The 68,486-nt window shown below is 37.8% G+C and overlaps 1 protein-coding gene across 13 annotated transcripts; it reads left to right on the top strand.

Annotated features, from left to right (window-relative positions):
• Nucleotides 1–11,710: 11,710 nt before the first annotated feature.
• On the top strand, nucleotides 11,711–60,770 carry LOC109000918 (SET and MYND domain-containing protein 4). 13 transcript variants are annotated; one of them, XR_004802030.1, is made up of 17 exons: nucleotides 11,711–12,060; nucleotides 12,149–12,283; nucleotides 12,933–13,019; nucleotides 19,727–19,798; nucleotides 30,934–31,135; nucleotides 32,011–32,129; nucleotides 41,549–41,935; nucleotides 42,034–42,168; nucleotides 45,760–45,897; nucleotides 46,073–46,228; nucleotides 46,458–46,697; nucleotides 47,006–47,139; nucleotides 47,953–48,067; nucleotides 48,717–48,752; nucleotides 49,004–49,084; nucleotides 52,359–52,463; nucleotides 59,489–59,601. XR_004802030.1 is itself a non-coding variant. In XM_035692536.1 (16 exons), the coding sequence occupies exons 1-16, from the start codon at nucleotides 11,932–11,934 to the stop codon at nucleotides 59,699–59,701; spliced, it is 2,373 nt and encodes a 790-aa protein (XP_035548429.1). In that variant the 5' UTR covers nucleotides 11,711–11,931; the 3' UTR covers nucleotides 59,702–60,770. The 13 variants fall into 13 exon arrangements, 11 of the variants coding, with proteins under 11 accessions (XP_035548429.1, XP_035548428.1, XP_018833517.1 ...); XR_001997796.1 differs by lacking the exon at nucleotides 48,717–48,752; XM_035692536.1 differs by lacking the exon at nucleotides 52,359–52,463 and having other exon boundaries at nucleotides 41,555–41,935; nucleotides 59,489–60,770.
• Nucleotides 60,771–68,486: the final 7,716 nt, after the last annotated feature.

The following is a 68,486-nucleotide window of genomic DNA, read 5'->3' as shown; positions in this document are numbered from 1 at the left end:
CTAAGGCCTTCCAGAGTGCATAACATTCTTCTACTGCTAAATTATGCACATTATGCCTTTGATCACAGACAGCAACCAAAGCCTCTCCCTCCTCGTCTCTGCTCATAATCCTCACTCCCATTCTTTTCCTCTTGGTATCTAGGGAAGCATCCCAGATAACCTTTATAAAACCAGCCTCTGGTTTTTCACATGTCTACTTGTTAATGACAATATTTGGTAACTGACCATCCTTTCTCTGTGTTCTCTGAAAATACTGGAACTCTTCAAGAATTTCCTTTATTATTTTTAATAAACTTCTTGGGCAAGTGAGTCTATTTTCAAACACGAATTCATTCGTTATTAGCCAAACTTCTCTAAATAGCACTGTCATTACTCATCTCCTCATTTTGGTTCATGTTCAATCTTTCCATAAGCTTCTCCCACAAATGCATGAAGTCAGCTTATGTACTACTCCATTTATGGATAATACTTCGAACATCTGCCCATATATCATTAGCTACTGAGCATTCCCAAAGAACATGCATAACTCTCTTCTAAATGAAAGATTGGGCAACTTTGATCTTCAACAATTTTTCTCTTGAGCAAGTTCTTTTTTGTAGGCAGCAAGTCATTTCCAGCCTTCCACATGCAAAGCTTTACAACATCTGGCACTTCAAGATCCCATATGTTTCTCCACCTTTTATCTTCCTTCCCCTCCTCTAAACATACATCTCTGCTGTTTTTTAATCTTTCAAGTTGCAAATAATAAACATTACTTATAGTGAACACACCTTTCTTCGATGAACCCTAAACCTCACCGAGAGTCAATAAGAGAGACAAGTCACTAGACTGCTAGGCCTCCCTCATGACGAGTCAATAGGTGGGACAGGTCACTTGACTAACTGACCTCCCTCACATAGACAACAATGTCAACATAACATCTTCTCCAGCAAATGCCGAGTGTTTATACTCGCACCACAACCACCGCCAGTTGGTTACCTTTAGGAACAAGCTTCCAAACTCCATAACTGCCTCGCGTGGGCTACTTTTTGGAATGAGTCGATGGGCTCCCTGACCAGTTAGTGCGTGTTACTACAAATAAATTCTAAATAGCAAAATAGAAACACCAACAACAATTCACATCAATGGGCAAAAATTTGCTAACACTATTGAAAACAAAAATAATGGAAGGATAAACATTCTTTGCTAGCGATAAACGTTCATACAAACGAACTCAAAGCCAAGTCACACCACGCCGAGAGTCAACAAGCGGGAAAGGTCCCAAACCACCCGACCTGCTAGGCGCTCAACAGGTAGGACAAGTAGATTTATTGCCCGACCTCTCTCGCACACATAAAAGACATGTCACTGGACTCGCCGTGATCCAATAGGCAAGACAAGTCAATTGATTGCTCGACCTCTCTCTCGCACATAAAGTTTGGGCTCCATAATCGTACTTAATGTAGTCTAGCACACCTCCCACCTATCTCTCCAAGATGAGCTCTGCTTTCACACTTAACGAGGTCAAGCACATTTCCCACCTAAGCCAAGTTTCGCGCTTGCACTTAACACTGTCTAACACATCTCCCACCAAAACTGAGCTCCGCACTCGCACTTAATGTAGTCGAGTACACCTCCCACCCAAGCCGAGCTCCGCACTTGCACTCAACATGGTCGAGCACATCTATAACCTAAGTCAAGCTTCGCGCTCACACTTAACGCAAAAAAGTACATCTCCCACCAAGTTTCAAATTCGAAAATCTTCATTACTTAACACAAACCAAACGAGAAACCCGGTATCTACTCCCAAATTTTATTTTTCTACATATTTCTATGAACTATCTCTATCACAGTTTAATTTGAATATCCTCAAGGCTTTCTTGTTAAATAAGCCGACCTTAAGAATCACGGGCATCTGTTAGGGGGTAAAACCCCCTGACCCATATGGCATCCCAAGCCCAAGACCCACTAAACCTGAATTATCATCATGGAGCTAAAGGAAAGAAATAGAGAGTCAAGGCAGACACACATGGGGATACGGTCAAGAAAGGGAAGGCAGGTGTCAAGGGGAAAGAGATGAAAAAGATAAAGGGGAGAAAGCAAATCAGACATTCAAGTGGGATAAGGCTGCCATTCTTCACCACACCCGAAGTCAAGATAAAAAAGGATCATACCAGATGAGAAAGAGGGACTTTCCACAGACGACTCATTCATCTTCTTCAACCTCACGCCGAGAGCTACAAAGAGAGGGTATTCTCTAGAAAATGGGTCTCCAACCTCCATTATACAACGAGAAATGAGAGACTACGAGAAATTGTGAAATGCTCATATTATTGTGGATTTGCCCCTAAAACGATTCGTGGACGTAGATATTATGTTGAATCACGTAAATCTGTGTCTCCATTTCTATTTATAATTTCTGCATTTATTTTCTATTCACTACTATGGATGTATGTACGGATACTGTATCGCCATTCTAGACCACCGCTAAGGGCTCCAAACCACACAGATCAAGGCTCGAATTGCCACCATGGGCCGGGAATGATTCATTCTCATATTTTTTGCCCATTGTACGATTTTTGGCATTAATAAGTCTTTTGGATTATAGACCGTTTGTAAATCACTTTATTGGTTTAAGATTTTTTGACAAAAGTGTTCATTTACAAAAATTTGAATATTCATGTAGTTAATTACAACTTGAAACTGAAGAAATAATTCGCAAACGAACTAAGAACCAGAGACAAATTTTATAATAAACCATTCAAAAAGCCATTTTATGTGGTTAGATTTTACCCTTTATTTTACAAGAACAGTCATGGAACTCTACTTTTGCTGCAATGGATACTTCCACTGTCATGTCTACTTCTGCTCCCATGTCTAGTTTTGCAGGTAGTGTCAGCTTTAGTGTAGCTGCCAGTTCTAGTTTACAAACCAGCGCTAGTGTCGCTGCTAGCTCTTGTTCGGCTTTACCAGCATTTGTTCCTCCGACTTCTGCCAACCCATATCCATGTGACAGTAAGGTGATGCGTTGGATTGTTTGTGTCTTTTACATTATCCAGAACATATATGGATCATATAATACTTTTTTCTCCTAATTTGCATGAAAATAAAGTGCAGCAAAATAACTCTGTTAAAAAAAATTAGTGAGGCCACATTAGACTCTATAGAAGTTGAAGCGCAGTCTACTACCTCTTTAGGTAATAAGGTTGATACCAAAGAGGCTGACAGTTCTGGGTCACTTCATATGGAGCCTATTGTGGGGGTGATATCACTGAGGAGCCAAAGACAGGGATGCACTTTGAGTCGAAAAATGAGTTGATGACTTAGTATAAACATTACGGAAAACGATGTGATTTTAGGGTAATGACACAAACGAGTAAAATGAAGAAAAATGAGACTATGAAATATGTCACAGTGAGATGTGCTCGTGGTGGCAACACGAAATAAGGTGTCAAATGTCTCCAAACCTTGACCAATAAGCAAGTCAGAATACAAGGTAAGGATAAATGTGATGTTAAAGGACGAGAAATTGTGTGTCACAACAGTATTTAACACACACAATCATGTGCTCAGTCCAAGAAAATCAAGGTTTTTTATATGCAACAAAAAAGTTAATGAGTTTGTTAGGAGGGTGTTGGATACAAATAATGAGGTTGGCATACGGATGAATAAGAGTTCTCATACTCTTATGACTGAGGCAAGTAGGTTTGAGAACGAACCATTTGGAGAAAAATATTGTCCTAACTATATTGATAAGACACGACACATGTACCTTGGTAAAAGTGGTGCTCAAGTGCTATTTGAGTATAGGATGCAATATAAGAATGATGGTTTTTTCAGCCTCATGGAACTGGACGATGATGATAGGATGAAAAATGTGTTCTGGCATACGCCTGTAGTAGAGGGGCCTACAACTACTTTAGAGATGTGGTAACATTCGATACCACATACCTGACAAATAGGTATGGAATGCCATTTGCACCTTTTGTGGGTGTAAACCACCATGGATAGTCAACCATTTTTTGTGCAAGCCTTATTTCAAGTGAGGATACAAAATCATTTATATGATTATTTAAAATTTTGCTTGATTGCATGGAAGGAAAAACATTGAATACGACTATTACAAATCAAGATCGTGCAATAAAAAATGCAATCACTATTTTCTTTCCCAACACGTGGTATAGATATTACTTGTGGCACATATTGCGAAAGGTCCTTGAGAAGCTTGGATGGCATAATCAATACAAATGTGACCTGAAAAGTAAGTTGTTATCTTGTGTCTATGACTCCCTTACAATCGGGGAGTTTGAGAATTCTTGGAACAGTCTTTTGGATACGTTCAACTAGCTTGAAAATGCATGGCTGCAAAGCTCATATGCAAAGAGAGAGTTTTGGCTGCCGGTATATTTAAAGAACTCATTTTGGGTTGAAATGAGTACAACTCAACGCAGTGAGAGCATGAACACTTTTTTCGACAGTTACGTCCATGCCAGGACAAACCTTAAAGAATTTGTTAATCAGTTCGACAATGCATTGAAGAATAAATTTGGGAACGAAAACCAATCTGACTTCCATTCATTTAACTTCACAATTCCTTGCATATCACACTTGGCTCTTCAGAAGAAGTTTCAAAAGGGGTACACAAATGCAAAATTTAGGGAGGTTCAACAATAGATAATGAGAATGATATATTGTCATTGTCGTTTTGAGAAAATGGATGGTGTAATCCCAACTTACTTGGTCGATGATGAAGTTAAGGCTAAAGATTTCATTAAAGAGGTTACTTATACTATTTACTTTAATGAGGTTGAGTGTGAGGTGAAATGTGTTTGCGGTTTGTTTGAGATGCGAGGAATAATATGTAGACATATTATTACCATCTTTTCAGGTAGGAAAGTCTGTGGGTTGTCGAAAAAGTACATATTAGACCAGTGGAAAAATGACATAAAACATAGGTATAATATTATCCCTAGCAGTTATATGTTGCTGATTAGAGACCCAAAACTGTTAGGTATAAACGTATATTAAAAATTTTCAATGAGGTAATAAAAAATGCAGTTTCGTGTGATGGGCATACTGAGGATATGGTATCGAAGTTGTATGCGATGAATGAGGTATACCGCAACTCAAAGCCCTACAACATATATTCCAATGTTGGAGTAAGTATTGTGAATGCAGCCATGGAAGGAAGTTCTAAAAATGTGATAAGTCTCCATGTTGTCAGAGGCAATGGAAGACTCCCGTGTAAGACGAGGATGTCGATGATAGAGAAACGATTGAAGAAAATTCAAACTAAGGCTACAAAAAAGAAAACATATAAGGGAAAAAGTATATTGGTGAAAGCATAGTTATTGTCATTATTACCTTATGTTCATCTTTGAGTATTTGATAATATACTATATTTTCAATTACTTGTGAACTCTAATTATTTTCTATGTTGTTAAAAAATAACTAGGACATCAAACTATTAGAAAGCAGTGGAAACCAACTCAACCAATCAAGAATGAGGACACAAGAAAATGTACAAACTCCCGTAATGGTGGATCAAGAAAATGCACAACAAGAAATGATGGGGACACCAAAAAGTATACAAACCCCAACGATGTGGACATAAGAAAGTATATAATTATCGATTTCATTCATTTTATTGTATTTGTATGTTTTTTATGTAGGTCTTACTTTGTTTGCTATTATATTCACATATGCAACTAGGGATAGATGGAACGCAGCCGAAAATAGCAGATGGAACACAACCAAGTAGCTTCTTGTAGCAAGTATTTGAGATCCATTATTGGATTATGTTGCGTGTTGATTATGGTGATTTGTTGGAATTTGTGTTGGAGGTGGTTTGTTGGCATTTATGTGTTGAGGGTGATTTGTAGGAATTTGCGTGTTGGTGGTGGTATATTAGAATATGTTATGTATTAGTGGTGAAGGTATAAGTTTTGTATCCAAGTGGGTTGTTTTGTATCTTAGTATTTGAGCCCACATTTTGCACATTTTGTATCCAAGTACTCTATTTATGTAAATTTGAATTTGTATCTATGTAGAGGTGGCAATATGTGACACAACTTGTTAACCCAATATGAACACGACGCGATAAAAACGGGTTAGTATTTGGCCTTAATGGGTTCGGGTCAAAACAGGTTGACCTGTTAAAACACAATTGCTTAACAAGTCATAACCGGGTCAACCCGTTATGAAACGTTGAGAAAATTAAATTTACTTTTATATCCTTAGACCTAAAATCCAAAAAAATCCTAAAACTAAGTTCCTAACCCACGTCGCCCTTCAGTTTTCTTTTTCTCAACTTCTCGGTTCTAACTTCTTACGCCACCTCCCCCTCTTCGACTTCAACACATAGCTCCTCAGTTCTCAGTTCTCAGTTCTCAGTTCTCAGTTCTCACGCCGCCCCCCCACACCTCCCCTCAAGATCTAGGGAAGCTGTGTAATGATGATCTAAGAGCAAGAGTTGTTGTCTTGTTGACATGGATGCTGTTGGGAGGGAAGCTCAGGCAAGTTATCTCATATTCTCAACACCATGCCACTCTGGCTATTCAATTGCTCCTTTAGATTTCTACCTTAAAATTTTCTTCTTGACTTTACAAATTTCATTTGTAGCTGAGAGGTTTTGTAAAAAAAAAAACTAAAGACCATACACTTGGACCAAATAATATCCAAAATGTATGCCGAGCTCTCAACCTCTATAAAAGTAAGACTATGAGCTTTTGTTTTCCCTGTTTTAGAAGTAAAATTATGGTGTTTTGATTAAGTTGAAAAAGGAAAATGCTATGAAAATATGTATATCTTAAATGCGGTTCTCGGGATGTATAATGCAATATCAAGATCTAGAATTCTGAAAAAATAAAACTCTTGGCAATAAGCGCGTTTTTGGCAATTAGGAACATTACTAACTTCTTTATAAATTAATGACTTAACATTTTTATTTATTTTTTGTGTACATGAATTTGATTCATTTAGACGTGATAGAAACAAAAGAAGAGGTTAAATTGGACAAGTTAACTGAAGATGTAATGGAGTTGGAGATCAACAAGGGCAAGGAGAACGTTCTAGTTCCTTCTTCAAGTTCTAAATTTGTTTAGATCCGTATTTTTATCATATTTGGGACTGTAACATTAATATGTTTATAATGTGTGTTTTGTTTATTATATTTGGGATGCAATTTTAATATTATTGCAATGTGTGTGGATCATATTTGTGTGTTTATTATATTTGGTACTGTTGAGATTTTAATGTTAGTATTTTTATTATTAGTATTGTAATTTTAGAATTGTAGTTAGTTTTTTATTTTTTATAGATATTATTTATATTTTAATACTTATATAAAATCAATCAGGTCAAATGGGTCACTAACAGGTCTGTTCAACCCATTAACGTAAACGAGTTGAAACAGGTCGTATCGTGTCATGTCGTATCGTGTTAATTTATTTTGTATTCACTAACGGGCTATAATGGGTCGTATCGTGTCAACCTCTTATCTTAATGGATCGTGTTAGGGTTTGAGATTTTGATACCAAATCATTAACAGACCGTGTTCGTGTTGACCCATTAAGTATAATGTACATGTCTTGACACGACACGAACATAACTCGTTAACACGATTTGTCACCCCTATATCCATGTACTCAATTTTATGTGGTTTTGATTGAATGTGATTAGATTAGTTTATGAGTTTATGTGATACTGTATTTGATACTACTCCATCTGTCCAGGTGAAAAAAAAAGTAAATCAATAAACCTGTAATTTAATCCTGTTAAATATTTTGACCAAATGATCAGGTTGGTAAGTTATTTTCACACAGATACATACTTTGTTAATAAGCAGTGGCACGTTAAAGTACAATAAAGTCTCGAGACTGAAGATCAACTATAAATCACAATAAAGTTTCAAATACGTAATTTTAAAGTCTCAACTTACAAACGCTAAGTTTGTATAAAATACAAATACAAAATCGTTATCACTTTGAGCGTATCAAATACAAGTAAATAACTATGAAGCAGCAAACGTCATAGCTGGTGGCTGTTGAGTTTTTTTTCATGAAGTTACAAAGATTTGCCTTAAAATAATGTCATTGAGCTTAAGAATTTTGGCCAAGTAATATGGACATTATAGCCAAAAATTGGAAAATATGGCCTGTGAGTTTGTATATTGTAATGTGCAAACAACATGGCTTACACATCCCAGACCTTTTTGACCATTTTAGTGCCATGCATGCACCTTTCCCTTCTACTGTGAATTTTTTTTCCTAATTTTCTAATTTTTCCTTTCAACTTAAAAGTAAGAAGCCTAGCTATGTATATAAGCCATGCAAAGATATATATATATATATATATATATATATATATATATTGCAACATGATGGTGATCAATTTCATTGCTAGCTATAAAAAAACATATGATCAATGCATCCAGTCCATAAAAAAAAGAACACTAGGGGCAACATGTCAATTTTGCATGAGTCTTAGGTTAGTATCAAAGAAAGTGAGCAAACTGCATTGATCATCATCTTTAATCTCAACTACTAGCATGCATGATTAGCCATGTGATCTCAACTAATCATCTTTAAAGAGAAATTCTACTTGTCATCCCACACTATACACCAACATGTAATTTGTCATTTTGTTATTATATCTAAGCATAAATATTTACATATTCATATGTGTTTTTTAAGTAGAATGATAAAAACGATAAATTATATATTAGTGTATAGTGTAGGAGAAAAAAATATAATTTTTTATTCTCTTAGGTCTTTCACAAACTCCTGTGGTTGACCCCTACAAACAATCTTACTCTGTTCTCCTCCTCAACCCCCAAACTATAATTTCTCAACACAATAAAAAATAATGGGATCCACGAGGAACTCCCCCAACCAACTCACAAGTGTAGTTATCGCGTTGTTTACCTCCAAGAGAAGTGAGAACTTCTCTATGAAATCTCTTGACGAAAGCACCAATAATGTAGGGCTTCTCAAGAGCACCAAACAAGATAGCTCTTTTCAATGAAATCCGAGCAAGATAGGTTTCAAAAAAATCTCTCAACTTAAGCACCATTAATGTTAGGGAACACTAATGGTTCCAAGCAAGATGGTTTCACCAAAACCTCTCAATGAAATTACTTGATGGAAGCACCAATTATTGTTAGGGCTTCCCTAAATCTCCAAGCAAGGCGGCACTCTCAATGAAATCACCAATTAATGTTAGGGACCCCGGTTTTGTCCCTAACACTAAGGACCATAAGTTTGCCTTGGTGAGGATGATGATCGAGTGACCTTACGAACTTGTTTGGTCTTTGGATAATAATGGTACATATTATGGCAATGATGGGTTCCTCGGTTGATGAAGGTTTAGTATTTGAGTGATGGAATGATGATGATGATGATGATGATGAGTTTGGGTGATCTAAGAGATGAATATGAGTGTTTGATACAATGTGGAACGGATGGAAGGTTGCCTTTATGTTGGGGTCAATTGGATGATGATTAGGCTTGGTTTGATGAAATGTAACTAAGGTTTTGGGTGGTAGCTAAGGAGGATTTCGAGATTGGAAGAGTTGGCTTAAGTTTGGAGCGTAAGATGAGATACTAGAGTTTGGAAATGATGTGGAAGAATGAGGCTAGGGTTTGGTGGCTAGGGTTGGCCGAATTTGGGGAGTGATGGATTAGGGTTGGAGTCTAGGATGGTTGTTAGGGTTTTGAAGGTGTTTGAATGAGTTTAGTGTTGCTCATTAACTTTAGGGATTGATTAAAGATAAGATGAGGAAGATATGATTTGGATAAGGTAAGAGCATTAGCATTGGATTGGCTATCCTATTCTTCAAATTTTGACTAATATGTAACTTTTTCACCTTTAGCTAATCATTTAAAACTTGAAGTCTACATTGGATTAGTCATCACACTCTCTATAATAATAAAATATTATTATTTTTTATTATTTATATTTATTTATTAATTTTTATTTTATTTTCATAATCTTTAATAACCCCCAACAAATCATATTCATTTTTATTTTCACAATTTAACAATCTATAATATAATAATCTCATATATATATAGATAGTAAAATCTCATATGAATAAAAATATCATATCTATAATATAATAATCTTAAAAAATATTTTTAGACTTATTATAGTTCTTTTCATATTTGAAAAGAAAAATGGATTTACTGTAACTTATAATTTGGATGAAAACAATTTAGCTAATTCAATGTCGAGCAAATATGGATGATGTTTGCTAAATTTGAAGATGAAAAGGCATTTGGCTAATCCAATGCCAATGCTCTAAGTGGATGAAGATTGATGGTATTTGAATGAGTCTAAGGTTGTTTCTTGTGTTTAGGGATTAGGAGATGAAAGATAGTGTTTGAATATGGCAAGAGGATTTGGATATGGTAAGTTGTTGGGAGTCTTGGGTTGGCTTGAGAGATTCTAGGAATGAAGTGATTTTAGGCATGAAGTGATTCTAGGGAAGTTCTTAGAATTAAGGGATTGGAGATGGAAGAATAATTTGAATGATGGGTAAGGTGGCTAGAATTGATCTTAATTGGTAAGATGCATGAGAGTTGTTAGGAGTTGGAAGTTTGACTAGGACAATGTAGATATTTCGAATTTGGAGGACTTGGAAGATAGAATATGAGCTCCTAATTTGTAGGCGATGATTTAGGGATTGATAGGATTTTGGAAAGATAGATATGATTGAAGGAAAATTTCTAAATGGTAGGAATCTATCAAGAAAAGATAGGGTGTCGGTTTTGGTAAGTAAAGAATGTCTTAATTGACTAAAGTAATTTTAGGGAATGAGTGATTGGTGGGATTGATTGAGTGATTAAAGGGATGGAGAGATTTTAGAGATGTGATTGGGATGAGTCAACTTTCCTAAAATTAAGAAAGTTGTCAAGTGAGACTCTTGAGGGATGGTTAGGGTTTATGAAAGACAAGTGTTTTGGCTAGGGTTTATGGATTGGATGAAAGGTGGCTAGGGTTAAGATTCCTAGAGTTTAGGAAATCTTTATGGAAGGATAAGGTTACCAAATAAGACAAGATTTGTGTATGGTAAGATGGATGCTTAGTGGGTTTTGGCTAAGGCTAATGGCTATGATGGATGAAGAGTAAATATGAGATATAGACAACTAAGACAAACACTATAGTGGTCGAATTGTAGTGTATGGATGGATTGAATGGGACAATGAAAATATATGGTTGAACAAAATGGATGACAATATGGAAGAACAATATGGATGAATAAGATGGAAAATAAGAACAATGAAAATAATGGATGAATGATGGATGAACAAGATAACACTTCAACTATTGATTTACGGATTGCACAATAGTTGAAATAACCCTCATAGATTGATAACTTGATAAAACAAAGATAAAACAACTTGGATTCACGAATTGCACTAAGTTGCAATAACAAGATAAGCTGAATCACATCTATTTACGAATTGCAAGGTTATGATCTTCTACTAGAGATTCACGAATTGCACTTAAATAGTCCAAGTGCCTAGCACCGAAAGGGTGATCTCAATAACAATAATCTATGCACTTAAAAAATTTGTCAAAAGTTTAAAAGATGTAAACTAAATATCTAAGAATCTTATTTATAAAACTTACAAAGTAAAAATCTTAATTAATCTATTAATAAATAAAATAAATAAATAAATAAATACAAATAAGTGAGAGTTGCGTGGGCGATGAAAACCCACGACATTGGCCCTCGTTAGCCTAAGCTTACCCATGGCATTGGTCCTTGTGGCCTAATAATGGTTATCCATACATGCCTACGACCATGTCGCAGGGCAGTTTCTGATTGGCCTTAACACCTGCACGACTGTTTTCATTACATATGAGTAATAAAAGGTTCAACGGAGGTCCGGACGGATTCCTATGAGCCGCATGACCGACAGATCGACAAAATTCTGAGTCTGAGATATGGAGAAACTGAAATCCTTGGTTCCAGACAGCCTAAAGCGGATGGTGGCAGAGAGCACACCTGATAGTCTCCCACGAACATGTTCTTCTCTCCTTAACTTTTTCTCTGATATGGAGCTCTTTCACCAAGTAAGCAAAGCACATTCATACTATCTCATATCCTTGTTATTGTCAGTACTTTTTTCCCCGGTTATGGTAAAGGGGCTTGTTTCCGCAGATGGTTAGAGATTTGACGGATCCAGAAAGGGCCTTCTGTGGTAAGAATAAGGATGCGGCTTTGGAACTGAAGCAGAAGGGTAATCAGTGCTTCTTGAACGAAGATTACGGTTCAGCTCTGACTTGCTATTCTGAGGTCTCGACTTATTTGGATGACGTGCTCTCCTCATTTTTTAATTACAAGGGAAAACTGATTGGTATGAAAATCCCAAACCCTAACCCTTGCTATAGCCGGGGCTGATTAGTAATTGGCTTGAAAATCCCGAAACATTATCTTCTAGACATTCTGCCTTGTAAACGCTAAATTTTTCTGATAAAAAAAGAAAAGAATAAACCCTAAATTTCAGAAGCCAAAATAAGGAAGCAGGGACTATTTCGTGCCTTAAGATGAATTACAGTTGCATATTCAAAAGAAGGCCAGAGTCCTGGAATTTCTGTTATTGTAGAAATTGAGCGGGTCACTCGTGAATTTTCAAGTCAGGTTTAGACTCGACAAAAATTTTGAGTGTCAGAAACTGATTGTAATAAATTATTTAACAGTGGATTTAAAGGTAGCAGATGAGAACCCATAGTGGTTTTTCTTTTGAAGTGTTCTCCAAAAGTTTTCCCTTCGTTAGCAAAATCTTGTTTTATATATTGCTTATTATGCTTTTGATTTTGATTTTGTTGATTCTAGGTGGACGTAAAATCTTGTGTTATTTATTGCATGTTATGCTATTGATTTTTTCAATTTCGTTCCTTACCTACTTGTTTTCTTTATTTATTTTATTTTGCACAAAACACAGGCACTACGACTAGCTCCCGTCGATGTTGATGATATGGACAAGAATCTGGTTGCAGCTTTATATGTGAATCGGGCTTCTGTGCTGCATGTGAGTCCAATTCTTAAAGACGTCGTAGGGATATGCACACTTACCATGTTTTTTATTAAACCTTTTCTATTTGATGATTAAAGGTTGTCTTGCCTAGAAATTTTAGGCTTCCCTTAATGTGGATTAATAAATTGTTACATTAAATTGTAAAATACTTGGCTGATGATAGTGTAGATAATGCTCTTCTTTTTCAGTAAAGTTTAATATTACATTTTTAAAAAAAGTTAGAAATAAGGGCCATGCTAAGAATTTGATGTGATATTTTTTTATATAGGTAAAATAAAATATTATTGAATCAAGTAAATGGTGTTGCCCAAGTACACAGGGAGTATGCAAAAGAAATCACATAGTTACAAGTTAGGATATAGAAACTGATACCAAAAAGTCATGAACACTACTATAGGGGTGTAACTAGTCAAGTCTGGTCCGACTTTAGACAAAATTTAGGACCGAACTTGTATGCACTGGTTTTGCATTTTTCAAAACCGATTACGCACCGGTTATCCTCATAAACCGGTAACTGCTTTAAAAAAATCTGTTTTATTAAAAATCTGTTATTATTTACAAAAATCTGCTTTATAAAAAAAATCTGCAATGTAAAATAAAATCTGCTATAAAAAATCCGCTTTATAAAAAAAATTCTGCTATGTAAAAAAAATACTGCTATAAAAAACTGCTATAAAACAGAAACTGAAACAAGAAATCTGCTGTAAAAAAAAAATCTGCTATATATAATATAAAAAATATTATATATTATATATAAAAAATATTATATATAATATTTGAAAAATTAATTTAAATATATATTATAGTGAACTGGTCCAGTCCAGTCCTAAAAATCATGGAACCGGAATGGGACCTATTCCGGCTGGTTTTGGCATTTTAGAAACCGGTTCCACTGGTTTGGGCCGGTTCGGACGAGTTTTTCGGTTAAATTTTTTTTTTTTGATAAGTAAAATAAGACTTTATTGAATTACCAAAGAAACATGATACAAAGAAAATGCCCTGTTTATGAACGCATGTTGGAAACTAGGAATTCATGAAGGTCCATGCCATTTAAGTCTATAGCAATGGCCCAAGTACAAAGAGTTTTAAAAAATAACAATTTTAGCTCCTCCACAGATCTCTCTTTGTCTTCAAAAGTCCTTTCATTTCGTTTCTGCCATAGACACCACTTAATACAGGTAGGGATCATCTTCCACACTGCTTTAATCTGTCTCATCCCCCGGATAGAATTCCAGCAAGCCAATACATCCAAAACTGTTTCCGGCATCACCCACGCCATATCCATCCTTTTAAACACCTCATCCCAAATAGTCTTAGCTATCTCACAGTGTAGAAGTAAGTGATTTACCGTCTCACCCCCTCTTTTACACATACAGCACCAATCTGCAATAATTATCCTTCTCTTTCTTAGATTATCCGTAGTGAGTATCTTATCCAAAGACGCTGTCCACACAAAGAAAGAGGCTTTGGGAGGAGCCTTATGGCGCCAAAGCTTTCTCCAAGGAAACTGTATCTCTGGTTCTTGTGTGAGAACCTTATAGAAAGAGCGAGTTGAGAATACCCCTTTCTCTGCAGGATGCCAACACATCTCATCTTCCTGCTGAATGTTCGGTCGAACAGAATATAAGAGGCTATAAAATTCTACAAAACTTCCCATCTCCCAATCCTGTGCCGCCCGGTTGAAGTTGATGTTCCAATGAATATTTCTACCTGTGACTGAGACTTCCATAACTTTCGCCACTGTGGCATCTTTGTTACTTGCAATCAAGAAAAGAGACGGAAACAGATCTAAAAGTACACTGGTACTACACCATGCATCTTTCCAAAATCTGATCTTGACACCTGTCCCCAAGTGCAATCTAGTGTATCGCTGGAAAACCTCCCATCCTCTTCTAATGTATTTCCATAACCCCTTGCCCGCTGTTCCTCTCACTTCTCTGGTACACCACCCCTCCCCTAGATCACCATATTTGCTTTCAATCACCGACTTCCATAAGGCCTCTGGTTCCTTGGTATATCTCCACAACCATTTGCCTAGTAAAGCCCGATTAAAAACTCTCAAATTTCTGACACCCAAACCGCCATTGGAGATAGGCCGACATACCATCTCCCACTTAACTAAGTGGAATTTAAACTCCTCTCCCAAGCCCCCCCACAGAAAGCCTCTCTGTAACTTCTCAAGTCTACCCGCCACACTTGCCGGTATAGGAAATAAAGATAAAAAGTAGGTGGGAAGGTTGGAAAGTGTACTTTTGATTAAAGTAGTCCGACCCCCTTTCGACAAATACATTCTCTTCCACCCTGCTAATCTCCTTTCTACTTTTTCAATTACTGTATCCCAAATCATACGAGACTTCGGTGCTATACCCAACGGCAATCCCAAGTAAGACATAGGTAAAGACGCAATTTTACACCCCAGAATGCCCGTCAAATCCCTTATGTCTTGAACTTCTCCAATCGGTACCAACTCAGATTTATCATAATTCACTTTCAAGCCAGAAACTGCTTCAAAACACAGCAGCAATGCCTTCACCGCCCTCAACTGAGCGTGATCAGCCTCACACATGATAAGCGTGTCATCTGCAAACAACAGGTGAGAAACAGTTGTGATACCCCTACTCGGTGATCCAATCTGGAAACCACTGATGGAACCATTAGACACTAAGGCTGAGATCATCCTACTCAATGCCTCCATAACAATGACAAAAAGTAGAGGAGATAACGGATCCCCTTGTCTCAAACCACGAGAGCTAGGGAAAAAACCCTCTGGGCTACCATTAATCAACACCGAGAACCGTACCGTAGAAATACACCATCTGATCCATGACTTCCACCTCTCACCAAACCCACACCTACCCAGTAAATAAAGAAGGAAATCCCAATTAACATGATCGTACGCCTTTTCCATATCTAATTTACACATAATCCCTGCTTTGCCCATCTTCAGTCTACTGTCGAAGCATTCATTAGCAATAAGAGCCGCATCAAGAATCTGTCTACCCTTAACAAAAGCATTCTGTGGTTTGGAAACAATTTTCCCCAATATCCCACTTAATCGATTTGCCAGCACTTTTGCAATGATCTTATAAGCACCATTCACTAAGCTTATAGGCTGAAAATCTGTGATCTCAATGGCTCCTACCTTTTTAGGGATTAGTGCAAGAAAAGTCGTGTTAAGACTTTTCTCAAACTTTCCTAACAAGAAAAACTCTTGAAATACCTTCAAAAGATCTGCTTTAATCACCTCCCAACACTCTTGGAAAAAACCCATAGAGAAGCCATCCAGTCCGGGAGCCTTATCTTTTGCCATCTTTCTAACCACTTCAAATACCTCTTCCTCTTCAAAAGCCCTCTCCAATCTGGTAACGTCCCCTGGTTCAATAGTGTCAAAAGCTAGACCATCTAACGTAGGCCTCCAACCCACCTCTTCCGTGAGAAGCTTTTTGAAGAAAACAACCACATGGTCTTGGATAACCTCTTCTTCTCTATTCTCAACCCCTTCAATTCTCAGGACTTCAATGTTATTATTTCTTCTATGTGAGTTCGTAATTCTATGGAAAAATTTCGTACTCCGATCCCCTTCTTTCAACCAAAGAGCTCTTGATTTTTGGCGCCATGAGATTTCTTCCTGTAAGATTATCCTTTCAAGATCAGCAACCAACAAAACTTTTTGTGCTTGTTCCTCTTCATTTAGTGGCCTCCCTTCTTGTAGTCTTTCAAAATACTGAATTTCCATCAACTTGGAATTTTTGTTCTCCTCCACATTTCCAAAAGCTTGTTTATTCCACTCCTTTAGATCCTTTTTTAATGCTTTCAGTTTGTTTGCAAAAATGAAACTGGGTGTACCTTCAAATTGATACGACTTCCACCATCTTTTAACCCTTTCCACAAAACCTTCTGACTTCAACCACATATTTTCAAACTTAAAACACATTCTGCTGTTACGTACACCTCCACAATCCAGAAGAATAGGCCAATGATCCGAAGTTATACGACTCAAACGCTTTTGCCATACATCCGGAAAATGGCTTTCGAACTCAGAAGAAATCAGAAAACGATCCAAACGGGACCATGTCTAATTATTTGACCAAGTAGCTGGACCCCCTGCTAATGGAAGATCTACCAAGTTTAAATAAAAAATAAACTCAGAGAACTCCAGACTTGCTGGTCTCAATCTTCTATTTCCCAAACTTTCACTCTGGAAGCGCACCACATTGAAATCCCCCCCAATACACCATGGGAGGTCCCACCAACTTTGTACCCCTGCAAGTTCATCCCATAAAATACTTCTATTGACATCTAAGTTAGGTCCATACACTCCAGCAAATGCCCACAAGAAATCATCTGATACACTTTTAAAAGAACACGCTACCATATATCTCCCTATGTACTCCTCCACTTTCTCTACTACCCGTCTATCCCACATTATCACAACTCCTCCCGAAGCCCCTGAAGAGGCCAAATATACCCAATCCACATAAATATTACTCCACAAACTCCGGATAATCCTCCTACTAATCATCTTCAACTTTGTCTCTTGTAAACAAACTATGTCCGCTTTCCATTCACGAAGTAGACGACGAATCCGAAGACGCTTCTCTACCTCGTTTAGGCCCCGGACATTCCAAGATAAAATCTTAGGCTTCATTGGAGAACATTCAGCCCCTTCCCATTTGCCTTCTTCCTACTAGAACTTGCTTCCGAGTTCATCGACCACATTAATCTTTTTAATTCCCTACTCTTCTTTGTGCTCCCCCTCTTTTCTTGATGATGGCCAGCTTCCATAGCAGTTAACAAGGCTATAAACTGCTCCTCATACCCAACACATTCAATTCCCACAACATGTTGAATTTCTTTAGCTTTATGAATAACCCAATCTGATGCTTGATCTGGAAAATAATAATTTAGTGGGGTAGGGTTTCCCATTTTATTATTCTGATTCTGAAATTCACTTCCCATAGAAAAATCCTCCAAACCACATGGGATGAAAAGTTCATCTTCCACAGAATGCATGAAGTCATCAGAATCTTCTTCTACCTCAGCCAACTCTAGGTCTGCTACTGGTCTCCCCGACCCTTCCACTGGAAAGAGAGACATCCTAGCCTCCCCCAAACGCAAGCTCTGGTTCTCCTCTGCCGAAGGAACCCTAGGTTGTACGCCTAACAGAGGATTTCGGGCACAAGCCTCCGGCGAGACCACACCGGCGACTTCCACTACCTCCGTCGGCGCCATCTGTTGCTCCTCGAACTCTGTCGGCGCGTCTGTACCCTGTCCGGCGCGAACTTGAGCCCGTGACGCTCGATGGAGTGTATCGGGCTAGAACTCGGTTTCGCGAGTTCTGAAGACCCGGATCCAGACCCGTTTACTTGGGTCCTGGATAACGACCCGCATGAATGGGCCTTAGGCTGTGGTCCGTAGCTTTGGGCCTTAACTTGAGACGGCCCAGCCCTAGCTTGATCTTCTGCTTTCGACCGGCGCCAAACATTCCATCATTTGCTGAATTTTCCTTTCTGTTGAGCCTTTTTTCGAGTGAATCTCAGCCCATCCACCTCCTTCAGCTTATCTGCTCCCTCACAATCCTTTAATGAACCGACAAAGGCTACGATAGTAGCCATATCCTTCTGCAATGCACGTAACTGCCCCTGCATTTCCAACAACTTCCTTTGCATTTCCCATGTCTGACAGTCGACAGAGGCCCTGCCATGGGCATGGTTCACCCTACCTTGCCAACGTCCCTTACCTTTGTCCAATCCCTTCGCACCAGCCACAGCAGCCACCTTCTCCTTTGTCCAATCCAAAGAAAGAAAGTGCCTAAAAAGAAATTTCTAAGTTCATCCAAAGAGCACTCTGTATCTTTAAAGCTTCTATCATACCTTTCGAGCCAAATGCCACATGAGAAATAAAGTAATAGTTCTCCATACAGCATCTACATGGATATTACCTTGAAGGCCTTTCTAATAAGCAAAAAGACCCACCACCCTCGTAGGCATAACTCATGCAAGTCCGGTCCTACAAAAAATATCGTCCCATAATGCCATTACCACCTCAGAGCATTGGCATTGGCCTAGCCAAAGCCAAAATTTGGATAAAACTAGATGTTTTGACTAAAAGTCAAAGCCATTCAAGTATAACTCCACATTAGACTATGTAAAAATAAGCCAAAATAACTTATAACAAAAAAGCCAAAATAATAATATACTATTATTTTTTTAATAATAATTTATTTTTTCATATGTTTCCACTACATTAAGCATATGTTAATTAATAATTTAGAAATTTCTAAATTATTAATTAACATATGGTTTGTGTTAACATTAGAATGCTAACAATTTGGAAATTAAATATTGGTTTGATCTGTGAACAGTGACTAGCCAAGTTTGGACTTCCCTTTCCATTTACTATAGCTCAGAGTTTCACCCAAGGGACTTTAGCTAGTCCAATGCAGCTCATTTAAGTAGAACTTAGCTATATTTTAGACTTCATTAGCATTTGGCTAGTCCAATGTCAGTGCTCTCACAATACAATAATAGGTGATCCACATATTCACCATTCTTTTTACACATGCAACACCAATCCATAACAATAAGTTCACGCTTTCTCAAGTTGTCCATGATCAAGACCTTCCCAATTGACCAGATATTTTTATCCTAGTCTTTTAGCTGGGTTCTCATATACTCTTCCATGTTTGTTTGTTCTATCAGAAACTAGACCTTTTGATGGAGGGCCGGCGAGACTGCAATCGAGCCCTTCAGATTTCTCCAAGCTATGCAAAGGTAATGCTCTTATCTTGTGGCTCTCATATAGTGTTTCCTATTATGCTGTTGCAGATCGGAATATACCTTTTCAATTTGTATCTTGCTGGTATGTGACGTACTTCTCATGTATACTCCTTGTGTACTTGGGCGTTATCTATTTTTATGAATACAACTTCTTGATTACCAATAAAAAAAAAAAACATTTTGGAAGATTTGTCATCATATCTAGTACAAAGCATGCTATAGTTTATGTTCTATGTAACACTCTTTGTAATACCCTAGATTGTGTGTGTGATTGTGTATCAGATGGTGGTGAATGAGATCCCAGATTGTTTGGAAATGAGAAGTTCTTGCCTTTAATGATGAATTTCAAGTAGTTCCAATTGTTGTTTTTTTTATAAGTACGTAGTTCCAATTGTAACATTGACTAGTCACTTTGGAGTATGAGTTCAGATGTTGCGTGTGCCTTCATTGGATCATTACAAAAGGTGTTAGCGGAAATCCCGACCAGAAGTGTGGACTTGAGCCATGCTACCTATTAGAGATACTGCTTGCCCTAAACAGGCGGGTAACACCCTTTCCCACCCCAGCTTGGGCGGTATGGCCTTTTTTCCCCACGTACCTATTCGTTACCACCTTACCCCACTTGTATCCATTGAACGAGCAGGGGGTGTTAGAGGACATGGTGTAATTAGTGTAACTTGTGAATGTATAATTGTCAATTGGTGTTTCATGTGTAAGAAGGATAGTGAATTTGTTAACCATCTTTTTCTTCACTGTGAGGTGGCGACAATATTATGGAATGAGATTTTAGCGAGGGTAGGCAGTGCTTGGGTGATGCCTATGCATGTGGTGGATTTTTTGGCTTGCTGGCAAGGTTCAGTGGGATGTAGAGGCAGTGCAGCAGTGTGAAGGATGATTCCCTTATGTTTGTTTTTATGCTTATGGCTAGAAAGAAATGAGAGGTGTTTTGAAGATTGTGAATGTTCTCTGGGGGAGTTTAGGGATTTTTTCTTTAGTACTTTTAAGTTTTTGGATGAAGAATCTATGAGGAGTTTTTGGATGAAGAATCTTGTAAGGGATGAGAATATTTGTAATGTTTTATTTTAGTACTATTTTGCTTTAGCTTGTATACGTCATGTGTACTCACTTGTATACATCCTGTATACTTAGGCTATGCCTATTTACTTGAAATAAAATCTCTTATTAACTATAAAAAAAATATATTGTTGAACATCAATGAATTATGTAAGAATTCCCTCCATGTGTGTTTACATGGTATCAAAGTGTTGAATAGTTGGTGGTGGTAAGTGGTGTACAGTGGTTCAGCTAGGAGCGGCCGAAATCGAGCTCGCTGTTGTCTAAGCTCGCCAGAGTGTTTTTTGGTGTCCTATCTTTTTTTTTCGGCCAGATCTAGGCTCACCAGTGTTTTCTGCTACCAGATTCGAGTTCACCATTGCCCTCTATGCATTTTGGTGGCTTCTCTCTTTGTTGTCGGTAGTCGGTAGGAGTTTCAAGTTGTTTCCGGCAAGTTTTTGGTGTCGTCTCTGGTATTAGGCACCAAAGTTGAACTCATTGTCATTTTCTATGCATCCTGGCAAGTTTCTCGTCATCATTGGCTGTGGAAGGGCTCTTCGTTGCTGAAAATGTTGAAACCTCCGAGTGTTTGGTTGCAGGTATAAGCTATCCAATCCTCGAGTGCGGATAATCCCAACCTGGAGTAAGAGCTTGTTCTTATCCGAAATAACATCTGTTTGGTAACAAGAATAAGGTAATACCCAAATCACTTATTCTCGTTTAGGATAACCTAATCCGTGTTTAAGGACAACAATAGGCCGATACCGGTTCAGACTCGATACTAGTCGATACAAACTCGATACAGGCCGATATAAACTCAATATAGGCCGGTTTCAAGCCGTTATGTGCCTGTTTTGTCTGATACAGACTGATTTCGACTGATACAGAGTCAAAATTTGGTTACTTAGTTGGGTACTTGAGTCACGGTCTCTTGCACCAAACTTTAATATGCCTATGACTTCGATGAAATTGAATGGAAAGAACTACATGCTATGGTCAAAATCTATTGATCAGATTACCTATAAAAAAAAAAAATATGTTGATCAGATTAGTGAGAGATCCGCTTTGATTGAATCCTATGTTGCTCTTGATGAGTGTGGAGGCTGAGATTGTAAAGGTGCACGTGGGGGACGTGATGCCAAAGATAATTGCACTCGAGGTCGTGAATCTCGTAAGTGCCCTTATTGTGGTTGCAATAATCACTCGGTAGACTATTGTTGGGATTTACATGGTAGACCATTTGGGTCCACTCATCGGGCCATTTGCCAAGATGCTATATCACTGTCAAGGAGCTCCAGCTCGATTTTTGGGTTGCACAAAAACTTCATCTTCGATAGCTACTCTTGCCCATTCAGGTACAAGGTTTGCATGTCTTGTCTCATCCACTCAAGATCTATGGATCCTCGATTCAGGAGTTAATGAACATCTGACCAGTTTGTCTTATGCCTTATCTAAGATACTGTGACATCTCCAATGAGTGTTACTCTTGCTAATGGTTCTCTTGTTAAAGTTACAAGAATTGGATCCACTAAGCTCACCGACTCTATATTTGTGTCATCTGCTCTAAATGCTCCTAGTTTTCCCTTCAGTTTGTTAGTTTTAAACAGTCACCCACTCAAGCCTTCACATCCTCCTCATCATCTGCTTATGAATGACAATGTTACCTTGGTCACCACTCTCTTTCCCTTTTGAAACGTCAAGTTAGGAATCTTAGAAACGTCTCTATTTCCTTGTGAAGCATGTCAATTTAGTAAACATCATCGTGTGTCTTTTATACCTCAAATTGATAAACGAGCATTGAGTCCTTTTGAATTGGTTCACTCTGATATATGGGGACCAATCAACATTGAATCAAACAAGTTTTAGTATCTTGTTATATTTGTTGATGACTACTTTCGTGTGACATGGTTGTTTCTGATGAAGACACTAGCTGAACTTTTTCCATATTCAAAGTTTTTTGGAAAGAAATTAAAACCCAATTTAGCAAAAAGGTTCAAGTTTTGCGTTTTAATAATGCTAGAGAATATCAATCTAGTGCTTTTGCTACTTAAGTAATAAATGAATTGTTCATGAAATTTCATGTTCTTATACACCCCAACAGAATGGGGTGGCTGAACGCAACAATCGTCATTTGTTAGATGTAACCCGAGCACTTTTACTGCACATGCATGTTCTTAAATAATTTTAGAGTGATGGTATTCTTACTACTTGTCACCTTATTAACTGTATGTCTTTATCAATCCTAGATGATTTCTCTCCCTTTTCCATCTTGTTCCTTTCATCTCGGACATTTTCTTGCCTCCAAAAATCTTTGGGTGTATTTGCTATGTTCATAACCTTGGTCCAGCCTTTGATAAGCTTGATCCACGTTCTACCAAGTGTCTTTTTGTTGGTTATTCCTAGACTCAAAAAGGATATTGCTGCTATAGTCCTATTCTTAGACACTACTTCACAAGTGTTGATGTTATCTTCTTTGAGCCCGTGCCCTATTTATTAGACACATCTTCGAGTGTTGAGTGCGATCCTCTACTATTATACTTTCTCCTTCACACTCACCCAACCTTACCCAACCCCCCTTAGTGCCTCCCCTTGTTTATTTTTAGGTTTACTTGCGCTGCTTGCGGCCATCGGTTCCCATGCATCCACCAACAGTGTTTTCATCTTCAGATCCTGAGTTACCTAGTACTTCAAATTCTCCGCCTATTACTCTCCGCAAAGGTACTCATTCTTGTGTTACTAAACATCCGATTAGCCAATTTGTCTCATATCATGTCTTATCTCCTTAATTCTGATGTTTTACTTCTCAACTTTAAAATTTTTCTGTTCCTAAAACAGTTCAGGATGCTTTATCTAATCTGAGATGAAGGAAAACTATGAAAAATGAAATTGATGCTCTTCACCATAATAGGACATGAGATCTTGATCCACTACCACCTGGTAAATAACATGTTGGCTGTAAATGGGTATATATAATCAAATTACATCCTGATGGTTCTGTGAAACGTCTGAAAGCCTTCTTGGTTACTAAGACTGCGTTTAGATGTTGAACTGAGTTGAGTTAATTTGAGATGATAAAATATTGTTAGGATATTATTTTTTAATATTATTATTATTTTGAGATTTGAAAAAAAAGTTGAATTGTTTATAATATTTTGTATTGGAATTTGAAAAAATTGTAATGATGAGTTGAGATGAGTGTAGGAACCAAACGAAGCCTAAGGGTACATTTGGATAGTGAGAAGTATTGAGAATGTTTGTGAATAGTTATGAGTAGAGATTAGAGTGAGTTTGTGGGTCCCATTGAGAGTATTTTGAGTTGTTTGGATGTGTGAAGTATGTTGAGTTGTTGACTTTTGAGTAGGTAGTTGAAAAATGTGTGGGTCCTATAAATATTATAATGATTTTATTTTTAGTAATAAATATTATAATGATTTTATTATAGTGATTTTTTAATATTAATAAATATTGTAGTGATTTTATTTTACTTTTATATATTATAATGATTTTATTTTTAATTTATATATAATAGTGATAAATATTATAATGATTTTATTTATATATATATTATAGTAATGTTATTTTTTATTTATATATTATAGTGATTTTATTTTTAATTTATATATAATAGTGATAAATATTATAGTATTTTTTATTTATTTATATATAATAGTGATTTTATTTTTTATTTATATATTATAGCGATTTTATTTTTTATTTATATATTATAGCGATTTTATTTTTTATTTATATATTATAGCGATTTTATTTATATATTTAATAGTGATAAATATTATAGTGATTTTATTTTTTATTTATATATAATAATGATAAGTATTATAGAATGTTTGTGAATAGTTATGAGTAGATATTAAAGTGGGTTTGTGGGTTCCATTGAAAGTATTTTAAGTTGTTTGGCATGTGAAGTATTTTCAAAAATACGAGAATACTTGGAAAGTGTTGAGGATACTCTAGTACCCAAACACACCCTAAGGGTTACACTCAAACATATGACATTGATTACAAGAAGACGACCTCCCCAGTTGCCAAAATCTTCTCTGTTCGAGTGTTGATCTCTCTTGCTGCTAATTTAGATTGACCCTTATTTCATTTAGATGTTAAAAATACATTTCTACATGGCGACTTGCATGAAGAAGTTTATATGTAAGTTAAAAAATACATTATATGGTTTGAAACAATCTCCTCGAGTATGGTTTGAGAGGTTTTTTGATGTTGTATTGGCAAAGATACCAAACAGACCTTGGTATTTCACCTACATAGTGATGCATGTCATATTTTGTTGTTGTATATGTGGATGACACTGTAATTACTGGGAGTCACTGCTGGAATTGCTAAGTTGAAACAGTTTTTACATGATCAGTTTCAGACAAAAGACTTGGGCAAGTTTAGTTATTTTCTTAGAATTGAAGTCAGTAGATCTAAAAAGGGTATTAACCTATCTCAAAGAAAATATGTACTTGACATTCTTGAAGAAACTTGCATGTTGGGTGCACGACCGATTGACACGCCGATGGACCCAAATCGTAAACTCTTGAAAGAGGAATGAGAGTTGTTTGGAGATCCAGGTAAGTATTAAAGACTTGTTGGGAAATTGAATTGTCTCACTCTCACCAGACCGAACATCTCATGCAGTGAGTGTAGCGAGTTAAGTTTTACAAATGCCCAAGGTCTCACATTGGGATGCTGTAATTTATATTTTTCGTTATCTTAAGCGAGCTGCTGGCCTTGGATGTTGTATCTACCAAATGGACGTCTTAGGGTTGAAGGCTTTTCAGATGCTGGTTGGGTAGAATCTCCTTCAGTTAGAAGATCTACTACTAGATATTGTACCTTTGTGGGAGGTAACTTGGTTACATGGAAGAGTAAGAAACAAATAGTAGTAGTTCGGTCTAGTGTAGAAGCTGAATACATGGCAATGGTTCACACTACTAGTGAACTGACATGGTTGATTCACTTCCTTCAAGATATTGGGTTTCCAGCTCCTGTCCCTCTTTAGTTATTTTGTGATAATCTAATGTGGTGCATATTGCCTCTAATCTTGTGTTCCATGAGAGGACTAAAAACATAGAGATTAATTGTCACTTCATTCGAGATAAAATATTAAGTGGTGACGTTTCTACACCTTTTGTGAAGTCTGTTAATCAACTCGCAGGTATGTTTACTGAGTCATTATGTTGTAGTTGGTTAAAGTTTATTTGTTCCAAGCTGGATTTGTATGATATATATGCTTATAAAAAAATGACATATATGTCCTAGCTTGAGGGAAAGTGTTAGAGGACATGGCTGTAATTAGCATAACTTGTGAGGGTATAATTGTCAATTGTACGTAGTATTATATATTGTTGAAAATCAATGAATGATGTAAGAATTCTCTTCATGTGTGTTTACAGGGGGTTTCCTTACTATCACATGTAAGTTCGTTTGTCATCCTCATCTAAATAGGTCTAAATTCACAAATCATCAAATCTCCACAAAAAGTACCTAAAAAACCAAGTATATGTGCGAAGATGTCTCTGCACATTAAGGTCTTTGGGTAAAAGTAGGGTCTCACACACACAAAGACACAAGTAAAGCAGGCGGGTGGGCTTTGATCAGCCCCCACCCGTTTTCTTTCTCAATAATTTTTATTAAGGCCTTGTTTGGTTACACAGATGAGATGATAGATCTGTGAATAGTAGTGAGATCATTTATAAATAGTAGTGAAATAATTTGAGTTAAGATTTTTATGGAGTTTTAGAAAAGGATAGAGAAAAAGTTGATTAAAAAAATTATAAAGTTAAAGGAGGGTTAAAATATAATTTTTTAATACTATTTTTGTTTTGAGATTTGAAAAAGTTAAATTATTTTTTGAGTTTTGTTTGAAAGTTTGGAAAACTTGTAATAATTAGATGAAAAAGTTGAAAATTTAAAAATTTGAAAATTTGAAATTGAAAAATGTTTGTGTACCGATCATTTGAGTGTGTTTTAAAATAATCTAGGCTCAAGTTTTTCTCTCCATACGCTGAACGTTACAATGGCGGTTGAGGGCTTTTGATGGCAAGATTTTTTGTTGTCTTGGAGGGGATGATGGGCTTTTCGAAATTGGTAGTAATAGAATCAAAAGTTTTTGAGGTAACAAGGGATGGAAGATTTTTGTGCATTACTGAGAGGAATTGGAGAGTTGTGAAAGGAATGAGCTTGGGGGTGGCCACGGTACTCTGGTTTATCAAAGCATTGGAGGACTGATTGAAGGGTGAAAGTAAAGAGTTCTATATTGCACATCGGGAGGGAGATAGAGGTTTCATTGCACATAGATGTTCTAATTCCCATGGTTATTACATGGCACTAGTGGAGTATGGAGGCAGCGCTTGACGGAATTTCATCTTCATTCCAAAGGAGAGGGGCGGAAAGGGCTGGAGGAAATTGGTGGGGGCGCTAAAGGAGGTTTGAAGAGAGGGTGGGCAGGTTCGCATGTCGCCACTCGTAACCAAGGTGGCTATGAACCAACCTCAAACGCGTATGTACATGGAGGTTCTCCAACAATCGAGGGCATCGGTGCCGCTTCGTGAGCAAAACAGACCTGGAAGAAGGTCTGACACATCAGAAAGTCTGAGCGGAGCTGTTGGTCCAGTTAGGGCTGGTTGTGTTGTTATTACAACAGGCGTACAGAGACACGATGGTGGTGGCATGTGTGTTGTGGCCTAGCAGAGGAACATGTTTATCGAACTCTTATGGACATGAAAAAGTAGTTAGATGCATTGCAAGGGAAAATGGAGTGCCTTATACAGTGCGCTGAGAAGAATAGGGTGATGGGCTTGGGCTTGGGTCAAAGGGGTGGCTTGGATACAAAAAAAAATGGTATGGGTGGCCTGGATACAGAAAGGCTAGTTAGTAAGGCCAAAGTGGCATGGGCCACTCCACTGGGCTTCAAGTTGGAGACCAATTAAGAGGGAAGGCAAAGCAGGCTTGGGTTCAGGACTTGGGCCTCAACTCGTGGGCCAAATAAACACTAAGAAACTGGTGAGCCCTATATTGCAGGCAGAGGAACCATTGGCGGCGGTGGAGAGGGAGGATATGGTAGTGGTGGAGTTGATGGAGATGGCAATCCCGGCAACAATCTTGGGTTTTCAAACTCCCTTACTGTCGGCCGATAGTTTCTTGGCACGGAGTGGACAGATAGGATCGAGCATGTTTGTGGTAGAGCCAACGGTCCTAGACACAGGTGACCCACCTCCCTTACCATTGGCCTGTTGTTCTTCGGCATATAGTGAGCAGAAAGGGCCTTACAACTGACAAGCCCTTTGTGTGAAACTACTGACTAGGAATGCTGGTTTTCTCTTGCTAAGGGGTGGAGACAAGGGTGCTGGTGGCCTCGAAGTGGGCATCAAAGGAAGGGGTTGAGATGGATGGAGAGCCTATACTGCCGAAGTCTCTTCTACCATGTCAGCACACTTTTTGAAATTGGGTTATGGATAAGGTGCAGGAAATCCAACGTTGTGTGGGAATTGAGTGTTAAGAACAATTTATGGCTTTGTTAACTGCCATTGAAGTTGGAAATATTCAGATCAAGAAATCTGGTTAAAAAAAACAGAGAGAGCTCAAGAGATTAACTTGGTCTGTCAATTATGAGGATAGTTTAAGTCGAGAAAGATCCAAAGGGAGTGGGCTGACAATGTCTCCATGAAGCCTAAGATTATGTCATGGAATGTTCGAGGGCTTAATGAGGTAAATAAGTGCCCGTGGATAAAAAATTCACTCCAAGAGTGGAAGGTGGATATTGTGTGCTTGTAGGAAACCAAGATGCAAAATATTTCAAGAAGCATCATTAGAAGTTTATGGAGTTGTCCATATGTTGACGGGTCTTTCTTGCTTCGATGGGAGCATCAGGTAGAGTACCAGTTAAGTGGGATAGAAGGGTGATGGAAAAAATGGAGGAGTATATCGGGGAATACACAGTGGCTTGTTCTTTTCAAAATGTGGAGGATAACTTTAGATGAGCTTTTGCTGGAATTTATGGGCCTACCTTGGGCAGCAGTAGAAACTTTCTATTGGAAGAGTTGGCCGGGTTACACAGTTGGTGGGACCTTCCTTGGTGTATAGGTGGGGACTTTAATGTTGTTAGATTCCAAGTGAAAGATCGGGAGATGGCAGGTTGCGGCCAGCAATGTCGAGTTTCTCGAATTGTATGTTTGAGTTGGGGTTGGTGGACTTTCCTTTTATGAGTGGTGCATTCACGTGGTCCAATATCCAGACGTGGTCTAGATTGGACAGATTTTTAGTCTCCCTAAAGTGGGAAATTCATTACTCAGAGATATGTAAAAAAAGACTGCCTCGCCTATGTTCTAATCATTTCCCTATTTTGTTGGATTGTGAGGAAATTCAAGGAAGAATGAGATACTTTAAATTTGAGAACATGTGATTAAAGCTGAATGATTTGTAGAATGGGTTTATCGAAGCTTTATCGAAGTCGGTGATTAATTACAAATATGGAGGCTTCTGGGGGGGGATTGTGCTCTAAGGAGGTCAATGGGGTTTATGGAGTGGGTATATGGAAGCGCATTAGACGTGGGTGGGGAGTGTTTGCCCGTAATACTAGAATTGTGATGGGAGATGGCTCAAGAACTAAATTTTGGCATGACATATAGTGTGGAGGGACTCATTCTCTACAAGGTTCATACTTGCACGTGAGAAAGAAGCTTCAGTGGCGGACCTCATAGAGAGGGATGGTGATTTACTCCAGTGGAATGTGAGCTTCACTAGTGCAGCCCAAGATTGGGAAGTTAGCAACTTCGTTGATTTCTTCCAACTCTTAGGCCAGGTTTGGATACATAAAATATTTCATCTTATCTCATCTAATTGTTACAATTTTTTTAAATTTTTATACAAAATATAATAAACAATTCAATTTTTTCAAATCTCGAAAAAATAATAATATTAAAAAATAATATTCTAACAATATTTTATTCAACTTTCAACTTTCATCTCAACTCATCTCATCTCAACTAACTATCAAAACCTCCCCTTATACTCCATGAGACCGAGCGCTCAAGGAGTTGATACTTTGTGGTGGATACCTACCAAAAAAGGTATATTTTCAATTCGTTCTAGTCATAAGGTCCTCACACAACCGCAAAACAATCACTTTCTATGGAGAAGAATTTGGAGAAATAAGGCCCTTACTAGGGCGGCATTTTTTGCATGGACGTCTCTGGGAAAGATTGTGACGAAGAATAACTTACGGAAATGTAGGGTGATAGTGGCGGAATGGTGTTGTATTTGTAAACAAAGTGGTGAGACTGTGGACCATCTTTTACTGCATTGCGAGATTGCTAGAGCACTATGGGTCGATGTATTTAGATGGGTAGAGTTAGCCTGGTTTATGCCTGCTACAATGGTCGAGCTTCTGGTATTTTGGTCAAACCTCGGCGGTATTCGACAAATCTCAGCTATGTGGAAGATGATTCATATCTGTATTTGATGATGCATTTGGAAGGAATGAAATGACTGAACGTTCGAAGAAAACGAGCGTTCATTGGAGGAGATTAGATTACTTTTTATTAGAACTCTGTTTCTTTGGGCCAAAGCTGTAGATTTCAATAGTCTCAATTTTCATGATTTTCTTATTTATATTTCTTCCTCCTAAATAGGTGTCATCTCTTGTATACCCCCTGTGTATCTGGGCTGCCTATTCGTATAAATATAATTTAACTGTTTATCTATAAAAAAAAAAAAAAAAACCTTGTACCAGGCCTAAATCGGCCTGTTTGGCTAGTTGGGTTGGCGGTTGTCTACCAATTGCCTAGCGGGTTTGGGTGACCCGCCCCCATCCCGACCACCTATGATGGACTTGGCTTGGCTTGGCGAGGACATTGGGGATTTAAGGGGGGGGGGGGGGAGATTTTTAATCCTGGACTGAGTGTGATTGTTATAGGAAAGTGGTGAGTGCCTGTGCGCATTTATTTCTTGCTTCAGGTATTTTGACATTTATTTCTGGTCTTTTTTTTTTTGTTGTCACATCACAATCTTGCTGCATGAATTTATTTTTGGTAATTTTCAAATATAACTTGTCCTTGCTGCAGGCATGGTATAGGAGAGGTAAGATGAATGCTTCTCTGGGAAACTTTGAAGATGCAGTCCATGACTTGAATATAGCTAAGAATTTGGAGTTATCATTCGGTGGACAGAGACAAATAGAAAGTGAACTCAGGATAATTACAGACATGTTTGAGAGGACAGAAAGTTCACTCGTACAGCATAAGGAGAATGAGTTGGATCTTTTAGGTAGGATGGTCTTCGATATCCATATATGGTAATTGCATTTATTTTTTTCAATTTTTACGGGGAGAACTGTGCTACGATGTTCTGATATTAAACCATTCTAGGCCAATTTGTTTATCCAAGTCAAATTCAGGGAGTTCAGGACTATTGCTCATATGTTTACCTGTATAATATATCGTTATGGACTCAAGAATACCGCTGCAACAGTTCCTCTTGTAATTTACATTTTTTAACTGGCATGCATTGAGATTGAGAAGCTTTCCTTCTTGTTGTGAAATTCTATGTATACTTTGATTTATCCCAAACCTCCTGCGGGAAACCCTTTGGCTGGTTTTAGGGTGCAACAGGAAGATGCCATTTCTTATTTTCGGCTGTATAATAGTGTAATCAATTAATAAAGAACGATTTTTAGAGTGTCTGAGAACTTCTTTTTTGAGACGTTTCTGTTGTGTGCTTATGCTTCTCTCAGACTAGTAGCAGTTGCAAATTGACTGAATGTTTTTACAATAATTCTTCTGTCTAATCATTAACAGAACTTGCATCACTTCTTGCAGCCTTTTCATCACTATAAATCAGTTTTCTGTGTACTTAATGTAGTTTGTTTAAAGGAATTCCGCATTGGTTAATGGACCTGTTGGGCGTCTCCACTCAATAGATTAATGTACTTTGATGCTTAACAGTTTGCTCATATAGAACTTCCGGTTGAAGTATAATTTGTTGTCTTAAGCAATTCTGTAGAAATAAATTTATAATGAGAGATGCTTCTTTTTAGTTTTGAAACATTTAAGATGGTCTGGATAAACTTTAGTTCTGATATAATTCTTATGTTTAATCATATTGACTTTGACATCATTTGCTCACATGGAAATTTTGGACAGATGAGCCAGACCAAATAAAACTGAAGTGTGTCATCACACCAAATAAAGGAAGAGGTATGGTGGCACCAAGTGACATCCCTCCAGCTTCCTTGGTTCATGCTGAAGAACCTTATGCCCTGGTATTAACTGGAATTTGTTTCATCCGTGATATCATCCACTTTTTAAGTCATATATGTTGTCATTTTCTATTGTTTTCAGTGTTTTAGTCCAAAGACAGTTACAATCTACTGCCCAATTGTGTGTCGACTAATCTACTTATCCCGTATATATATATCACCAATATGGTAGTTGTTATTTGGGAAGATTCTTGATGATCTAATGCCTTGTCTTATTCTGTTTCACTCTGCAAAAGACAGTTATGATCCAATGGAGATCTGTCCAATGAATATAATGTTTAAGATATATTGAGCACTTGGTACCAATGAATATTCCCGAAGTTTGGAAAATAGATCAATAAAAAGTTTTGTTACATGTCTAAACTTATTGGATAACCCCCTAAACCACTACAACACCGATATACACACATGCAATAATTACTACAGGACATAGAGGCGAGGTCATTGGCACAGAATAATTGATTTTCAATGTAATTAAAAAGATGTGGCTGAATCATAACTATAGAAAACTACCCTAATTAAGAAAAGCACACCCGTGCACACACACATGTACACAAGCTGGTTACGTTATGAACTATACCGAGCCTCTTTGAAGAAGTCTCATGTTTTGCTTTATATTTCTATCACTCTGTTCTTTTCTCTGTGCAACAACTACCCCCACTTGTGGCTTAAGTTGATGGCAGCTAAGTTGCCTCACCATGTGTTTTGTATGACAAAGAAATGGTCTGTAGTGTTTGCCTTGACAGCTGACTAGTGGCCGGCCTCCAGCAATGCTGTGTCACTGCCACTGCCACTGAAGCTAGAGGCTATTAAGATTGGCCTTCAGTGCCTTGCACAACAATATCACTATTGGTTCCATAAATATTAAAGAGTCCAAAACTGAAAAATATCTCCACAGTTTTACAGAAACCCCTTTAGTGTTAAAGAGCTTGGCAAGCATATCTTGCTTCTGGCCACTAGAATGTTCTTCTGCCAATTCAACCATCTCTCTATGAAGGTCAGCATGTAACTGCTTACCTGTCAAAAAAGTTCTCAAATTAAGATTTCAGTTTATCCAACTTGTTAGAATATTAATTAATTGAGTAAATTCATTATTTTCTTCCATTTCAAGCTTTTAGGACCATTATTGATTTAAAACAGTGGCCTTAAGTTCAACCTCCGACTTCATTCTTTACCCCTTATTTCAATATATTACTCCATGTGTTAGATCTACTTATAAAGGAAAAATTTGAAAGTATAGCCCATATGAGTGGGAATGTTATAATTTAAATAAAGGACTAAATCTGCATTTTCTCACCCGCATAAGCTTTTGTGAGATATGGTGATTTAACACAACTAAGCCTAAACTAACTTTCGGTAGATACCACACACACAAACACACAAGCTGCCCCCATGGCATCATTTTAGATAATGACAAGTTACAAGGATGAACTTTGCCCCCACTAAAAAAACTTATGTATAGGCTTCATCTTCGAACAGAATCTTATGGATATTCCCCTAATTGTTTTCTCCATTGATAGAATCGTTGTATCCCCAGATTGGGCACTGCACTTTCCTGATCTGTCTCAAAAGAGACTACCCAGATTTTGTTCTGATCATTTTCTCATTATCTTAGACTGTGGAGGTCTTCAAGGGGTAGAAGGTATTTCCAATTTGAGAACATGTGGTTAAAAGCATAAGGGTTTGTCGACAATGTTAGGCAATGGTGGTCATCCTACCATTTCCAAGGTAATCTTGAGCTTTATCTTGGGTTGCAAACTAAAGGCATTGAAGAATGACATAAAGACTAGGGATGAACAAGTCTTTGGAAATTTGGAGCATCAAAAGAAACTTTTTCGGATGAGTTACAAGGCTTGGAAGGTGTGGAAGAGGAGAGAGCACTATGAAGAATAGAATCTACAAAACCAATTGATTATTTGGTCTTGAAAGTGTTACTTTAATGGAGGGGGTACCTTGGAGGTTGAAATATTTATAAAAAAGGTGTCTTGGAGGCTGAAATCAAGGACTTCATGATTAAGAGAGGACAACAAGTGCACGAAGGTTTTCCATCAAGTGGCTAACTCACATAGGAGGAACAATGCTATTGGGATGCTGTTGGTTGATGGCTTTGTCTCTTCAGATCAAATTGAAAGTAGGAACTGTATGGCGCAATATATTAGCATTTGTTTTCTAAGAGGTTTGTGTTGAGGCCTAAGCCCGATGGACTAGCACAGACTATTGAGGAAGAGATGACCACGTGGCTGAAAAGGCCATATGCAGAGGTAGGTTCTCCGGGTGGTAAAAAGTATGTGTAGTGACAAAGAATCAGGGTGGATGGTTTTACATTGAATTTCTTCCAAGCTTGCTGGAATGCTATTAAAGATGACCTTATGCGGGTATTCCAGCATGTTCATACCAACAGTAAGTTTGAAAAAAGCCGTAATGCCACCTTCATACCCTCATTCCTGAGAAAGCTAGTGCAGTAGACATTAAAGACTTATTCATTTGCCTGGTGAACAGTGTAGAAGATAATTGCTAAAGTCTTGGTTAATCGGTTGAGTAAAGTAGATCATTTTGAAGCGGCACACTTCATTTATCAAAGGTAGACAAATTCTAGACTCTGTGCTTGTTGCTAATGAATGTCTGGACAATACGCTAAACTTAGGTGAGCAGGGGTACTTTGCAAGTTAAATACCGAGAAGCCCTACTATAATGTAAATTAGGAGTTTCTTTGTTATTTTCTTGAAGATGCAAATTGGGGGAAAAACTACAACCTTGAATAGCGCATTGTACCTCTTTAATGCACTTTTTTTGTATTGGTGAATGAGACTTCAGCTGGTTTCTTCAGTAGCTCCCTAGGTTTGAAGTATGGTGATCTGTTCTCCATTACTATTTGTTATTATCATTGATGCTTTTAGTAAAATGGCATTAGCTACTACTGATGGAGGCTTCCCTCAAACTTTTCTATAGGGGCTAGTAATCTTGGTGTCCTTAACACTTTCCACTCACTGTTTAGATATTCCTTGATCTCTTGTTCAATCGAGCTCTCTTAGGGAAGTGGCTTTGGCACACCAGTATGAAAGGGAGGCCTTATGGAAAGTGGTAGAGGATTTTAAATTTGGTTGTGCTTAGGGTGATGTTAGTGGATTTGTGGAAAAATCAAATGAACCCCATGAGGTGGGGTTGTGGAAATATATTAGAAGAGGTTAGGGGTCTAGAATGAGAGAGATAATTTGTAGGAATGATTCTCTTAATTCGTAACATAAGTACAAGGCAGTATATATAGATTACAACAGAAGAAAGGAAGGAAAGAATAAATTAAATGCTAACTTCTAAGGAAACTAAAATCTGATAGAATATTCACACATTTACAGCCAATATCTCCTAGAATACAGTAGAGTTGACTAGGCAGATTTTGAAAACTTTCCAACACTCAAGCTGGTTTGAAGATATCTTCCATGGCCAGCTTGTTGATTAAGTTTTCAAACTGTTTCTTCGACAGTCCCTTTGTAAGTATGTCTGCTACTTGCTCAGTTGTAGAAATATAGGGCAAACAGATTACCCCACTATCTATTTTCTCCTTGATAAAATGCTTGTCCACCTCCACATGTTTTGTCCTGTCATGAAGAACTGGATTGTGAGCAATAGCTATTGCAACTTTATTATAACAATATAGTTTCATTGGTAATGAACTAGTAACTTTCAACTCTTCCAGCACCATTTAATCCACAGTGCTTCACCAATTCCATGAGCAACGGCCCTAAACTCGGCCTTTCCACTACTCCTTGCCACCACATTCTATTTTTTGTTGTGGCGTGTTACTAAATTTCCTCCAACAAATTTGCAATAGCCAAAGTTGATCTTCTATCAGTGACACTTCTAGCCCAATCTTCATCAGTGTATATTTCATCTTGTAAGCTCTCATGACCTCCAAACAATTAGCCTTTACCTGGAGTCCCCTTTAGGTACCGTAGGATTTTGTATACAACATCAAAATGTTCAGGTCTTGGTGAGTGCATAAACTGGCTTACCACACTTGTTGCAAAGGCTATATCTGGCCGTGTGTGAGAGAGATACAGGAGTTTCCCTACCAATCTTTGGTATTGTTCTCTATTGATTACTTCCTTAGGTTTAGCTGGTTGGAGTCTTAGATTCGACTCTATAGGTGTCTCTGCCGTTTTACACCCTAATAAACATGTTTCTCCAAGTAAATCAAGAACATATTTTCATTGGGAAACAAATATACCTTTCTTTGACCTTGCAAGCTCCATACCTAGAAAATATTTCAAGTTACCTAAGTCTTTGATCTCAAACTCCTTAGCAAAAATCTTCTCTATCTCTCAATTTCATTGTTGTCATCCCTTGTCAGAATAATATCATCAACATAGACAATAAGTATAGCTACTTTGCCTCCACTAGTGTGTCTATAGAACATAGTGTGGTCAGCAGTAGCCGTGACATTTTATCACCTTCCCAAAGCGTTCAAACCAAGCTCTAGGAGATTGCTTGAGTCCATACAAAGATTTCCTCAATCTACACACCTTCCCCTTGCCTTCTTTGCCTTCAAATCCTAGTGGTAGATCCATAAAAACTTCCTCCTCTAGGTCTCCATTGAAGAAGGCATTCTTCACATCTAATTGATACAAGGGCCAGTTGGAATGGACTGCTAGGGAGAGTAACACACGGATTGAGTTCATCTTGGCTATTGGAGCAAAAGTTTCCTAGTAGTAAATTCCATATATTTGAATGAACTCCTTTGCCACAAGTCTTGCTTTGTACCTCTTTACACTACTAGCAGCCTTGAATTTGACTGTAAATACCCATTTACAGCCCACAGTCTTCTTCCCCTCTAGTAGATCACCAATTTCCCAAGTGCCATTAGCAATTAGTGCATTCATCTCTTCTTGAACAACCAATCTCCATTCCGGGTGATCCAAGGTTTCCTGAATGGTTCTTGGAATAAATGGATGAGAAATATTGGATGTAATGGCCTTATGAGTATTAGAGAGTCTATCATAGGATAGATGTTTGGCAATAGGATGTGTGGTACTGGTTCTAACTCCTTTCCTAAGGGCTATAGGTAAATCTAGATTAGCAAAATTCTCAACGAAAGGAGCAGGAGTGGAAGAGTTACTTGGTGTATTAGAAGGACCAACTTGTAGAGGTGATGATGATTGGCTTTGCTCCGGATTGGAAGAAGGATTTCTATTATTCTGACAATCTCTTCTTCTACTATAAACACGAACTTCAAATGAGGTAATATCTGGTAGTATTTCTCCCCCTGATTGTGAATCACTTATGCTTTTTACAGGTAGACTAGGATTTCCATTATTTTCACTTGATAAATTTTCTGTTTCATGACCTTTTAAAGGAGTATGGATGTTCATGTCAGTGTCAATGAAAACATTAGGAAGAAGATTATAAGTTTGCCAGAACCCATCTTCACTTTTCTCTCTCCCCCTGAAGATAGTTATGGCTAAAATATGGCTGTTTTTCAAGAAAAAAACATCCATACTAATGTGAATTTTCTTTGTAATAGGGTTAAGACATTTGTACCTCTTATAAAAAAAAAAAAAACATTTGTACCCTCTCTTATTAGGAGCATATCCGAGGAAAAAACATTTTTCTACCCTAGTGTCAAGTTTGGACTGAAGATGGGTTGGTATATGAACAAAAACAGTGCACCCAAAAACTTTTAGTTGTAAATCTGATGTTAGTTGAGAAGTAGGGAAAAGCTCATTTAGGAAGGAGTGATGTATTTTAAAACACGAGTAGACATCCTATTAATGGGATAACAGGCAGTCAAAATAGCATCACCCCATAAATATTTAGGAACATGCATAGAAAACATTAGGGCACGTGCAACCTCTAATAAATGACGATTTTTTCTCTCTGCAATACCATTTTGTTGTGGGGTGTCACGACAAGTAGATTTATCTTGAACACCTTTTTTCTGACAAAAAAGTTCCTAAACATTTGTTAAAGTATTCAGTACCATTATCAGTTCTAAGAATACTGATTTGTGTTTGGAACTGATTTTCAACCATATGATAAAAATCATTGAATAATTTTTCAACTTCAGATTTATCACTCATTAAATACACCCAACACAACCGTGTATGATTGTCAATAAACATCACAAACCATTTTTTTCCAGATTAAGTAGTGATTTTTGAGGGACCCCAAATATCACTATGAATTAAATAAAAAGGTTTTGAAGCACGATAACTTTTTAATTGATAAGTGTTCCGATGACTCTTGGATAAATGACAAGTATCACAATGAAGAGAGTTGCAATCATCAATTTTAAATAAGCTAGTAAACAAATGTTTTAGATAGAGAAAACTAGAATGTCCTAGTCTAAGATGTCAAAGCATATTTTGTTCTCGTATAGGCATTAAACTAGTACTACTACTACTCAAACCCTGAGCTTGTTTAATGTTAAATAGGGTCTTATCAAAATAATAGAGTCCATCAATCATCCAAATCATCCTCTCTGAGAGTTGGTCCTGAAATTTACAATGGGAATCAAAGAATATGACACGGTAGTTAGAATCCCGTGAGAGTTTCCTAACAGACAACAAATTATAAGCAAGTTTAGGAACATGAAGGACAGATTTTAGTTCAATTTTCTCAGAGATTTGGACAGAACATGTTCCTACAATGGATGAGAAACTTCCATCTGCAATTCTAACCCTTTTATTACCGTGACAAGAATAATAAGATTGAAAAAATTGTGAAGTACTAGTCATATGGTCAGATGCACCTGAATCAAGAATCCATGGTGTAAGAGTTAAGCCACAAGAGTAGGTACTAGGGGTATCACCTGCTTGGGCCAAGGAACCAGTGGGACTAGATGTAGGAGTGGATTTCAGCAATTGAAGAAAATGATCCACCTGCTCAACACATAGGAAATTAGCCTTTGCTTCATTGGCTCTAAGGGCTATATAGTTGCTGCCAAATGTTCCAAATTTGCTACTCTTTCAATTTGCAGGCTTTCCATGGAGTTTCCAGCAAATCTCTCTGGTGTGGCGTGGTTTATTGCAATAATCACACCATACCCGAGGCTTCTCTTCAAACATACTTTTGTTAGAATAGGGCCACTGTGCAAAAACATTGGCAGTTGACAGATCTGTGCTAATAGCACAATAAGGAGTAGGGTTGGTAACAACTAATGCAGAGTTCTCCACAATTTCATCCTCCTTTTTTTTCATCATGACATTCCGACGACAATCTTCTCTTCACACCTCAGAAAATACCTCTCCAAGTGGAGATAATGGCTATCTCCCTAGAATCCTTCCCCTACATCAAATTCATCATCAAGTGCAGCCAAGAATTTAAAAATTCTGGCATTCTCCACCATCTTAATATGATTGCAATCATCAGGATTTTTCCATTCATAATCATTGAATAAGTCTTAATCCTGCCAAAGTCCCTTAAGAACATTGAAATACCTGGTCACACTGCCTTCTCCTTGGTGAGTATTACTGATTTTCTGCTACAATTCATATATCTGAGAGTAATTTTCAAGGTCAGAATACATCTAACTAACATTGTCCCAGAGCTCCTTTGTAGTCGAATAGCACATGTAGTTGGCACTAATTTCTTCGTCCATAGCATTCACAAGCCACGCCATCACCATGAAATTTTCTACATCCCATACAACATAGGATGGGTCTATTTTCTCAGGCTCCTTGGTTTCACCAGTCAAGCACCCTATCTTCCCTCTCCCTCGAATATACATCCTGACTGATTGTGACCATCGTAGGAACTTAGCCTCATTCAGTCGTATGTTTGTGATTTGGACAGAGTAGGGTTCAGAATGGGTAGGTTTTGGTTTTGGTTTGTTTTTGGATTTGGCCTCATTTGAAGTATCAACTATGGTAAAAGGCTTGACAGCAACAAAAGAGAAGGACAGAGATGAAGAAGGAAGAAAACCCAAGAGATAGGGGTTGATTTGAGCCGCTAGAGGAATTAGGGTTTTTAGATGAATCGGAAAAACAAACCTTGTTATGATACCATCTAGAATGAGAGAGTAATTTGTAGGAATGATTCTCATTAATTCGTAACATAGGTACAAGGCAGTATATATAGATTACAACAGAAGAAAAGAAGGAAAGAATAAATTAAATGCTAACTTCTAAGGAAACTAAATCTCCTAGAATATTCACACATTTACAGCCAATATCTCCTAGAATACGGTAGAATTGACTAGGCAGATTTTGGAACCTTTCCAATAAGGGGTCTTCTATAGTCATTCTAGACTTGTGGTGGGTGATGGCTCTATGATCAAGTACTAGCATGACTTATGGTGTGGAGATAAGGCCCTCAAAGAAGCTTTCCCATGCTCCCCTTCTAGAATTTTAGTTTCTTGAGAGTGTCCATGATTAGGGGTTCATACTCTTACAAATTTTTTCAATCTTTTGTACTCCAGTAGATTATGTCTTGGAATGCGAATAAGACTCCTTGGATCCCTTTCAATAAAGGGATGTTCATTATTTGATTTTTGCATCAGGTCCTTATGCCTCATGATAGTAATTCTATTCATTGGATAGCTTCCTTGGGGAAATCCTTACCATTGATAACTTAAGGAAACGCCATATCATTGTTATTGACTAGTGTTGTATGTGTAGAAAGAGCGATTAATCTATAGACCATCTTTTATTCCATTATATGATTGCTAGAGCTTTGTGGAATGATTACCTTTGTTGAGTTGGGTTGGTTTTGGTTATGCTCACAAGGATAATATACCTCACAAGTTGCAGCTTAGAAGTGTTTAAATTTTATACAATTGTTCCATCTTCTAGGAAATGCTGACCATATGGCGAATTATTCAGTCTTCTAGAAGCATTCATAGAATTGGTTCACTGCTAGAATTCATATCATTATTGTTAATGTTGTTTTGTTGTTTTGGCTTGGGTGATGTCTAGGAGGTTGGTGGACCTTTTTGCTTTCTGGAGAGGTTTAAGGGGTAATGTGCAAATAGCCGATGTTTGGAATATGATCCCTTTATACCTTGTGTGGTGTATTTGGGTTGAGAGGAATGGTTGATGCTTTGAAGATAAGGAATGCTTGGTGGATGAACTTAGATGTTTTTTCTTTAATTCCTTATTTCATTGGGCTTCAGCTATTATATTTAATGGAACTAGTGTCCATGATTTTCTTGTTTCTTTTTCTAGTTCCTGACATGTAATAGTTCAGTTTTTTTTTACTTCCTGTTTGCTTGGCTTTGCCTTGTTACTTGTCTCAATAAAAAATTTATTCATAAAAAAAAATGTTGTTTTGTTGTTGTTGCTGCTGCTGTCGTTGTCGTCGTCGTTATTATTGTTATCATTCTCTTCCCATATATTCCCTTCAAACACGAGTTATTTTCTCATTATTTTGTTAATAGATCTAATGCCTGCCTTCCTGCTGAGGAATAAGAAATTTACTGGCCCTATAAGTTGCAGATAATATCGAAGCATTGTCGAGAAACTCATTGCCATTACTGCTTGAATGACCTACCACCAGATAAGGTCTCATGTACATCATGTTCTATACCTCTGTACTGCTCGCAGAGGTGCCAAATACGAGCAGGAGGACAAATGCTTAGGAATCATCCAGTGAAACATGGCATTCAAGGAAATATATCTCATAATCTTGACACATATATTTCAGAGATTACCCTGGGCAATGATTCTGAATCAGATGTTGACATTCCTGAACATAAGCATGAATGTCAAGGTGTACACTGGCCCACAGTATTTCCTTCTGAGATAGCTTTGGCTGGACGGGCGCTAATAAAATCTTTGGCAGAAAGAAGTCCAGTTGCTAATTTCGTGGACATGTTGGTATATTCACAACTATTATTCGCTTATTGGTTTTTTTCTCCTGTTGATGTTATGGTTAATATGACATGGCTTCTCATAGCCTTTATAATTTTCTACAGAACCTTTCTCAAAATTATCCACAAATTCATCCAGAAAGCAAATTGGAGTTACATATATACTCCATTATATTGCTATATTGCCTTCAACATTCTTCACGCACTGAACTTTTACTAAATGGGGCTTCTATAGCACAGGTCTCTCTCTCTCTCTCTCTCTCTCTCTCTCTCTCACAAAATTAGGATTAGTGGTTCTTATACACACATCACAATATCCACAAGCTAAAGGCTAATCTGCTATTCACCAAAGCCTGATGACACTTCCTTTCCAACAACAATGGGGTGGTGAGTGACGTTAGGGGTTCAAATCCCATCAACTATGTGAGTTAATCACCTAGAAAAAAGTTTTTGCAGCTCGATTTAAAGGGTGAAATCATAAACATATACTATTGGACCTGCACAATGCAAATCCAATGTAAGTGTATTCTTTATCTTACTATATTGTGTATATAAAACTTATATATGAGAGAAAATATATTTTGCACTCCCAAACTATCATCCCTTTCTATTTCGACCCACTACACCTGCAAACTACTAAATAGTTTAAGGGAGATTTGACAGGCAAGATTGTGCCATGACACAATTTTTCATCTATCTTAATAAATATAATTGAAAGGGGGCTGATATTTGATGGGAAGTGGTAGTTTGATGGTTTAGTGGGTCGAAAGTGGTAGCTTGAATAGCACATTGTAAAATGAGTGAGTTTGTATTTCCCCCCATATATTATTTAGAACTAAATAGTTAATTCCTAAGATAATTTTTCAGATTCTAAATGGCTGATTTTGTTTGTCACTTCAAAATATGTCCCCTACTTTCTCCAACCAAAAGTTGAATCCATGTCCTTCACAGATTTCTTTAGCTTATATTCCTCGATATGGCTTTTTAGCATTATGCTTATGACATAAACATTTTCCCTCCTCTACCTACTCTGCCCCCACTTTTGAAAAAAGAAGTTATAATAGCATTTATAAAAGACTATTGAAGTGAAGCTTGAAGTCATTTTGGTTTCCTCTATTCAGATTTAAGGTGGGACCTTATTCTCAATAAAAATGCTTATCTATAAAGAGTTGAGTTGAAGAGGTCCCACAGAGAGACGATAAGTGGGAGAAGGAGTGAAATGAAAATATCTTCTGGAATGGACGACCTCCCATCCACTGACTAACTACTCAAGACATCATCTTACCACCTTTTGTGGAAATTGTTGATTATACACAACATATGGCTAACCTAACGGAACATTTTATTGTGGTATTAAGAAGTGGTGGGGTTGAGCTTTGAGGGCTCTCCTTTTATGCATTGAAGCTGTATCAAGGTTGAAGGTAAACTTGGCTAAAATAGAAGTAGTTTCGGTGGGGGATTTTCCTAAAATGTGGAGAGTATGGCTTCCATTTTGGTATGCAAGATATCTCAGCTTCCTATGATATATCTTGGCCTCCCATTGGGTGCTTCGTTCAAATCGAAATCTATTTGGGATGATGTTCTAGAAAAAATGGAGCTGAAATTGTCTAGTTAGAAAATGGTGTATTTATCCAAAGGTGGTAGGGTCACCTAATAAAAAATACTATTTCAATTTGCCAACCTACTTCCTATCATTTTTCCCGCTCCTCGCATAGAAAAACTCCAACATGACATCTTACTTTTTTTTTTTTTTTTTTTGGGGGGGGGAGATAAATGACGAGTTTAAATTTCACTTGGTGAAATAGGCCATAATATGGGGGGGGAGATAAATGACGAGTTTAAATTTCACTTGGTGAAATAGGCCATAATATGCTATCCTATTCCAGGACAATGAGAGGATTGGGTATTCGGAACTTGCAATGGTTCCCCATGGATATGGAGATACCACAAGGAATGGGGGGCCTTATGGAGAATTGTCATTGAATTGAAGCATGGGAAACCATAAAGAGGATTGTTTTCCAACGAGGAGTGGGCCTTATGGAGTAGGGCTATGGAAGCATATGAGAACACATATTCAAGAAGTATCCACTTTACGGTGGGTGATGGATCTAAAATTAAATTTTGGCATGATGTATGATGTGCCGATAGGGCACTCAAGGAAACTTATCCACAAGTTTATGGTATAGCAAGAATGAAAGAAGCCTCAATTGTAGACCTCTTAATCATCTCCAATGGTATTCCCCAATGGAATGTTACATTCGTCAAAGATGCACAAGGTTGGGAAATTGATGCTTTTTCGGAGTTCTATGACCTAGTGTACTCCACCTGTTTGTTGGAGGGAGTCGAAGACAAGATTTTTTGGTGCCCCTCTAAGAAAAGGAAGTTCACAGTCCACTCTTTCTACCAAGCCATGATGATTCACAATACAAATCCATTCTCATGGAAGAGTATTTGGAAGACAAAAGCACTCCTAAAGGCAATCTTTTTTTGTATGGATGGCTTGCTTGGGGAAGATCATCACCCTAGACAACTTAAGGAAACTTTGAATCGTAGTAATGGATTGGTGTTGTATGTGCAAAAAGAGCGGAGAGTCTGTTGACCATCTACTACTTCATTGTGAGATTGCCATGACTTTGTGGAATGAAGTCTTTTTGCTCAGATGGGATTAGCTTGGGTGATGCCGATAAGGGTAATCAACCTCTTAGCTTCTCAGATTGCATCAATGTGGAGGATGGTTTCAATTGTTTACGGTGATGTACTTGGAGGAAGAGGAACGAAAGAAGTTTTAAAGATCAAGAGCGGTCAATGGATGAGCTTAGAAACTTATTTTTCAATACTTTAACTCCATTGGTCGATTGTAATTGATTTTCATGGCATGACTTTTCATGAATACCTTGTTCCTTAAACTAGCATGCGTAGGCATTGCTCTTGTATCCGTCTCGTATACTTGGGCTCTTGCTTATTCTTATGGTCAATAAAATCTTGTTTACCGAAAAAAAGTGGTGGGGCCTATTGAAAATAGGTTTGGGAAGAAAATTTTTTTGAGGTTTCTTGGAGTTTTGTGAAAGTTGTTTTGGTTTTTGTTCGTTTTGGAAATTGAGATGAGATGTTTTGATGATTGAGATTGTCCTGGTGTAAAGATGTTTGGATTGGGAGTACGAAAATTTTGATAACATCTTCAAAAAATTTTTGTTCCCAAACACTACCTTTGAATATAGAAGCACTACACATCATTTTACAAAAGAAAAGTATACTTATAAAAAAAAAAAAATATAGAAGCACTACAAAATTACAAATTCCATCTTGAGATTCAAACACGAACTATCACTCATCTCACTCCATCAAGCCCTATAGAAGTCATTCGTTGACAGGAGTGAAAATGCTTGAAGCGAAATAGGCTTCATCCCATCTTCCATTCTCTTTCCCCTCCAACAAGAAATAGTGTGTTTATAAGATCTCAATAGTTGAAGACAAGCTCCTCCTCGTGTGCTCACTACGTCATTGTTGCAAACACATTCTTCTTCAAATCTTTAAAACTAGGGACGTTAATGTCACATAACATTTAATATGCTTAATGTGTCAAATTTTTTAACTTAAACTTTATGGCAGAATTTTTTCCCTTACACGATACTGATTCTTTATATATCAATTTATTTTACTAACGTCACTCTTTGTCATGCACTAATGGTTCAAATAGTATTTATCATTTTTCTATTCAGGATCGTCATGTATGGCTTGTATTAATTATCATGTATTGTTAGGAGTTTCAATATGTCAGGGATAGTCCCAAAGATTTCATGTTATTTATTTCATTTTCTTCTGTTGATGCAGATTGTCATACTTATATCTCAAATTAGGGTGAATTCTATGACAATTTTTCGTATGAAATCAGCTGATGTTAATGGTCCACTGCATCAGTTTGGAAAATTTTCACACAGCGAGGTTTCTTTAACTAGTAATGTGGAGCAGGTTTGTGTATGGGGTGTCATTTTTTCCCTCTTTCCATTTCCTATCTGCAATATCTCGTTGTGATTTATCACTGTAAACTCTATAATAATATAGTTTTGTACTTTGTTGACAATAGCTGGATTTTTCATTTATATGTGATCATCGCATGTGTTTGTAATTGTTGTTACTCTCATAGGTCAAAGTAGGTCAAGCTATTTATAGAGTTGGCAGTTTGTTCAACCATTCTTGCCAACCAAACATTGGTGCATATTTTGTGTCACGTTCCCTTTTTATACGAACAACGGAGTTTGTGGCAGTAGGGTGTCCCCTGGAATTGTCATATGGTCCACAGGTATTCACTCTTGACAACTAGGACCTCTCTGTCAATTAATGCTGCTGATCTCTTTCTCTCTCCCTCCCTCCACATTTAATTTTTTGTTCAACCAATTATAGTAACTCAGAAAGCGGGGCTTGACTTTGCCTGCACTTGGCAACCAAGCAGCAATTTCCTCATCTTTCCAAACAAAATGTGATGCGGAAATAGCTAGTTCTAATAGTAAAATTATGGTTTTGTTTTACAGGCTGGCCAGTGGGACTGTAAAGATCGTCTAAAGTTTCTAAAAGATGAGTACTCATTTAGATGTGAGTGCAGAGCTTGTGCAGAAGTGAATCTCTCTGACCTTGTTCTCAACGCTTTTCATTGTGTCAGTCCAAATTGTCCCGGCATAGTGTTGGATAGCTGTGTAGTCAACTGTGAAAAACAGAAAACTAGGCACGTTCAAAGTGCCACCGGAATAAGCACCTTGGAGCCCTTTATGCAGGTACTCTATATTCTAGCTGATGTCAATTTTGGGTAATGATGTGGTATAATGTACGTAATCATGGTCTTTTATTGCATCTGGACATTCTTAATGGACACTATTTACTTGTCCCTGAGAGGCAAGGTGGACTTTGTACTTATGAAAGAGCACCACAGAAAATAGGAAAAACTTGCCAGCAAATGAGGTTCCAATGGTTGAATCAATATAACGGTTGAATGTGTTATGACATTCCTTTGTCCTCATGAGTTGCAGCAAAAAATATATTTCTACTTTCTTTCCTCTTACTGAAATTCTCAATGTTTTTTCAGGTTGATATGTTGAAATGCCTTCCAAGCAATGGCTCCCTTCGTATTGATCCTGGATTTTGTTTGAAGTGTGATTCGTATTGTGATCTGGAATCTTCATTTGCTGCAGTTAATAGAGCTTGGATTTCCATAACAAGGCATGGTTTTTTTTTTATAAGTAATAATATTATATATATATATATATATATATATCAATAGGAGTAACTAAGTACCCTGGACGTATACCTATAAAAAAAAAAAGTACACTGGATGTATACAAGAAAAACACCTAGCCCATACAAGAAAGCCCATAATGACCCATGAAAACCTATCCAAAATACACCAAACCCGAATTGGAAAACTATCATTACACCTCCCCGACCCCATCCCCTAGATTCCGAAAAAACTAATCCCCAACCCGAACATCACAAAGCCCTCCCTTTAGCCTTCCCTCGACTTGAGCTACCTCCCTTAGTATCGTAATTGATTGCTCATGAAAGATTCTTTAACTGCCTGCTCTTCTTAAACTTAGATTTGGTTTCAAGCGCATGGCTTGCCTCGATTGCAGTAAGTAGTGTTTTAAATTGGTCTTCATATTCTCCCTGTTCTCCATATGAAAGTCCTAGGGTTTGTAGAAACCCATTATCTTTATTCCATAACAAGGCATCATGGTTTTCATTGAAGCTTCATGATTTTAACATCCTCAATTACGTTCCTTTTAATCCTACCAGATCACCTAACAAGAGTTGGTACTTTGCATTTGGTGCCAAGTTTATGCTAGCCAAACTTCGCTGTATACCAACCGATATCAATCTGTGATTGATTTAACCTTCGTCCTTCAATCTGTATGATTAAACATCCATGGTAAAATTAAATTCTGCATTTTGCACAGTTAGAAATATCAGCACGTGTGCTTTTACATCCATAGGCATGTATGTTTCACCTTCAGTTTGTATATCAATACTCTACAGGTTGAAGGATACAATGGTTTCAGGAGAAATCTCAACCACTGTCCTTACGGCTGCACTAAATTCTCTTTGTCTGCTAAGATCAACTTTGCATGCATATAACAAGCGCATTTCTGAAGTGAGTTCTAGTAACCCTCCTCTCCATCTCCTTTCTTTTTCTTTTTTTCCTTTAGGGTAATGCCATCTATTTTTAATCATTGCAAATAGAAGTGTTTACTAAAGTTACTGAGTGGTGATAAGTGTTTTTCCACACTTTTTTTTTTTTTTTTGTAAGTAAAACAAGACTTTATTAAATCACCAAGTGTCAAGATACAAAGAAAAATGCCCTAATTATGTAGGCATATTAGCAACTAGAAAGTCATGAAGGTCCATGCCATTTAAGTCTACAGCAATGGCCCAAGTACAAAGAGTTCTAAAAAATAACAATTTTAGCTCCTCCATAGATCTCTCTTTGTCTTCAAAAATCCTCTCATTGCGTTCTTGCTATAAACACCACATAATATAGATAGGGATCATCTTCCACACTGCTTTGATCTGTCTCACCCCACGGATTGAAGTCCAGCACACCAATACATCCAAAACTGTTTCCGGCATAACCCACGCCAAATCCATTCTTTTAAACACCTCGTCCCAAATAGTCTTGGCTATCTACAGTGTAGTTTTTCCACACTTGATGTCTGTAACCCCATCTACCATGCATAGTAGTACTATGAACATATACATGTGGCATAGAGTACAACTGACGTTAGTGTGCATGACTGATGCAGCTTAAAGATGCTGCAACAATAAGATCTTGCTGTAAGGTAACGAATGACCCTTAGAAGGATAATAATTAATAAGAGAGGACTCCAAACAATGCACGTTAAAAATAAGTGTCTTTGGGATTCAAATACTGTTTGGAGTCAAATAATTAGCAGTAGAGATTGCTAAGCTCCCAGCACATGGAATTAAGGACTGGTTGCTGAACTGACAGAAAATATCTTCCTGATTTTCTGGTTTAGTTAGTTTGACAAGCTGGCTACATCAATGACTGTATATGATGTGATATTTGCAGGTAGAGGACAATCTAGCTGAGGCATTTTGTTTGGTTGGAGAATTACAACTGGCCTTGGACCATTGTAAAGCATCAATTGAGGTAAAATATCCATCATTACAAGAGTCGTAGTGTGCTGCAACTGAATATGGTGAATCATTCTATGGAGATTAGCACTGCACAGGAGGATGATTTAGGATTAGTAAGGTATGATATTGGCGATCCCCATGGGGCCAAGGAACAGGTTGTAACGCCCCGAATTTACAACTAACAGAGTCCTGTCTGAAAGATGACGACTTTCCCCCCTTTTACAAATTTCTCAAGCCTTACTTTTCAATGCAAATATTCTCAACAATACTCAAAAACTGTAATAAAATACTCCAATATGATCATTCCCAAAGAATTTGTCAGAGCAACTATAACCCAATAACGTAACATAAATTCCAACTACAATTCATTGACTTTAATAACATTACGATATATAGGTAATCTAAAAGAAAATCCATAGCTATCTAAATCCTCAAGTCTTCACATAGCGACTCCACCTTGCCCAACAATTTGTCAACTCCCTAGTCACAAACCTCAAGCAGATGGATTCTCTAAAAGAGTAAGAAATACAGAGAGTGAGCTGCCACGTGCTCAGTAAGTATCATAATTAATGGGGGTTGGGGAAATGAAAATTTTAATTACCAAAAAGACATCACAGATGCCATTAAGGCATCAATATACCACACATAAATTAATTGTCATAGGTACACTGATGAATATATCAGTTGGCTCACAAAATAAAATCTCAAGAATTTTTTTTTTATAAGTAAACGATTGTATTAATAATAGGCATAGCCCAAGTACACAAGATGGTATACAAGAGGAAACACCTATATAGGATGAAGAAAAGGAAACAAGAAAGTCATGAAGGTTTAGGCCATTAAAATCTACAGCTATAGCCTATAGGAATAAGGTTCTAACAATAAGAGATCTAAGATCCTCAAATGAGCGCTCATTGTCTTCGAACATCGTTTCATTCTGCTCCTGCCATAAGCACCATAGAATACAAATTAGAACCATCTTCCATTGCTGAGATTTGTGGAATACCTCCTAAATTTGTCCAAGTAGTCAAAAGCGCCACCATTGTGGTGGGCACCACCCAAGTTAACTCTAATATGCTGAACACCTCATCCCACAGCATTCCAAAACATCACAATGCAATAGGAGATGATCCACAGTCTCACCACTCTTCTTGCACATGTAGCACCAATCGATTATGATTGCCCCGCGTTTTTGCAAATTATCCGTCGTCAAGATCTTACCAGAGAAGCTATCCATGCAAAGAATGTAGCTTTGGGAGGCGCAATCCACCTCCATGGAAACTGAATGTTCTGCACCTGTGTGAGGAACTTATGGAACGAACGAACCGAAAATGTGTCTTTACCTATGGGTACCCACCACATCGTGTCATTTCCTTGGTTGCTTGATCTCAAGGAGTACAAAAGCCAAATCAAAACTGCCAACTTCCCAATCTTGGGCTGCCATACTAAAGTTAATGTTCCACTATATTTGATCCCCAACTATCACCATAAAATCAGCAACTAAAGCTTCTTTCTCACATGCAATCCGGAATATTGAGGGGAACGAGTCTTTTAGGACATTATTTCCACACCATATGTCGCTTCAGAATTTTATTCTAGAGTCATCTCTCAACACGAGTCTAGTATGACGAGCGAACACCCCCCACCCCTGACTAATATGCTTCTAGATCCCCAGTCCATAAGCCCCATTAACCTATCTAGTGCACCAACCCCCCCCCCCCCCCAAAAAAAAAAAAAAAACAAACTTCCATATTTGCAATCAATCACCGACTTCCATAAGGCTTCGGCTTCTGGTTCTATATTATATCGCCACAACGATTTCCCGAGTAATGCCCAATTGAAAATCTTCAGATTTCTAATTCCCAACCCTTTCGAAGGGGAACATAGTTTTATCTCATTTGACTAGATGAAATTTGAAGTCATTTCCTATACCACTCCAAAGTAAGTCCCTGTGAAGTTTCTCAATCCAAGTCGCCACACTTGCTGGAATTGGGAAAAGAGATAAAAAAAAATACATTGGTAGATTAGACAAAGTTGTTTTGATTAAAGTGATTCTACCACCTTTTGACAAGTACAGTCTCTTCCAACCCGCCAATCTATATTTAATCTTCTCAATCACTATATCCCATAATGCTATAGCCCTTGAGGCAGCCCCCAACGGTAGACACAGGTAATTCATAGGAGACCTTACATCCAAGAGTGTTAGCTATCTGTTGAATGTTACCAACATTACCAACTGGCACCAATTTTGATTTATTAAAATTCACTTTCAAACCCAATGCCGCTTTGAAACAGAGTAAGAGTGCCCTCAATGCCCGCATTTGGTTTTGTTTTGCCTCACAGAAAATAAGTGAATCATCTGCAAACAAGTGAAAAATGTTAATAGTTCCCCGATTGGTAGATCACCAGCTGTGAGTCTAGCCATAAAATTATTGTGAACCAAAGTCGAGGTCATTCTGCTAAGCGCCAATGACAGAGGAGTGGGGATAGTGGATCCCCTTGTCTCAGACCTCAAGAGTTGTATACCTTGTCCATATCTAACTTACATAGGGTCCCCGTGTTACTAGATTTTTGTCTACTATCTAGGCATTCATTGGCAATGGGAATTGACACTAGGATTTGCCTACCTCGTACAAATGCGTTTTGGGATTTTGTTATGATCTTCCCCAAAACCTCAGTAGACAGTTTGCGAGCACCTTGGAGATGATCTTATACACTCCATTCACTAGACTAATGGGTCGAAAATCCTTTATCTCCGATGACCCAATCTTCTTGGGAATTAGTGCTATAAAGGTGGCATTGAAGCTCTTCTCAAATTTTCCAACCAAGAACTCCTGGAAAACCTTCATTAAATCCTCATTCACCACTTCCCAACAATTTTGGAAGAATCCCATAGAAAATCCATCTAGACTTGGGTGCTTTGTCTTTGGCCATTTTTCTCACCACACCGTGAACCTCCGTCTCCTCAAAGGGCCTCTCCAACCAAGAGACTTTCTGTGGCTCAATGGAGTCAAAACCTAATCCATCAAGCTTTGCTGCCATGTAACACCCCCTTCCCGTAGGATAGAGATATTACTAACATTTATAACATAATGCCCGGTAAAGAGATTCATATCCTGAAATACCTCATTTATTGAAATTCATCAAAACTTTAAAACTGAATTGAACATGATTGTTTCGAAAACTGAATGTAAAATAAAAGAACATAAACTAATCCTAAGACTGACATAAAAAGAATCTAATTCTTGTGTGAATATCACTTATTCATTCCTAAGTCTTTGTACTAGATCTATTCCTGGCCATCCAGCTCTGCATCATCATAGACATCATCTGCCAGAATTAGACATGGAAGAAGACAAGAAGACAAACAAAAAAAATGAGTCGAATACTCAGTAAGTAGCGCACCATACCGTAAAATATAATTTTTGCCTAACATGCAATTAATTTCTATGAGACTCTTCATAACATACATACAGCTTCATAGATTATAATCAAACACGTAACATGACTTTCTGAAAGATTTTACATACATATATAGTCATAGACTCACATAGCATACGTTTTAATCATTAACCAAAAGCGGAAGCATATATAATCGTGGCAAACATGTAATCGTGAATGCATAATATCTTGTTTATCTTGTCTTAACATGGAGTGAAACACACTTGGGTCTGTGTTTCACCTACCTGGCATAACATGGAGTGAAACACGTTTGGGTCCGTGTTTCACTAAACTTGCATAACATGGAGTGAAACACGCTTGAGTCCGTGTTTCACTAAACTTGCATAACATGGAGTGAAACACGCTTGAATACGTATTTCACCTAACTTGCATAACATGATGTGAAACACGCTTGGGTCTTTGTTTCACCAAACTTGTATAACATGATGTGAAACACGCTTGAGTCCGTGTTTCACCTAACTTGCATAACATGGAGTGAAACACGCTTGGGTCCGTGTTTCACTTAACTTATGGTTAATCACGCTTGAGTCCGTGGCACCGTAATATTTCTTATCTTTCTTAATGCATGAAAATTTATTAGGTTTTCATGAATATTTCTAACATGGCATATTCTTGTACATGGCATAGCATAACATGGCATAATATGACATATTCTTGTATATGGCATAGCATAGCATGTCATATTCTTGTACATGGTATAGCATGACATAGCATAACATGGCACTTTCTTATACATGGCATAACATAACATGGTACTTTCTTATACATGGCATAACATAATATGATCTGAATATTTTATGACATTTCATGGCATACATAATCTAAGTACTACATGAACATGGCTTGCATAATCTGGCTATTCTATTACATGGCATACTTGACTTGAATTACTACATGAATATCTCATTGCTTTCATATGATTTTAGTAACATTCAATTAATCAAACAAATTCATTCATTCAAGCATAATCTCATATTTTCTCAAGATCATGAAAGGAATCTAACATTGACTTGTCTCTTAGCGTAGCGTAGATAACCATCATAAGCACATCATATTTTCATACATAACAATAATATTCACAGTACACATGCATTTATATGATCATACTATTTACCTCTTAGCGATGCTTCCTGATTTCCAAGTGAAAGCGCGTTACCTATACGAGGTACACGACGTTACTAACTTCTAGGAAAATGTCCTAGCATCCTTCCCACTTGAATACATATCATAAACTTTAAATCTAATAAAATATCTAGCTATATACTGATTTCACGAAATATGATTATTAATACAATAGGCTAATCATGATTTATTACCCAATAATGCATGTTTTGAACCCCTTTAGACTTGCTGCTGTAGAATGGTTTGTAAACCTCCCCCTGAATAACGTAATGTGGTCCCTAAGAGTAATAACTCTTACAACACAGCCCACACTTAGGGCAAGTCCAATTTAAAATCACCTGTTTAATTGAACTCACTCAGCCCATATAGGAAATCAGCCCACGTAATGCACAGGTTTAAAAACATGAAATCTCCCAAAGACACTGTCAACTACCATATGGTTACTAAAAAGAAAAGTTTCTTCAATAGGATTTACGGAGGCCTACGAAAAAGGGTTTTTAAGGGTATTTTGGGAAATCATCCTAATGGGCATGGGTATTATGGGAAAACTGGATATAAGGAAAGATATAGGCTTACGGGAGAAGGCTCTCATCGTGTAACAAAAGGGCCGAACTAAGAACAAAGGGAGTGGTTGTGCGATGCTTACTGAGAGAAGGAGGCTGAAGCGACGGCAGCTCTAGGTGGTTGGAAGCGACGTCGGTGCAACAGGGAGGTTTCCTATGGTGGTGCGACACCGAGAGAGGGAGGAAGAGAGAAAAAAGAGAGAGTTTAGAGAGATGGAATTGAAAACTTACTCACGGAGAGGGAGGAAGGTTGTGTGCGACAATAGGGGCTTACCTGAGGGAGTGGGTGCGACGGAAATAAGTTGGCCGGCGTTTTCTGTGGTGGTGTGGGAGGTGGTCCTTCGAGGTGGCTGTTGGTTGCATGGAGGAAAGGTTGCGTGGTGCTTGCGGGAGTGGTTTCTTTCTCTGCGTGGAAGAGTTTTTCTCCAGGGATTTTGGTGTCTATAATTCAGAGGCTTTGTGAGTTTCTTATAGGCGATGAGAGGAAAGCAACATGAATCTTTAGGATATTGACTATAATTCGAAATTGCCTAAACTTTAGGAACAGTTTCCTACAAGGAGTCAGATTCTGAGAGGATTTTGAAGAGTTTGAGTTGGACTTAGTCTTGAACTAGGAACCAAATCTAATATGGGAAGTTAACGGATAAACTATACGAAGGTTTTGATAGGAAAAGAATCACCAATTTAATCTATCTGTCCACATATTTTCCTAAGATGATAATAATGAAAGTTAAATAAATAAAATAAAATAAAATAAATTATAATAATATCTATAATACTAATAAAAGTCCTAAATTTTGGACCTGTATGTTACAACCCCATTGCTCGGTAAGCATGTGTTCAAAGAAATCAACAAGAAGTTCTCTAAGCATAGGGGCCTCTTTACATGCCGCACCACCATCTATATTCAACATCTCAATGGTATTGGTTCTCCTGTGAAAGTTGGCAACTCTATGAAAGAATTTTGTACTTCATTCCCCTTCTTTCAACCATTGTGCTCTAGATTTTTGGCGCCACGAGATCTCTTCCAATAAAATAACCATCTCTAATTCAGAGACCACTTCTGACTTGTGAGATAGTTCTTCCAAGGAAAGTAACCGGCCCTCTTGTATCCTCTCTAACTCATGTGGCTCTTCCAACATGGACTTCTTACGTTCACCTATGTCACCAAAGGTTTGTGTATTCCAAAGCTTTTGATCTTTTTTTAAAACTTTCAATTTACCTACAAGAATGAAACTAGTGGTGTCATAAAATATGACGACCACCATTGCCTAACCCTGTCCACAAAACCTTCAATTTTCAGCCACATGTTTTCAAATTTAAAGTGCCAATGCCCTCCTTGGATACCACCACAATCAAGCATAATAGGAAAATGATCCGAAGAGAGACAAGACAACCTCTTTTGACATACGTCCTGATAATGTGCTTCTCACTCCAATGAAACTAAAAATCTGTCCAATCTAGACCACGTATGATTATTGGACCACGTGAATGCCCCACCAATGAGAGGGATGTCCACCAAACTAAAGTTGAAAATAAACTCTGAGAATTCAATCATTGGTGGTCGCAATCTACTTTCTCCCGAACATTCACTTGGAAATCTTATAGCATTAAGATCACCACCTATGCACCATGGTAGTTCCCACTAGCTATGTACTATAGCTAGTTCTTCCCATACCTGACTTCTGTTGCTGTCCAAATTCGGCCCATAAATACCAGCAAAAAACCACGTAAAGTTGTCTTCCACACTCCTAAAGGAACGCGCTACTGTGTACTCTCCTATGAATTCCTCCATTTTCTCCACCACCCATCTATCCCACATCATGAACACACCTCCCGAAACCCCATCGGATGCAAGATAAGCCCAATCCACATATATACAACTCCATATACTTAGAACAATTATTTTTGTAATATATTTCAATTTAGTTTCTTGTAAGCACACGATGTCCGTCTTCCACTCAAGAAGCAAATGTTTGATTCGGAGACGCTTATTTTCCTCTTTAAGTCCTCGGAAGAAATAATTTTGGGCTTCATAAAACAGGTAGTATTCCCTTCACTTTAGATCTCTCTTGACTTGCGCTGTCCTCATAGTTAATAGACCACGTTAGTCTCTTTAGCTCCATCTATTTTTTGGAATCTGATTTCTTAAGCTAAGCATGACCAACTTCAATGGCTGTACGAAAAGCCATAAATTGTTCCTCAAAACCCTCACACTCCATCCCCACACAATGTTGATTTCCTTTACCTTATGAAGAACCCATTGTGAGACACTAGACTGACCTAGAAGCATAGAATTAAGGGGTATAGGCTCTGCCTCCTTGGTGGCCCACTACAAAACCAATGGCTTCCTCATCTTCTCCTCCACAAAAAGGTTTATGCACTCCCATTCAGAGAAGCCCTGCATCGAGATAAGGCTCCTGGAAGTCCCATCATCTGCTCTCGTGTCACTTTCTTCCTCTGAAAACAAGTCACAACTTTCATCCATATGTTGTGTGGCCTTCGCCAGAACAGCTACCGTTGGAGAGACGACGACAACCACTTCCATGTCACTCGCCACTGTTGTCTAGCTCTGTTGCACCGAAGATCCACCACACAATGGTAAGGAAATGTCGAGAGCCGTTTCAGAGACGTCTGTCGTCACCCTAAGGGCCTTCATTGAAGGCTCCTTAGCTTGTCACGAAGTGATCAGAGCTTTTTCAGGAAAGGTTACCAGACTCCCGCCGGTGGAGGGTCGTGGATCGCCCCTTGTCCTGATTCTCCACATGGGCTGGGTCCTGACTGGTTCTTTGCCTGCATGCCCCATGGGCTAAGGCCTAATCTCATGGCCCACCTGCTTTGTTTTCATCAACCCAGTTATTATACCACTACTAGGTCCAGCGAAAGTCGGGCCCAGACCCACTTTTCCCCCTTTCAACTGCCAGTCTATTGTAACTGTTCTGGGTCCTCTTGCTTCCAATCCCAGGCCCATATCAAGCCCACCTTTCTCCTCTTCATACCGTAGCAAAACCTCCACTTTCTCCTGCAACTCTATCAGTTGTGGCCTCAAGTCCAAAAGCATACTATGTACATCCCCTCTACCAGGCCAACAACATGCCCCCCACCACCACCCTTCCACATTGTACTAGTTGTACCTGCGGTACAAGGAGCTTTGCCAGCCCCATGCCCATTGCCTTGTCTTGTGTGGGTTCCTTTAATTCCATGGGGCCGTGTCGCCGCCTTGAACCCCTGTGAGGTTTCATCGTCTCCAAAGCCTCCTTGTACGAACGTTGTTTTGGTTGTACCACTGCCACCAATTGCCTTATCGTTGTCCCCCCTCGCTCTGACTAATACCTCTCCCATTAGTCATGAACTCCCACAGTACCTCCACCAACCTCCTCCATCCCTGACCCTCCTTCTCCTCGGGTATGAATATAAAATTGCACCTACTACCACCACTGTATTCCACTAACACCATGTAGCGACTGCTAGCATTCAAACACCGTTGTGCTATGAAACTGCGATTTCCTTCCCTTGCCATGGTGTAGAAGTCCTTTCTTTCTTCCTTTAAGCAGTGTTCCAATGCTTTAGCAACCCACTGCACCAAAGCCAACCCAGCCTCAACTCCTTCACCACATTCCAGCTTTTCTCAATAATAAGCATGGAGCTCCCTTCCTTTGATATTGAAAAAAACTTTGGATTCTATCACTACATGTTTAAGAAACCCCATTTTGAAGACACCTATAAACTCTAAACTCAATCACAATCTTGCTGTTGCATGCACCAAAATGTCACCGGAAAGAAAAATTATCACTTTTCATCATCGGAATTTTGGGTATATAGAGAGAAAATGTTAGGTGTACGGACTAGACTCCACTCAATCCTATTTTGAGCCACTCAATCACATCTGAAGAAATTACACAAGGATATTCGAAGTAGGACCAGCATATATGATTCCCAAAAATTTGTGCCTTCCCTCATAGGCATATCCAAAATAGCGGAAAAAATGCATGTAGACAGAATTTATAATATGCTGAAATTTTGAAACCGATGTGCATAGTCTTAAATTAGCAAGAGTAACTAGATTTTATAAAAACCCATGAGGAACCTACGTGCTTCGATTGCAATACCATCAACCAAATGCTCCTTCAATTTACGAGGTAATTACTCTGAAACTAAACCAAAGCCAACTAAAAGATAAAATAAAATCTAAATCACGGTTGAGCAAGCTTTTAACTAATATCCACTACTAAAACTGAATAATTTTTCCCTAAAGCCAGTTGGACAACCTCTAAATAAATTTTGGGAATAGTCGTACATATTTAATAAGATTAACAATGGGACCACAATATACTAAATTTATAACACACCCCGCTGGGCATGGTGTTTTCCATTTATCCCATCTGAAATTGGTTCTATTCTCCGTAAAAATAATACCTTCTACATCCAGCCCCCTTTTTGATAAATATTTTATTCAATTAATTTCTCAAAACTAACATCCTCAATTTAATAGAACCCAATCCAGTAGATTCAGATCCTATTTACGTTACCATTGACAATCATTACATAACCGCAATATATATTTTCTAAGCTACCGCAATATATATACTTGTCAAGAATATACACCAATGAACATCAGCCAACCAATCATGGGATCATCTAATATTTTCTTTTCAAAATTCAGAATGCTAACTGTCCTATATTCTGAAATAAATACATTCCAACTTATTTCCTTCCAGTAGTAAAGTTGGGTGGAGTGAATTTGGACCTACGAAAGTGTCGGGCTTAAGGTAAAAACTGGACCTATACAATTGGTAATGATTTTTTTTGGAACTTTTGGGATTGATTTACCATTGATATTTTTTTTGTGACAATGACTGAGGCTACTTGAATTAAATTGTCGTGGATAGCTGTGGGATTTTTTTTTTTTTTTTTTTGCGAGTGTAGACACCCATGGGATATTTTTTGATCGGGCAACTCTTAATAGTTTTTTATTGTTTATTGTACCTTAAAGTACCACAGGAGTGATCGTTACGGAGCCTTGCATGGATAGTAATGATTGGGTTGGTAATTACAATATATAGAAAAGGGGGTTTGGTAATAAACAATTTATTTGATATCACTATTTTGCACCTGTTAGAAAAAGTTCAATTCTTTTAGTAGTTCACATTGCAAATAGGAAAGGAGTATTACCTTTGCATTAATACGATGCAGGCAAAATTAGCCTTTGTCAGTCAGCCCTGATAAGTAATGAAATGCAAATCTGATTATGATAGTTTTTCATTTGGCAGATTTTGGAAAAGCTCTATGGTCCGAATCACATTGTCATTGGATATGAACTTGTGAAGCTTTCATCTATTCAGCTATCCATGGGGGATCGTACTGCTGTCAAGAACATAAATCGAGTCAGTGAAATTTTTTCTCGTTATTATGGATCTCATGCAGACAAGATGTTCCCATATCTGCAACCCTTACAGGGGAAACTCACCAAGTTAGTTCAATAAGGTCTAATCCTATCGCTGATGTCGAGAGAAATTCCAGATGAAAATAGAATGGGCATAAAAGAATTTGAAGATGACTAATCACTAATCACTAATCAAGGTTGCCGCTTTGAACATGAAGGGATCGATTATAACTTTTGCCTGATGAATTGCATTTGATATGTTGAGATTTTATCCGTTCCAGTTAATTCTGTAAAGAGTTGGCTATACTGTAGAATAGGTGTAATAGTTATGTAACAGCCAGGCGCTGCTTGGACTTTTTTAGGTCTAAAGTTGTGTTTGCATATTCATTTGCAGTTTCAAGTCTATTTCTGTTAATTTTTTTAAAAGTCTACTTGTGTCATTGGATACTTCGTGTATCTTGAATCCTCCCTCTCTCGTCTTCCACGAGAATATCAGCATGTATACCGCGTACGCCAAGAATTTTCACTCAGTGCAAGGACTGTTAAGAACGCTCGGTGCATTTGGAGTCCGAAATAGTCACCTTAGAGAAGGGGAAACAAGCTTTCCAATGGGAAATGAGTACTACCAATTGAGGAACACATGCGGCCCAGGATTAATGCACTTGGGAGTCCGAAATAGTCACCATAGAGAAGGGGAAACAAGCTTTCCAATGGCAAATGAGTACTACCAATTGGGGAACACATGATACGGTCCATGCCATCATTGAGGATCGTGCATAGGGTGAATGAACTCATTAAAGACCCACTTGCATGCCAATGGAAGAACCTCAAACTCTCAAGTTAGCGATGATCTTTGTTTTTGTCATTTTTCTCATTCTTGTGTGATTTTTAGTGCTTACTTTCCGTACCTCGGATTCGGGGAGGGAGCTCCCCTTTTGGAGGATCTTCTATTTGATGTTTAATGAGGATCCCATGTCAATAAGTGATCACACCAATTTTGGGGTCCTCGAGGGTTGACAGTATTGATTAGAAATGATTGAAACACTATTTAGCGACTGTTGTGTCAGTAGTGCGGAGATCATATTGTAGCCTTCATTTTGGGGTTGTTTCTTGTGGCCCTCTCCAAGATTAAGGATAGATGTTAGTTCAAGCCAATCTCTTTATCGTTTTGGAGCTGAATTGCGCCTTACTATTCCCTATTTTTCCCTTCGATCGAAGAAACAAAAAATATAAGGTCTATCATACTAGACCCAGACTGGTAAATAATGCTCTAACCATTCTTACTTTTATCTTTCCGCTACAGATAATTTTAATCTCTTGAAAAAATTACAAGTACAGTATGCGGCGAAATTGTTCATTATCATGTATTATTTATAGGGCTATAGCACATGTATATAGAGTATGCAGTGAAACCCTAATAAAAAAAATTATTGAGTTATTCACTTGAGCGAGTATCGAGTGAACTTTTGGTCTGAAGTTCTTTCGAGCGATAGGTCAAGCGAACTTTTTGTTTGCCTTCTCTCGAGCCACAAACCAACCTCTACAAACCCAACAATTCTCTCACTAGGAAATTGGTACGATTGCATGTATCAACCGCCTGTCTCTGAAACTGAAACTCTTCACCTCTGCAGCTCATAGTTCTTGTCTTCAAACTAGAAGAACAACTGAAGTTGCGCACAACTTCGATTTCTCAAGTGTAACACCCTTAGGCCTCGTTTGTTTTTGAAGATGGGATGAGATGAGATGAGTTGAGATCAAAGTTGAATAAAATATTGTGAGAATATATTTTTTTAATAATAGTTTTGTTTTGGGGTTTGAAAAAGTTGAATTTTTTATTTTATTGTGTGGGGATTTGAAAAAGTTATAATGATTAAATGAGACGAGATGATAATGGTTGTGAAAACAAATTACGCCTTAGTTAACATATCTGCAGGGTTCTTGCTTCCACAGATCTTCTCAAGTATCAACTGGCCATCAACAAGAAGAGATCGAATAAAATGATACCTTATTTTAATATGTTTGGTCTCGGGATGAAATGCAGGATTCTTGACAAAGAATATGGCACTCTGACAGTCACAATGGAGAGTACCATTCTCGTTTTTCTTACCGAACTCTTCCAAGAAACTGTAACCAAATCATTTCCATTGAAGCTTCCAATATAACAACATACTCAGCTTCTAACAGCGCAACAATCTTATGCAAGTTTGAAGTCCAAGACAGTAATACCATCCAAAGTATATTAAAAAAAAAAATAGTACTCTTCTGGCTAACAGTGTAACCAACTAAGTTAGCATCTACATAACTTTACAGTTTCAGACTTACTCAAGTAAAACAAAAATGTGTATTTGAGAATCCCCTCAACTACCTCAAAATCCACTTTACTACCTCCCAATGCTGCTTTCTTGGATTACTCATGTACTTACTCACAACTCTCATTGCATGGGCAATATCTAGTTTTGTACATACCATAGCATATATAAGAGAACCAATAGCTAAGGCATAGAATACCTTACTCATGTAATCACACTCCTTTTTTGACTTTGGTAACTGATCTCTGCCAAGTCTGAAGTGACTTCCTAAAAGTGTACCCACTGGTTTAACTCTGTCCATATTGAACTTGCTAAGCACTCTTTTCTCATATCCTATTTGTGAAATTCTTAATGTACATTTGACTTATCTATGATAATCCTTATGCCAATGATTTGTTTCACAGCTCCCAAATCCTTCATTGTAAACTTTTTTGACAATTGTTTCTTTAGATTGTTGATCTCCTCAGTGCTGGACCTTCCAATGAGCATATAATCCACATACAACAGTAGAATGATATAAGAGTTGTCAAAATACCTAACGTAGCAATAATGGTTTGTTTCTGACATCTAGTGTACCCTGAATTGCACGTGAAGTTGTCAAATTTTCTATACCACTGTCATGGAGTTTGTTTCAGACCACCATACAAGCTCTTCTTTAGTTTGCAAACTCGATTCTCTTTCCCTTGTACTGTGGACCCCTCTGGCTAATGCATGTAGATGTCTTTTTCCAAATCGCTATGATTTCACATCTAATTGCTCAAGATGTAAGTCTTATGTTGCCACTATTCCCAATACTAACCTGATTGTTGTGATTTTCACAACTGGAGAGAAGACCGTAAAGTAGTCAATGCCTTTCTTATGCTGAGACACTTTTACAATAAGTCTAGCTTTATACATATTGTTGCCATCATTCTCAGTCTTCAATCGATATATCCACTTGTTATGCAAAGTCTATTTCCTTGCTGGAAGTTCAGTCAGCTCCCACGTCTGTTTCCCTAATAGATGATTCATCTCATCCTTTATTACTGACTCTCACTTGTTCGAATTCTCATCTTGCAAGATTTCCTTATAGCTCTGCAACTCACCACCATCAATTAGCATAGTGTAATTCAAGGTGCATGAGAGCCACTGCAAAGGTCTAGTAATCGTGGAAGACCGACGTACGACAACTGTAGGTGTAGATGGCTCTGGATCTGAATGTGGAACAATAGGGATTGATGCATTAGACTCAGTCTCCCCTTCATTTGCACATCTAATCTGCATTGTGATCTCAAAAAGTTTATTCAGACTCACAAACTCAGACTCGTGAGGAGCTACATCTGCGGTATTTGCTGTTGCACTAAACTTTTCCTTAAACATGACTTTCTCATTATAGATCATATTCCTACTCCTGATAACTTTCCTACTCTGATCATTCCAAAAGCGACAGGTAAAAGACTAATCCTCATAGCCAATAAAGAAACACTTTCTTGATTTGGCATCAAACTTGTTACGAGCATCAGAATCAATGTAAACATAGGAAACAAAACTAAAAAGTTTTAAATGAGAAAGTTTCACCTCCTTTCTGCTCCAAGCCTCCTCAAGTAGTCTGCACTCTAACGAAATAGATGACCCTCGATTAATCAAATAAATTGTAGTGATAACTACATCTACCCAAAATGTCAATGGTAACCCAGCATGCAACCTCATGATTTTAGCACACTCAATGATGGTCTTGTTCATGCATTCAGTGACATCATTCTGTTGTGGGGTCCTGGGACTGGTCTTCTTCATTCTAATACCATGTGATGCGTAATACTCTTTGAACCCTACATCAATTTACTCTTCGCCATTATCAAACCTCAAGCATTTCAGCTTCAAGTCTGCTTTAATTTCTTGAATATTTCAAACATATCAAATTTATTTTTCAAGAAATAAACCCATACTTTTTTTATTGTAGTCATCGATAAAAGTGAGGTAATACCGAGAACCTCCAAGAGATGAAATCGGGGAAGGTCCCCACAAATCCATGTGTACAAGTTCCAAATTTCTTGACCTCAGTACTCTACCTCCCCTAAAGAAACTGGACATTTTCTGCTTCTCCAAAATACAACTCTCACACATGTCCAGATCAACTGACTTTAGCTCTAGTAGTTTTCCTTTTGACAAAAGTACCTTCATCCTTTTTTGACTCATGTAATCAAGCCTACAGTGTCATAACTCTGCAGTACTCTCAGCTTCAGTAGTAGCAATCATTTTGCTTGATCCCGATATCATATACAAAGTATCAGTTTTCTTACCACAAGCCAACACCATTGCTCCTTTTGTGACCTTCTATATGCCACTTGAAAAGACTATCGAATGATCGTCATCGTCAAGTTGTCCCATAAAGATCATTTTTTTCTTTAAATTGGGAATATGTCTAACTTTATGTAATGTCCACATTTTCCTGTTTGGGAGTACAATGTCCACATCTCTCACTCTCACTACATTCAATACGTCTCCATCAACCAAGTACATCTTACCAAAGTCACTAGCATCATAATTATGCATGATTCCTCGATGTGAAGGTGTGGAATGAAGCTTCCGAACCAAAATCGATCATCAACCAAACTGTGAAATGCAAGAAGTAGAGCATCATGTACTTCCTCAGTCACCACATTTGCAACATCATTCCCTATCTTCTTCAGATTTTTGTAGTTTCTTTTAAACTGACATGTCTTGCCACAATTCTAGTAAGTGCTTTGCTGCCCAAACCCTCCAACCCTTATTCCATGATTTTGAACTACTCCTATTTGAGTTCCTTTAATGTCCTCTGCCCCGAGTATCAATATTCAAGATACAAACTTGAGGTCTCACCAAAATCTCTCATGCACATCTCCTTAACAAAAATCAAATCTCGAATATCGTTGTATTTCAACTTCATCTTACAGGCAGAATTACTCACATTCATTTTCATGGCATCCCAACTATTCGGTAATGACACCAACATAATCAGTGCCTGATTCTTATAATCAAATTCTTTGACAAACGAAAATTGACTTGTGATAGTATTAAACTCATTCAAATGTTGGGCAACTGAAGTACATTCTGCCATTTTCAAATTGAACAGTTTCTTCATCAAATGCACCTTATATTTGCTTATGGCTTCTCGTACATCCCAAACAAGACTGCCATAAGATCCACAGTGGTCTTTTCCTTGATAACGTTGTGTGCAATTGATCTTGATAGGGTCAGTCGAATAATCCTCAGGACCTATCGATCTAACATATTCAAATCAGGCTATCAACATCTTTCATATTGCCCGACTTCTTCCCTAGTAGAGAAAGATGGAGTCTCTTTCCATGGAGATTTTTATTCTTTTGGAAAAATTACAAGTACACTATGCGGAGGAACTATTCATTCTCATGTATTATTCATAGGGCTACAGTACATATATATATAGGGTATGCGGTGAAACTCTAATAAAAAATAATTATCGGGTTATTCGTTTGAGCGAGTATCGAGCGAACTGTGTCTGAAATTTGCTCGAGCGAGTGTTGAGCGAACTCTTTGTCTGATGTTCACTTAAGCAACATGTCAAGAGAACGTCAAGCAAACTCTCTCTTTGCCTTCACTCAAGTCACAAACCAAGCTCCACAAACTCAACACTTATGACTAGTGTTGCCCATTTAAGAGGTGAGGCTTCCATTCAAAAGAAGGTTTTTGAATATAGGAAACAAGAATATACATGATCCTAGAAAGATGTTTGATAAAATGTCCATGTATCAAGATTAATCGAAGTTTGGCCTAAGCATCAACTATAAGTGATGAGACTCATTAGAGTAATATTTGTCAAAGTGGTCTCATCAACCTATTTAACTTCCATGACAGGCTAGGATCTAAACAAAGTTTGCAAGAAAATATAAAGGTTAGAGGCTAAAAGCATGTGCACTTGGGATTCTAGAAGGGAGTGAGGTACGTGACGGGTAAAGATTTGGTAGGGGCATTTTAGGCCTCTACACATACTATTAGAGATATAGTTCAGCTAGTTAGTTTAGTTTTAAAATTATTTTTTCTGCTTATTCTTTTGTACATAGAAGATAGATGTATTCATTAATAATACAACTGAATGATTATTTTTCCTTCTTCAATTCCAGTCTTAATATGGTATCACAGAAAATTCTCTCGTACTAAGATGTTTTCTTCATCCTCTGTTTCTTCTTGGACACTTCCTGAGGATGCTTCCAGTCCTTACTATATTCACCATAGAGATAGTTCAGGGACTCTACTTGTTACTTAAATTCTTACATGCGACAATTATCACACATGGCGTAGATCCATGCTCATGACCTTGACAACCAAGAACAAGGTTGGTTTTGTGGTTCTATTTCTCCACCTTCCGATACATCTCCTTTGTTCTCTTCTTGGACTAGATGTAATAATATGGTCTTGTCTTGGATCCTCAATTCTCTTTCTAAAGAGATTGCTGCCAGCGTCATCTATGTTGATTCTACCATGGAGATGTGGTCTGGTCTTAGAGAAAGATTTTCTCAAGATAATGGACCTCAAATTTTTCAGTTACAAAAAGCTATTTCTTCTCTCAAACAGGATGATCTCTCTGTAAGTGCTTACTTTACTCAGATGAAAGGTTTATGGGATGAGTTGATTAATTATAGGCCATTAACTATTTGTTCATGTGGAGGCTTGCGCACCTTGATAGATCTGCAACAGCAGGAGTATGTGATGCATTTCTTGATGGGGCTAAATGACTCATACTCTCACGTTTGTGGACAAATCCTTCTTATTGAACCACTTCCTCCTATTAACAAGGTTTTTTCCCTTGTTCTTCAAGAAGATTGTCAACGTGAAATAGGATCATTATTCATTCCCAATCTTCAATCTGATGCTCTCTCTTCCTTTGCTAAACCTCTGAATGCAAGCAAGAACTCTAATCGAAGAGAAAGATGTGTTTGATCTTATTGTGCTCTTCCTGGACACACTGTTGATAAGTGTTTCAAGCTGCATGGGTATCCTCTTGGATATCGATCCAAGGGCAAATCTTCCAATCCTTCACCCTCAGCACATCAAGTTGCCTCTTTTGATTCTAGCCTTGCCTCTTACACCACAGTAGTGTCAACAACTTTTGGCTCTCCTAAACTTCGAATCACATGTTTCTCCATCATAGATAGCAAATGTAACATCTTCTTCCCCTCTTGAACACCTCTCGGGTAATTCTCTTTACACTATCTCCTCAACACTCTGACTTTTCCATCAAGAAAGTTCATAATTCCACTTTTGGTCCTAATGATTAGATAATTGATATCGGTGCTACGGATTATATGATCCATTATGTATCCTTACTCACTTCTTATCAACCTATTCATAACTTGTTTGTGAAATTGCCTAATGGAATTTCTACCCCAATCACTCATTTTTGGTTCTATTCATCTTTCTCCTTCTCTTGTTTTACACAATGAGCTATGTGTACCTTCCCTCAATTTTAATCTCCTCTCTGTCAGTAAGCTAACCAATTCAACTTCTTGTTGTCTAATTTTTCTTCGTGCTGCTTGCTTTATTCAGGACCCCATCCATTGGAGAACGATTGGGAAGGGTAAAGACAAGGAAGGATTATATTTGCTGCAACAACCGGACCATCCTGTTAACTCAAAAGATGTGTCTCCCAACCTTGCTTCTATTTCAATCTGCTAGTCATATTACTTTTGATGTTTGGCATAAAAGTTTGGGTCATCCCTCCTTTTTCTAGAATGAAACTTTTACCTCATCTTGTATCTCATGTTTATGATAATAATCCCACATTGTGATGTTTACTCTCTTGCTAAACACAAGACATTACCATTTCCTCCTAATGGTCAAAATACTTCTTCTTGCCCTTTTGAGCTCATACACTGTGACATTTGGAGGGCCATTTCAATCTCAATCTATAGATGGTTTTAAGTATTTTTTAACCATAGTAGATGACTATTCTCATAGCACTTGGGCTTACTTATTAAAGTGTAAATCTGATGCTCGAGTTTTATTACAACATTTTATTGATATGGTTAAAAATCAGTTCAACTTTATCATCAAGATCATTAGTACTGACAATGGCAGTGAGTTTGCTATGCATCAATTCTTTTCTATCTAAGAAATTCTACATCAATTGTCCTGTGTAGCTACTCCTCAACAAAACTCATTGGTTGAAAGGAAGCATCAACACATTCGTAATGTTGCTAGTGCCCTCCTTTTTCAATCCAATCTTCCCTTAACCTTTTGGTTTGATTGTATTCTTACTGCAGTATACTTGATCAGTAGAATTCTTTCTCCTCTATTGGCAAATAAAAATCCTTATGAACTACTCTTCAAAGGACCACCTTTATATGACCATCTCAAAGTTTTTGGGTCACTTTGCTATGCTTCCACTTTAGCCCATAACAGATCAAAATTTGCTCTCCAAGCTCGCAGATGTGTTTTTCTTGGTTACCCTCTTGCCATTAAAGGATGCAAACTTTATGATCTTGATTCTCACTCAACTTTTGTTTCTCGAGATGTTGTTTTTCATAAACGCGTCTTTCCTTTTCAGTCCATGTCTCACAATCTTACTCATCTTCAAACTCC

The sequence above is a fragment of the Juglans regia genome, chromosome 7 (assembly GCF_001411555.2).
Source record: "Juglans regia cultivar Chandler chromosome 7, Walnut 2.0, whole genome shotgun sequence".
NCBI classification, from domain to species: domain Eukaryota; kingdom Viridiplantae; phylum Streptophyta; class Magnoliopsida; order Fagales; family Juglandaceae; genus Juglans; species Juglans regia.
The sequence above is the reverse complement of the archived record's forward strand: the minus strand, read 5'-3'. Positions and strand labels throughout refer to the sequence as shown.

Bases quoted from the DNA above. Each gene is read 5' to 3' on its own strand.
- LOC109000918 (XM_035692535.1), top strand. From the start codon at position 11,932: ATGGAGAAACTGAAATCCTTGGTTCCAGACAGCCTAAAGCGGATGGTG. The intron at 12,284-12,932 runs GTCTCGACTTAT...CACAAAACACAG, and splicing joins CTCTGACTTGCTATTCTGAG to GCACTACGACTAGCTCCCGT. The intron at 31,136-32,010 runs GTAGGATGGTCT...AATTTTGGACAG, and splicing joins GAATGAGTTGGATCTTTTAG to ATGAGCCAGACCAAATAAAA.